Source organism: Lactuca saligna, chromosome 9 (assembly GCF_052625555.1).
Source record: "Lactuca saligna cultivar CGN05327 chromosome 9, ASM5262555v1, whole genome shotgun sequence".
Taxonomy (NCBI): Eukaryota; Viridiplantae; Streptophyta; class Magnoliopsida; order Asterales; family Asteraceae; genus Lactuca; species Lactuca saligna.
Genome location: NC_136425.1, coordinates 8,837,764 through 8,909,852, shown reverse-complemented (window position 1 = coordinate 8,909,852; position 72,089 = coordinate 8,837,764). Strand labels below are relative to the sequence as shown.

Here is a 72,089-nt window from a genome sequence, read left to right as displayed (position 1 = left end):
CATCTCTATGTTGTACCAATCCATTGGTACATCTTCATTCTCTACCGGAATCACCGGCGGCTCATCCTCCATATCCCTTTCCCTTCGCGATCGCACCCTCCTTCCCGGTGCTTCAGGACCTACAACCGGGTCATCATTTGGGATGGCATAATGGCCACCACCATAGTCTTCAATAATCCGGGCCCTGCGGAAAAGAATGGGATTAAATGGGGGTGTCGGGATCAACGTCATGAGGTTCCAGGCACCACGGTTCATCAACCCGACTGAATTAGCCAAACGGGTGACAAACATGCCTCCATTGATGCGCGATGTTTTGCGATCTTTGACCGCACCAGCTGAGAGGTATGAGGCAATGCACCACGGGATGTTGCAAAAGACGCCTGGTGTGATAATGCTCCAAAGGTAGAAAACATCAAGGTTGTAAACCTTGTCATCGTCCTTCCTCTGGTTGATGGTGGAGGAAATAAGGCGGTGAATGAGGCGGTAGGTCGGGGATCGGATGCTCCCTTCTTGCGCGGACTTCAGAATATACACTTTTAACACTTTTAAGTACCTTTTGTCCATAATATGCAACAATTTAGCTAATATATGAATAATAAACTACACTTAATACACACTAAATATGCACATATCATTGATGTTTTAAGAATCAAAGAAAATGTGAAGAAACTTAAAGGAAGTATATGTTGATTTTGATCGCGAAGATGGATTTCGATCGCATGGTTCGGTGATCAGAATTTTGAGTTGTTACTTAAAAGTTATGTGTAACATCCCCCTCTGGCACGTGAAGTATATGTTGATTTTGATCGCGAAGATGGATTTCGATCGCATGGTTCGGTGATCAGAATTTTGAGTTGTTACTTAAAAGTTATGTGTAACATCCCCCTCTGGCACGTAAGGGAAGGTATCCACACCCCTTATAAGGAATGCTTAGTTCTCCTTCCCAGCCGATGTGGGATCAGATCTAACCCACTTTCACCCCCCATTATAGGGTTCGACATCCCTGTCGAACACATCGACCCGTGCCCTGGCTCTGATACCATTTGTAACATCCCCCTCTGGCACGTATCACAATATTGTTCGCTTTGGGCCACTCGGCACGAGGACTTCCCAGGGGGTCACCCATCCCGGTACTACTCCCGCCCGAGCACACTTAACTGCAGAGTTCTTATGGGATGTGCTGCCCTCACGGCTTTAAAACGTGTTGTGATAGGGAAGGTATCCACACCCCTTATAAGGAATGCTTAGTTCTCCTTCCCAGCCGATGTGGGATCAGATCTAACCCACTTTCAATTGTAACGCCCGGGTTTCAGGGCTAAGCATTTTTGTCAATGTAATAGTCTAGGTCAACTATTGTAACTCTTTTTGAAGTAATAAATATGAAATATTTGAGTATTATGTGAATTATGTGTGTTTATATGTTTATTATTTAATTATAAATGTATAATTAATAAAGAATAAAAATGAGCGTCAAAATTAAAGTGTGAGATAATCCCGATATCTCTACACAAAGTTGTAGAATATGTCTCAGGGTTTCCGTAGATATAAAGAATGCCGAAATCCGAGCTATAACGAAGAAGTTATGACCCGCCGAAGTTTTACGGCAAAACCAGCACGGCACCGGGAGACGTAAATAGTGAATTTACGATAGAAGACTTTTTAGCCTTAGCAATCTAAACAAAAGTCGTATAATATGTTAAACTAAGAACATCGATAAAAAGAACGCCCAAATCTGACTTCGTATGAAGAAGTTATGATTTTTCTAAGATTCGGCTTAGCAGTGCACGGCCCGAAACTCGAATTTTAGTTCGAGCGGTTTTTGGCTTATGCGACCTAAATGAGAGTTGAAGATCTCATTCATAGGAACTCAACGGTAAAAAGACAGACAAAAACGGAGTCCGTATGAAGGAGTTATGAACTCTTCGCGGTCATTTAACAGTCTAAACGCGTCCTACTGTTAAATTTGAGATCGGTCGAGAATTAGCCGACGGAGTCTAAACGAAAGTTGTAGATCTTGATTTTACCTACGTGTGGATATAAAGAATGTCGAAAACGGAGCTCGTATGCGAAAGTTATGATTTTTCTAAGTTTGAGGGCTGATACGCGATAGGGGGTGACGTGGCACCACCAGAATTGGACACGTGGCACCACCAGAAGGCCACCACATGGACCAACTCGGCGAGTAGGTCCCCCCTACTCGGGGAGTACATCAGAATCCTCCCCTATAAATAGAGGTGTCGGGTTCCCTCATTTCCTCACCCCTCACCCCTCTTCTTTCTCTCTCTAAACTCCCTCTCTAAGCTCCCTAACCCCCCTAAAATCCTAGGTAAACCCCCTAGCACCCGAAGGAAGCCCCAAGGCTCCCGGAGTCCCGAGAAAAGAGCCTTTCGGCTCGGGAACGCTGCTCTAGCGAAGCCCGGTTTTCGAGAAAACCCGCTGTAAGTGAGCTACGCCTAACCTATCTTTAGTTTAGCTTATGTTTTAATATAGGAATGTTATTAGGTCCTTAAAATAATTATTTGGGCTATTATTATGAGTTATATAGAGTGTTATCAACGCTTATATAATAATAATAATAATAGTCAGATAATTAATTTGTCGCGGTTATCATTAGACTAAACCCTAGTGGTATCGATACTAGGTTTTATCGAAGGAATATCATTTTGAGAGTATCGAAGCGTTGTCCGAGTGCTGAGTCACCACCTAATCAAGTGAGTGCATAGTTACTTTCAACTTACACATAGATATGAAGTATTTTATATAAATTACGTGCTATGTGTGCATATTATCTGAATACTTGCTATCTATGCTAGATGAACGTTGTTATACATGTTTTCAATGATTTAAACTGTATATGTATTTTATATCTATGAAAATGTTGGGGTAAAACATGGGTAGATGTAATAGGTGATGTGTGATAAAATGATGAGAGGCCTCGATGTTGTTGTTGTTGATCCAGTCATCTAGCGGAGTATAGATGACGACCACGGACTCTTCTAGACAGTCCAGTGGAACACTAGCAGGCTCGCAACCTGTAGGTGTTGTGAACGATGTGTTCACCGGTGTACTCCATCCCCCACATGGTTGCCTATTAGGATATTTATTGCTGAGGAATCCCCTTAGCAGTAGTGTCTGTCCCGATGATGATCCTTAGGCTAGGTCCCTTATGATAGGTGTTTAGGGACGTAAAGTGAGGATAACGGGAACGGGTAATTGGGTTATTGTTGATTGATGAAATTAATAAACTTATTTATTGTGGGTTGAAAACCCTATGTGCTCACCAAGCTCCCAAGCCTGACCCACTCAGTTTTATGTATTACAGGTAGTGGCGCATGAGCATAGGTGTGATGTTTGGACGAGGGATTACGGATATAGGCCTATAGATATGAAATAATGTAGTAAGGCTTATATTGTACTGTTTATACTTTTGATCTGTACGAACATGACATCCCGAGTCTTTTAATGAAATACATTTCTATGGAAGTGCTTTTGATAAATCTTTATCATATTATTGTTTTGGGACAAATTCCGCAACCCTTTTATTAAAAGATAACTCTGATTTTGAAATAAAGTATAAACAAAACCGGTCTTTTATGGCCGTGATTTTGGGGATGTCACATTATGATATATTGCTTAGGAATAGATAACAACAAGTTTTCCATATGGATTCTAAGGATAAAATTTTCCGCAAAGTTTTAAAATAAAAGAAAAATGGTTTTGATTTTATTTATTTTAAGTATCCTTACAATGGCATTTGTGAAAAAATTGTTGATTAGATGTTTCCATTGATAAGCAATATGGGTAAATGGATTTGATTTTTTCATTAGTGGAAGTGTCATAATTTACCAAATAAGAAAAGATTCTCATCGCCCAAGTTTTAAATGGATAAAAACTTGGAATCCTGCAACTTGTATTGTATGATCATGAGAATTTTTATATATTTGGGGAAATTAAGTCTAATTCCTTGTTCACATGTATATGTGAATCAAGTGAAGGACAAAGGGATCGGATACACTTGGGTGTGCGCTGATCAGGTCCACCACAAAGTTGATAAGATTATTCATTATGATTTACTAAAGTTTAGTAAATGTGGTTATACTTACAAGTTTAAGTATAGTTCTGGATCATTGGAGAAGTTTCAATGATAGACATAATGAGTAAGAAGAATCAAATAAGGCAGAAAGATAAAAGTTTCTCTAATCCGAAGAGATGGGAGAGTACTTGAGTATCTTGTTTTATGATTATCTTAGTGATTATGAAACCATGTCACAATTGATCCTCTGAGGACACCTTAGTTCATTTTGTTTGACTAAGGAGAGGAATCGTGAATTGTTGAAATGGTTAGATCAAAAGATAAATTATACTTCGTTCCAAAATTAAATCTTAGAGTCATACTCCAAGATTAAGCCTTGAGTGACATAATCTTAAGAAAGGTTTAAAACACTTGTTAAATGTAGAGTAAAATGTGTTCTTACTCTTGTACATTTGAAATTGGTAATTTGTGATGTTTTGGATAAAACAAATACCAACTAAGACCAGTTGTGAGAAGTGTTTAACGTGATAAGAATCTGCACTAATTCTTGAATATTCGTTTTTATCAAGGAATAGTTCTTGACAAAGAGAATCTTATATGTCAAGAGGTCAGTGGGAGTCTTAAAAGGATCTTAAGATAGATTCAAGAACTAATCAAGGGTTTTGTTAATCACTAGACCACGACTTGAGGTTTGTAACCTATCGTGTTGACATATTCTGTGCCCATTCCAGTTAAAGTTGGTTTTGCATTGGAGTTCTGAGAGTTCTCAACTGGTTGCATAACAACTTGGAAGCAATGGCAGGCCCTTGTGTTACCAGGTGGCAAGAAATTAAGACTGCACAAGTTCAGTCCATATGAATTTGGATTTGTCATTAACCTTGTCGTGTGATTATGGTTATGTCAAATTTACATGGATAGGAACACATACACCATCAAAATCTAAGTGTCATAAGGTTTCTCTCCGATTCATGAAAATGATAGTGAGGAAACTCTTTCACTAAGTAGATTTAAGTGGATAGCAAGTGTGAAGTTTGCATTCTCATGTCGTTAGTGGAACGTGTGTGGTTAACCGACACACTAACTAATGAGAATGGCAAAGGTTTTGACTCACATGTGAGTTATCTAAGGAAAGGGTTAGACTCCAGGTGTATGATTTGATAAAGTCTTATCAAGGAAATCTAGTATCTGAAATCTGATTGATTTCTAGGTATATGTCAAAGCTAGTGGGAGCATAAAGTGTTATGCTAGTTAGATAATAATCATTATGCTAGTGGGAGCATGATGATTATGTTGCAAGTTAGCAATGTTAATTATAGAAAACAAAAGTTTCAACTCGCTTTGAAAAGTTGTTTTACTATAATAAAGGGAGAGAAATTTATACTTCAATCTAATTCTACAAGCTTAGATTGAGATTTTAATCAACTTTAGTCAAGAATATATATGAATGTTATGTTGGAATGGTTCAACATAAGGAATTTCTATATATGTTGCTTTCTCAAAATTCGATTATGATTACGGCATCCCTCTTCATAGTTCGAATTATGAGAACATGGCAAATAAAAATTTTATAGCATGAATCGTATCCCATATGCTTCGGATATAGGATCGATTGCATGTGTTATAATATTCATCCATTCTAAATTTTCCTAATGCTTAGGGCGTTAAAAAGGGAAAAGGGATTAGAACTGGATATGACTAAGATGATTAAGCAATTGTCGAGAACAATTTGGGGTTTTCCAAAGTTTGGTTAATCATGGACAATTGGAAGTATAAAGTAAGGATCGTATTGACATATTTTGGAAAGAGGCAACTCTTGTTCAAAAGTGATGGTCAAGATGGGAATATGGAATTGTTTCTATAGGTGGAGGTTATTCTTTGAATCTGTGTAAGATTAAAGAACTTAATGCAAAGAAGGATGTTCAAAGGAATGTACTTTGAATTTGAGACTTCATATCCATGGAATTGTTTTCCATTGGAATACTTTGTAATGTTTGTTGCCAAGTCTTTGTGACTTGTTTGAATATCATTACAAGAGGATCATTGCATAGATTACGGTAAATGACAAGAACTTGGTATTCTTACATTTACAATAAGGATTGGGACTGTGAAATGAGAATCATTGAAGTCATGTTCAGTTGATATACATTTCACAAAGAGATGACCATATGTAAAGAGTATTGCATAACTATTGTTTAGAGAAACATAGTATGCATGCTTGGAGCATGGAATCACTACTGTTTAAATTCAAGTATTAAGTTGATTAATCGAAACATGAATAATGAGTGATCAATATGGTGCTTAGATAAAAGGTGTTTTATTTACGCTCAAAGTGTTGAGGCCATATAGGACTAGTATTATTTTGTGTTTCACTTTGCATGTTTTGACTTCCAGAATAACTAGGTCATTCTCCCAAATGACCAGGTTATTCTGATGGGTTTTGGTCATAAGACATCCTATGTGCTTATACAAACCCTAATGCTTGGATCTAGGTTTCTCTATTGTACATGCTTTGAATCCAAGACTATAAACCCTAATACTAGCATACAAGTAATCATATTATCATGAGAATAAGTTTATAGTGTTACCTTGATTGTTATGTAGCAATAACAATCCCAATTCCTCCTTGAATTGACTTTGGAAGGCTTAGAGTCACAAGTGTCACTCCTCTAATGGCTCACAAACACCATAAGCAAGAGGATGAAGAGGAGAAAGGATGGAGGCTGCCAAAAACGTGTAGAAACCCTTACAAGAAGCTTAGCCACGTTTTTTGAGCCTTAAGGGGTCTTTATATAGTTGGGCTATTAGGGTTATCTAACAAGGAAACCCTAATTTGGATACTTAAGCCCTAAGCAACCCATAGACTCCTTTAATTAAGCCCATGGACGATTTCCTTATGGGTTTCCCATTAGAATTCGTCCATCCCTTAATACAAGGCAATCCATGGCCCAAATTGCAATTATCTTATAATTACAATTCCAGTCTCTTAAGTTTAATTAATCTCTTTTAGTCACAAAACTAATTACCAATTAATTATTGACTAATATTAATTAAACAATATGATTTCTCCTTTAATATATTATTCCCATAATATATTAATAAATCATATTTAATCCTTACTCTCCATAATTCATCCTATCAAGTTGCTTTGGTGAAGGCAACCCAAAAGGACCATGCACCATCGGGTCAAGTACATACCAAAATAGTTATGGACTTAGACACTAATCCAACAGTCTCCCACTTGGATAAGTCTAACAACTATTCTGTGTATGACTTCAGATCCTGATCTGCAATCGTAGCTTTCCAAAGCCGGTGTCAACTCTGATCATATCAGATACGCGTGTCCTTAGATAAGGGATCATATATTCCTCCATTCTAGATATCGTATGAGATATGATTTCTAATCATTCTCTTTGTACTACTTCTTGATTTCTGATTTATGACGACAGACTAATTGAACAAATCAAATTAGCCCTAGCCCGGTCGAGCATTTATGTATGTCATCACTAAACCATCGAGGGGCCCAAAGATATCGCTTTTATCCTACTTTGGATAAAAGGAACGGATAAACTTTGATACAATGCTCGCTTGCACTCACTCACCGAATTACACACAACAATATGTTTTATAACACCAAGTTACTGGTGCGTTTACATATTATCAATGTGCAACCGATTCGCAAGATACAACTCACACATCTTGGTTTCAAGAATATAAGATGTTATCGTCTCACTAATCACTCGTAATACAATTCATGGAGTGATCCAAGTGAGCGTGGGTTTAATCCAATGCTCAAATCATATTCATAAGCACTCATGAACGTTGCAACAAACATTTGCTTATGTCTAATACTCTTCTAGACAATCCACACACCAATTCACGACAGTCTTCATTCATATCTACTTCCAACATATGAACGACTGTGGCCTGTTTGAATAATTCGATTATTCTTAATAAACTCAATTATTCTGGAAGTCAAAACATGCAAGGTGAAACACAAGAATAATACTAATCCCATATGGCCTCAATCCTTTGAGTATAAACAAAACACGTTTTATTTATCACCATATCGATTACTCATTATTTGTCGTTTCGAGTAATCAACTTTTTACTTGAATTATTACACTTGTCCCATGCTCCTAGCATGCACACAATGTTTACCTATGGTTCTTACTTTTGTGAAATAGACAAATTGAACACATTTCCAATCATTCTCATTTTACAACTCCAAATCCATTTTCCTAAGTGTAAGAATATCAAATTCTCGCTACTTATAGAATATGCTAGATTCTAACACTTTATGCAACGATCCTTTCGTAATGTCACTGCACCAAGGTCACAAAGACTATTGCCAATGATATTTCAAAGTCCTCTATCGGAGATTGTTACAAGACAATTCCTTAGATACGATGTCTCTTACTCAAAGTACATTCCTTTGAACATCCTTTTGCATAAAGGTTTCTAATCTAGACATAGATTTTCAATATTTACTTCCCAATATGGACACGCTTCCATATTTTCCATATGACAACTAATTTCTTAATAGAATCTTATCTATTCGTAATGATGTCGATATTGTCCATCCAATATGGAAACATTTCCATAATTTCCAATACTATACTTCCAACTACTCACAAGTGACCAATCCTCGTCGAACTTTGGATTGTCCTTTGATAGTTGTTTAATTATTTTAGTCAAAACCGATTCTAGTCCCTTTTCCCTCTAAATGCACTAGACATTTGGAAAATTTTAGAATGGTAAAACATTAAATCATTTGCAATCGATCCTATACTCGAAGCGTATGGGACATGATGCATAATGTTTTATTTGCTATGTTCTCAAAATTCGAATTGTGAAGAGGAATGCCGTAATCATAATCGAAATTTTAAGAACACACTATGTACCCTTGACTAAATCTATTAACATTCCACAACCTAATCCTTTAGATTTGAAATGAAGCATAATATTCTCTCCCTTAATTATAGCAAAACAACTTTTCAACTCTTATAACTTTGCAAAGTATGACTCTTGTTTTCTATAATTAATATTGCCAACTATGCAATACGTGCCTTAATAATCATACAATCATAACATTTATGCTCCCACTATCAAGATGATTATTATAAAACATAACACTTATGCTCCCACTAGCTTCGACATGTATTCATAAACATCTTAACTTTCAGAAAAACAATACTTATTGAATTTCTTAAGTTCATGTTTCTAATACTTAGTGCTTTGATAATCTTTTATCAAGGCTTCTTGAACTTGTACACCTTTGCCTTTGATAGTTGATATGTGTGTCTAAACAATTAAGACTAATTGCCAAACTTCACAATTCAAATTATGGAAAGGGATACCGTAACCATGATTGAATTCGAGAATGCAATTTTACAATCACTATCTTTTAAAATCTTTCTTAGTGAAAGCATTTCCTCACAGTCATTTTCATGAAGGAGGAAATCTTATGACACTTAGATTTAAACGGTGTATGTGTTCCTATCCATGTGAATTTGTTAAAACTAAAGTTTACGACAAATTCAAACTCGTATGGATCGAACTTCCTTAATCTTGATTTCTTGCCTTATGGTAGCACAGCTGCCCACCACGTCTTCCAAGTAGTTAAGCAGCTCACCTTTTCCTATCAATGTACTTTCCATTGATTAAGGTCCTTGCCTTTTATGCATTCAAATGAGAGCTCATAGGACTCACATGCATAATTAACTCGATTGGATTGGCACAGAAACAAAATAATGTCTTCACGATAGGTTGTAAACCTCAACTCGTGTGCTAGTGATGATCAATAAGGTTGATTTGATTTGTTCTTGAAACCTTTTCAAGACCATTAAGACTCCCACTGACTCCTTGACATATAAGATTCTCTTGTCAATAAACATTTGTTGACAACCAAATATTCAAGAGTTAGTGTAGCTTTTATCAAAACATTTCATAAATTGGTCTTAGTTGGTCTCTGTCTTATCCACGACATCACAACTTTCCACAATTGATGAATGTTATAAACCTTCTTAATACTATTCACCCAATGTCACAATCTTGACTTTAAGACTTGTTTTGGAACGAAGTATGATTGACTTCTTGATTTGACCATTTCTTCAATCTTTGATTCCTCTTCTTGGACATACAATTGTACCAAGACTCACTTAGAGGATCAATTGAGATATGGTTCTTAATCATAAAGACCTATCATAAAGCATAAAAGGTACTCTCCCTTCTTCTTAGAATGGATAAACTTTTATCTTTTTGCCTACTTGATTCTTCTTATTCGTTCTACTATTGATCTAAACCCTTTAATCAATTCAGAATTACACTTAATCTTGTAAGTGTAATCATATTTACTAAGCCTTTAGTAAATCATGACGAATATCTTTGTTACTCTTATGGTGAACTTGATCAACACACAACTTTGTGTACTTGATCTCCTAGTCCTTCACTTGACACTTTGTCAATGAGTTAGTCTAATTTCCAAATACGTAATTTCTCATTCATTGTGCAACCAAGTTGCATGATTCCAAGTTTCGGTCCAATTGAAACTTGGGCGATGAGAAACTCTCCCTATTTGGTAAATTCTTGACACTTCCATAAATAACATAACTAAGAATCATATCCATTCGTTGTAGAAATATGCAAACATCAATTTTCATAACAATTTCATTGCAAGGAAGTAAACAAATAAATAAGTCAAACAAAATTTATTTTATTTATAAAAGCAGCGGAAAAACATTTGTCCTTACAATGCAAAATCTATTGAAAACTATGTAAAAGAAAATTTCTAACAACTCCATCATAACTATCTAAGCTCAAAATCCAATCTTCAAGTCCATGAGATCGAGATCCATCTCTTGTGATTAGATTCATCTTGCTCTCTTATCAAGCTTCCTTTCTTTTCACCGATCCTTCAAAACATTTAAATGCAATCTTATCACATCATGTATTAAGAATCAATGAATAGGAACTTAATGGAGTTAGATAGTGGATTCTTACCTAAAGCATAGTCATACTTTTGACTCTCCCATCTCTTAGATCTCTTAGGTAAATAGGGCAACTTCATCTCCAATGCCCCTTCTCTTGGCAATAAAAGCAAATTGACTCTTTTGGAACAACACATGGAACTACTTCAGACATCGCCTTTCTCTTATGATCAAACTTTTCGATTAATGCATGTCTTTCATTGCCATTGTCTATATCCATAAAGGTCTTGAAGGCAGATTCACCAATCAACTTTGCTTTTCTATTGCGCCAAACCATTGTTGGTTCAGCAGCAATAAGCATGTAGGTGAGATCTATAAGGGTCACGTCGTGGTCTATCATATAGTACTCTCTTGCAAACTCACTACATGAGTTAGGAAGTGACTGAAGAACCCAATCAACAGCCATTTCCTCACAGACAACGGATCCCAACAGTGTGACTTCATCCCTAGGACGTGTGCACACACCGACTTTCCTTCTTTATGTTCACTTGCCAAAAGGGCTTGAGTGATCTTGAACTTTTCAAGCCTTTGAACTTGTGGGTTAGGGAGAATAATTGGAGGAGGAGGAGGAAGTGAAGCATGATTTCTTGTTCCTCGATCGAATCGTGGAATATCATCTTCATGTGGAATGCTTGTTCCACGGGATTTGAGAAGACCATAGTTGTCGAACTTTGACATCGGGAGAAAAACGAATTCAAGTTAGTTGATTGATTGAGTCCTTGGTAAATCACCCAAATGAAATTCCAAGGCTAGGACCCAACACAATATCCTGCAACTCGGGAGAGGGATGCCGTAACCCAAATTGCAGAACATTTTAAGGTAAGTGAATGACGATTCACTAGTTTCCACCATGAAAAAACGAAAAAGAAACTTAAGTTTTAAATCTATGAAAACTCCTAGATCCTTTGAGATTCATTGAACATTTCAATGGCATGTTTAAATCTCGATATGCCCCTCTTGTTTGTGACTGGGATGCCGAGGATCACAAAGCGGGTGTGAATAACCATGCAAACTACATGGTGCCCTCACATGTTACAATCACCTATTCGATGTGCCGGTAAACCACACACGCTCCACCGAACTATGACAAACATTGAGTCACCCTTTGCTACCTTTGCTTAGAACCATTTAGTGTGCCGGTAAACCACACACGCTCCACTAACGTCTTCGCAAGGGCACAAAGTGTAATTTCATGGAATTGCATCAATTCACTTTGCCTAAGTAACTAAGATTGGGAATTTAAAAAACAATTAGTTACTTGGTATTTCATTATACTTATAATGGAAGGTTTCGTCCTATCCTACCCGTTCGGCTAACGACCCTCCACTAGTCAAGAGTGCGGTGGATAAGAGTGGATACCCATTCAATCGCCATTTTATAGGCAATTTCCTTAAACACCCCTTATAGACCAGCTTCGTGAATGAGGCCTACTAACGGTAAGACTGACTTTTACTCATACACATATATATATATATATATATATATATATATATATATATATATATATATATATATATATAATGTTAGACTTTTAATCTTATATATAGTATAGGGTGTATTTTATACTTTTAAAATACTATGTGGTTAACTTTAATAATTACACTTTTAATTCAATTAAATTGTTAACCTAAACTTTTATGGATTTATTAAACCTCTTTTAATTATACTCCTTAATTAATTAATAAAACCATAAAGGGGTGATTTGAACTTTTCAAAACATTACTAGAGTTTTAGAATTTAACATTTCTAATTAACCTTTTAATCAACCTTTAAATTCCAAAACTTGAGGGCAAGTTTTGAAACCTTTCAAACCATAAGGGTTTAGAATTTAAATATGCATCAAAATTAAACTATTCAATCAAAATTTAAATTCCAAAACTTGAGGGCAAGTTTTAAAACCTTTTTCAAAACATTAGGGTTTTAACTATTTAAATTTCAAAACAACAAAACTTTTGGGGTTCAAATTTAAACTATAAAACCTAAAGGGATAAATTGAAACTATTTCACAAGATAATTCAAATCTAAATTACAAATAATCAAACTTTATCTAATAAAACAAGTGATTATCTAAATTTTGACAATTATCTTCTATTTAGGTAAGGATAATCACATAATAATGAAAAAATTCGGATTTTATCACAAAAACGAGTTTATGGTAATTATCCAAAACCAAAACAGGAAAAAAATCGCGAAAACGAGCTGTCAGACACTTTGACTCGTCGAGTCGGGCTTGGACTCGTCGAGATCAGCTGACTCGGCGAGTTCACCAAGTGACTCGGCGAGTCAAACCTTCAAAACTCAAAAAAAAAATCGATTTTCAGTGCTTATTACGATCAAATATGCATCAATACAATAGAAACCAATCAAGGCTCTGATACCACTGATGGGTTTTGGTCATAAGACATCCTATGTGCTTATACAAACCCTAATGCTTGGATCTAGGTTTCTCTATTGTACATGCTTTGAATCCAAGACTATAAACCCTAATACTAGCATACAAGTAATCATATTATCATGAGAATAAGTTTATAGTGTTACCTTGATTGTTATGTAGCAATAACAATCCCAATTCCTCCTTGAATTGACTTTGGAAGGCTTAGAGTCACAAGTGTCACTCCTCTAATGGCTCAGAAACACCATAAGCAAGAGGATGAAGAGGAGAAAGGACGGAGGCTGCCAAAAACGTGTAGAAACCCTTACAAGAAGCTTAGCCATGTTTTTTGAGCCTTAAGGGGTCTTTATATAGTTGGGCTATTAGGGTTATCTAACAAGGAAACCCTAATTTGGATACTTAAGCCCTAAGCAACCCATAGACTCCTTTAATTAAGCCCATGGACGATTTCCTTATGGGTTTCCCATTAGAATTCGTCCCTCCCTTAATACAAGGCAATCCATGGCCCAAATTGCAATTATCTTATAATTACAATTCCAGTCCCTTAAGTTTAATTAATCTCTTTTAGTCACAAAACTAATTACCAATTAATTATTGACTAATATTAATTAAACAATATGATTTCTCCTTTAATATATTATTCCCATAATATATTAATAAATCATATTTAATCCTTACTCTCCATAATTCATCCTATCAAGTTGCTTTGGTGAAGGCAACCCAAAAGGACCATGCACCATCGGGTCAAGTACATACCAAAATAGTTATGGACTTAGACACTAATCCAACAATTCAAACCATCCACAGTCAGTCATATGTTGGAAGTAGATATGAATCAAGACTATCGTGAATTTGGCTTGTATGATTTGTCTAAAGTGCTTTAGATAATGCAATAGTTGCTACAACATTCATGAGTACTCATAAGGGCTGAGTATTGGATTCAACCCACGCTCATTTGGATTCACTTCATGGATTTTATCACGAGTGAATCATGAGACGATAATATCTTATATTCTTCAAACCTAGAGATATGAGTTGTTGACTATGAGTTGATTATACATTGATTGCACGTAAACGCATTGGTAACTCGATGTTATAAAACGTGCCTTTGTGTATGATTCAACAAATAGTTGGTACAAGCATATGAGTCGAAGTTTATCCATTTCTTTTACCTTCGGGATAAAAGCGATATCTGTGGGCCCCTCGATGATTTAGTGATGACAAAAGTAAGTGCTAGGTCGGGCCTGGACTGATTTGATTTGTTCAATTAGTCAGTCGTCATAAATCAGAAATCGGGAAACAACAAATGGACAGAGAGAATGATTATAATCCATGTCTCAGTCCATATGATATCTAGAATGGAGGAATATATGATCACTTATCTAATAGGCAAGTCATTGACAGAGGTCAGAGTTCATCGACAAGGTCAGAGATCGACAGAAGCTTTTGAGAGCTACGATTGCTAGTCGGGTTCTGAAGTCATACTTGAAATAATAGTTTTAGACTTATCCAAGTGGGAGGCTGTTGGACTAATATCTAAGTCCATAACTATAATTGGTAAGACTTGACCCGACCCGACATGGTCCATTTGGGTTGCATGGCATCATGCACTTGGATAGAATAAAATGAGAGAAATAACACTTAAGGTTTATTAATATATTATAAGTTCTAATATATTAATAAGATTATTTAATTAGTATTGATCAATAATTGATTTAGAATCAATTAAGTGATCAAAAGAAGACTAATTAAATATATGGGTTGATTGTGTAAATCATCCATACTTATATAGTGGGCGGATGCTCCATGTTGTATTTGAACCCATGGATCCAAGGAAATGGAAAGCCATGACAATTAGGGTTTACCCTAATTGTAACAACTATATAAGCATCTTATTGATGTGAGAATTCGGCCACTAGATATGCATGGAGGGCAAGCCGATTCTTAAAGTGTTCTAATTTCTCTCTAAGTTATTCCAAGTGCTTATGGTGTTGTTTGAACCATTTGAGGTGTCACACTTGGGGTACTAGGTACTCAAGCTTCATGAAGACAAGCACCAACAAAAGGTATGTTATTCTAACTTGTGTTATTCAAAGTTTTGTATGCTAGAATAGAATAATACCTTGGAAAGTTGATATTTGCATGTATAATAGAGAAAACATAGATCCAAGGTATGTAGAGTTGCATGTACACTTAGGAGTGTTAGATTGCTCAAAACCCAACAAATGTTAGTATCTCGGTTAAGCCAGAACTGTTCTTAGTCGTATCAAGGAGTGGATGTAGCCTGATCAACTACATTTCCTCCATGGTATAACTATCACATGTCCTGAGGAAATCGTGATAGCTAGGGAACCTAAAAACATAGCCCTTTATCACCAAGAAGAGAACATCCGTTTAGTCTATACAATAGTTGTAGCGTCTTAGGAATAATGTTAGCACATTTACACCCTCTCGCAGACAGCATGGCTGGTTTCCATCACCCCGGAGATCCTTACTTCCCTAACCACGGAATAACAGATGGTTGGACGAAGAGCCTGAAGAAGATCCTGAGGAAGACCCCGAGGAGGAATCTGACGGGGAACCGAAGGCAGAAGTCAAGGGCGAACCTGCTGAACCAAAAGAAGAACAAGATGAGGAAGAAGATGAAGGAAGCTTTGAGGAGGAACCCAGCGATAACGAAGGGGGTGATTCGGATGCGGAGTCCGAAGTCATTAACCCCCCTTACCCGATTAGGGTGTCCGCTTACCGAGTGGGCCCCACTGGTCCTACACCCCCCTGAGGTATTGATCTTTGGAGGTGGAGCAGACAGCAGCGATAGCGACCCCCGTTCGGCATGTCACGCGAGTTCTTTGACCTAAGGGACGGAGGACCGGCCGATCGAGCCCTTCCGGTCATGGTGAAACGGTTATGGAACACCGGCGACCTAGCTCAGAGCACCGCCGACCAGGTACACCAGATGTGGGCTAGGGTTGAGTGTGCAGATCAGGAGAGACGAGACGTTCTTCGAGAGTTCCACATGAGGCAGGTGAGGTGGGAGTCTCGACTCTAGGATGCAGAACGATAGGTGGCTCGTCTTCAGGGAGCATCCACTTCCTCTGCACCACCCACGGACACATCTCACCATGACTAGGGATAACAATATCAGTTTTTAGTACTATGTTATTAGGATCTATGCTATGTACCCTGACTCTATGTTTAAGTGACTACACTACTCATAGAGTCGTTATGTTGTCAAACTAGTACTGCTTATGTATGCTCTTTCGAGCAAAATTTTCATGTATCAAAGTGCGGGTAATAGTAATGAAAGATTTTACATGTTTTATTATGACATTATAATATACTATGTGTTACGTATCCATGATTGTATGCTAAATTGTAGAAGTACTTAAGTTTGTGCCACGCACCTAGTCTATAGGATCACAAACTCACAAAAACCACATACACTCAACATCTTTCCGATCTATGACAGAAATATGCCTCCACGACCCGCTCGTGGAAACCCTGGACCAACCCCACCCGAAGTCGACTCAGCTGCATTCCAGGCAGCTGTATCTGCTGCAGTCACCGCAGAAATGGCACAAATTCACCAAGGGAACAATGGAGGATTCAACGGACAAGGGGCCGGAAGTTCGAACAACGGGATGAATCAAGGACCCACCAAAACATGTTCCTACAAAGACTTTACAAACGCCAAACCACGAACCTTTAACAACACCGGAGGGATGATCACCCTGAAACGATGGATCGAGAAGGTGGAATCGGTATTCGAGATATGCGACTGTCCTGAGGAGATGAAGGTGAAGTTTGCCGCATGCACTCTCGTTGACCAAGCGCTCACTTGGTGGAACGGACACGTGGAAGCCATGACACTCCCCGTAGCCAATTCCATGCCATGGGCAGAAATGAAAGAAATGTTGATGGCCGAATACTGCCCTTGTGGTGAAATTCAGAAAATGGAACAAGAGCTGTGGAATCTCACTGTCCAGAATGTTGATATAGATGCCTACATATCAAGGTTTAGCGAACTGTCTCTGTTATGCCCTGGTATGATTACCTCAGAGGGTAAGAAGATCGAGCGATTCATCTGGGGACTAACCTCCCCGATCCAAGGAAACGTGATAGCTGCAAATCCCGAAACTTTCGACAGTGCCAAGAGATTGGACAAGAAGTTGTATGACCACAACAACAAGAAGGGTGAGAAGGCAGTAGAGACTGAAGTTAAGAAGGAAAATGATAGCAAGAAGGGGAAGAACAACAAGAGGAAGGGACGTCAAGGCTCCGAATCGTACAAGAAGCATCAAACAGTGGCAGTTAATGCTGCAACCACTCAAGTTCCGTCCACACCACATGCTCCAACCTCAGCTGCTCCAAGTGCTCCTAGACCTTATTTCGGTAATCTTCCCAAGTGCAACAAGTGCGGTCTCCATCACAATGGAGAATGCAGAGAGATGCAGTGCACCAGTTGCAATCGGAAGGGGCACACGACAAGGTACTGCAGGACTTACCTGTTGGAAATGGTGTCTAAGGTTGCAACTATATTAGGCAAGTATTTGACCCGATTGTGCATGGTCCTTTTGGGTTGCCTTCACCATAGCAACTTGATAGGATGACTTATTATGAGAGAATAGATATTATTAATATATTATGAGAATAATATAAGGAATAATAATATTGTTATTTGATTAATTTAAGTCACAGATTAATTAGTATTAATTTGGTGACTTAAAGAGATTAATTAAATAAAAGGGTATAAATTGTCAATTGTTTGATAGTTACACTTTGGGATATGAATCCTTAAGAGATAGGGTTTGGACGATTTATAGGGCTAGGATAAGCCTCAAATCGTCCAAAGGGCTATCTAAGGAAAGGATTAGGATTGCTTAGAGTCTAAGTTATCCAATTAGGGTTTAAGGGTAAAACCCTAGGAGCCTTACAAGTATAAATAGACCCCTTGGGATAGGGAAATCGACAACTCTTCTACAGCAAGAAAACCCTGGCCGATTTCCTCCTCTCTCCTCTCTCTCAAATCATTCTCTTTGCTAGTTGGTGTTTGTAAGCCATTAGAGGAGTGATAATTGTGACTCTAAAGCTCTAAGAACAAGAAGATCAAACAAGTGTTTCAAGGTAAGCTTCTAACTCTGGTTTTGTATTGTTCTTATACCTAATTAACCATTATAAGTCTTGGATTCAATGCATGTTTAATTAGAGAAACCTAGATCCAAGCATTAGGGTTTGTATGTGCACATAGGAATGTTCATATGACCAAAACCCATCATTACCCTCCTCAGAATCAACAACAGGGAAGCAACAACAATAATAACCGCAACAACAACATCACCAACACTGGCGAAAACAATGCAAGACCTAGCCACACCTGCTATGGATGTGGAAGGACTAGGCATTTCCGTCGAAATTGCCCCAACAACAACAATCCCGGAAATGGAGGAACAGGAAGGGTACTAACCATCGGTCAGGGAGAAGCGATTCAAGATCCCATTGTTGTTACCGGTACATTTCCCCTAAACCACACTTATGCATGCATCCTATTTGACACCGGAGTGGAGCGAAGTTTTGTGAGCAATAAGTTTAAACATTTGTTAAAACAACAACCCCAGAAGCTCAATGAAACCTTTACGGTGGAAATGGCCAATGGGAAAACTGAATCCATTCGGGAAGTCTACATCGGATGTACCCTAACTCTAAATCAACACGTCTTCCGAATAGACTTAATGCTTGTTTCCATTAGGAGTTTCGATGTGATTATTGGCATTAAGCCCCCACCATGCTGAAATTATGTGTCACGAGAAGGTCGTTCGCCTTCACCTTCCCGATCACGAAACCCTAGTTATTTATGGAGACAAACCTAGCACGAACCTTCGCCTCATCTCCTACGTCTAGGCACAGAAGCATCTGCGAAAGAACAATTTGACGTTCCTGGCGCATATAGTGGATAAAACCACGGAAGAAGTTAACGTTCGAGACATTCCCGTAGCACATGAATTCCCAGATGTATTTGCTGAAGATCTTCTTGGGGTACCCCCAGAGAGACAGGTTGAATTCCGAATTGATCTTGTTCCAAGAGCAACTCCTCTCGCTAAATCGCCTTACCGACTAGCTCCTACTGAGATGCAGGAATTGTCCAGCCAACTCAGCAAACTCCTGGGCAAAGGATTCATCCGACCCAGCTACTCGCCGTGGGGAGCTCCGGTCCTCTTTGTCAAAAAGAAGGATGGATCTTATAGGATATGCATCGATTACAGGGAGCTACACAAGCTCACTGTCAAAAATTGCTACCCACTCCCACAAATCGACGATCTATTTGATTAGCTCCAAGGAGCTAGTTACTTCTCTAAGATAGATCTACGATCTGGGTACCATCAACTCAAGGTCTAGGAACAGGATATTCCTAAAACCGCTTTCCGAACTCGTTACGGACATTATGAATTTTTCGTAATGCCCTTCGGTCTAATGAATGCCCCTGCCGCATTCATGGACCTAATGAACCGAATCTGTCGGCCATTCCTCGACAAATTTGTTATCGTTTTCATTGACGACATTCTAGTCTATTCCCGAAGCGAAAAAGAGCATGGCCAACATCTCCGACAAATCCTGGAAACCCTGCGAATGGAGAAGCTATACGCAAAACTCTCCAAGTGTGAGTTCTGGCTCCGTAGCGTGAACTTTTTGGGTCATGTTGTTAGTCAGGAAGGAATACATGTAGATCCTTCTAAGGTCAAAGTCATCGAAGGATGGGCAGTTCCAACAACACCCACAGAAATCCGCCAATTCTTAGTCCTAGCAGGTTACTACAGGAGATTCATTCAGAACTTCTATAAGATCGCCAAGCCACTTACCTCGCTTACACAAAAGGGCGTACCATTCAAATGGACGGACAAACAAGAAGTTGCATTCCGAACTCTGAAGCAAGCACTCTGCAGTGCCCCGGTACTATCTCTACCAGAGGGAACGGAAGATTTCGTGGTCTACTGCGACGCGTCAAATCAGGGTTTAGCTTGCGTTCTCATGCAGCGCGGAAAGGTGATAGCTTACGCATCCCGCCAACTAAAGACACACGAAATGAATTATACAACCCACGATCTGGAATTGGGAGCAGTGGTCTTCGCTTTGAAGATTTGGAGGCATTACCTCTATGGTACGAAGTGCACCATCTTTACGAACCACAAGAGTCTCCAACACATCCTGAATCAAAAAGAGTTGAATATGAGGCAAAGAAGATGGGTTGAACTATTAAACGATTATGAGTGTGAAATCAAGTACCACCCAGGCAAGGCTAATGTGGTAGCTAATGCCTTGAGCCGGAAAGAGTACTCAAATCGTCGTGTGAAAACTCTCTCTATAACCATCCAATCTCACCTAACTACTCAGATCAGTGCAGCCCAGTTGGATGCCATAAAGGTGGAAAACAGAGCAAGTGAAGCATTACGCGGAATGGAAAAGAATCTAGAGGTAAAAGAAGACGGAGTATACTATTTCATGAATGAAGCTCATAGGACGCGATACTCCATCCATCCAGGTTCGGACAAAATGTACTTGGATATTAAACAACATTATTGGTGGCATAACATGCAGGCAGAAATTGCCACATATGTCAGCAAGTGCCTTACTTGCGTCAAAGTAAAGGTGGAATACCAGAAGCCCACAGGGTTATTACAGCAACCAGTAATCCCCACGTGGAAATGGGAAGGGATTTCTATGGACTTTGTGACCAAGCTACCCAAGACGTCAAATGGATTAGACACTATATGGGTAATAGTTGACCGACTGACGAAATCCGCCCATTTCCTGCCAATAAAAGAATCCTACAAGATGGAGAGACTGACAAGAATATACATTCGAGAAATCGTGAGGCTTCACGGAGTGCCAGTGTCTATCATCTCAGATAGATATAGTAGGTTCACTTCACGCTTTTGGCAATCACTACAAAAAACACTTGGAACCCATCTCAACATGAGCACCGCTTATCACCCACAAACAGATGGTCAAAGCGAACGAACCATCCAGACGCTCGAAGACATGCTTCGTGCATGTGTGATAGACTTTGGGAGGTCCTGGGATACCCACATACCCTTAGTTGAGTTCTCATATAACAACAGTTACCATTCGAGCATCAAGGTCGCTCCTATCGAAGTGCTATATGGACGTAAGTGTAGATCACTGTTGTGTTGGGCTGAGGTGGGCGACACCCAGATAGCAAAGGAACTAGCATCGGACAAGACGTTAACGGGACCGGAGATCATACGTGAAACCACGGAAAAGATAGTTCAAATCAGAGCTTGACTACAAGCCTCGCGCGACCGACAAAAGAGCTACGTTGATAGACGGCGAAAGCCCTTAGAGTTTTAGGTCGGGGATCGAGTGCTGTTAAAAGTTTCTCCCTGGAAAAGAGTCATTTGCTTTGGAAAATGGGGAAAACTGAACCCACGATACATTGGACCTTTCGAGATCCTTGCCCGAATAGGTCCAGTGGCGTACAGACTGCAGCTACCCGCTGAGCTCAGCAGTGTACACCCCGTGTTCCATGTTTCTAATCTAAAGAAGTGCCTATTCGATGAAACTCTCGTCATTCCCTTTGACGAAATTAAAATCAATGAGAATCTCTTGTTCGTTGAAGAACCAGTCGAAATCATGGATAGGGAGGTGAAGCGTACTAAGCAAATTCGCATCCCGATCGTGAAAGTACGGTGGAACGCGAAGCGTGGGCCAGAATTCTGTGGGAATGCGAAGACCAAATGAAGCAAAAGTACCCTCATCTATTCTAGCATTCTCAGATCTAGCTTTCAAAAGAATTTCGGGATGAAATTCCCTCTAACGGGGGGATGATGTCACAACTAGAAATTTTTGGTGCCTTGTAACTACAACACTTATGTCAATTATGAATCAAAAACATGAAAGCATGCATGATGCTTACTCTATGACAACAAAATTTCAATCAAACACTTCATACAAGCACTACAAATAGTCAACAAGTAATCGGAAACCCTAGAAGTCCTTTTTTAAGTCCATTTTGGACTAGGACTTCCTTATTGGGCCCAATGGACCAATAAGCTTCCAATTGGAATATCTTGGGCTTAGAACTCTTAAATGGGCTCTAATTGGACCCACTATTATTTATTTTAATATTTTGGGCCATATTGGGTCTAGAATGAAATAAGATATTTAAATGGACCATATTGGGCCATAATTAACCAAAGCTAGCCCTCATAAGTCATAAAAAGATCATATTTATAATTATTTGGGACAAACATCACTTAACGTATTTGAAGTAACATTGTGATTTTAAAATATTTTAAAATAAATAACTAAGTTTTACACTAACGTATATTGTTAAAACTTGTTTTAATAAAAGAAAAAATTTATGTTAAAATCCCAACGTTACATTTATCCGGTATCTCATCTTATTCAAAACTGGAGTTTATCCAATATTAGTGGTGGCAATTCAAATTCAAATCCGATGTCGTTTATCCAGTATCACTTTCGATTCAAACCAAGAGGTTATCAAATCTTTTGGGAGGCTTCAATAATATTTTGTCTTCTTATCCATAGAGTCAACTCTAGTCAACATGTTGATTGGGTTGATCCAACTAATCTGACCCGAACTTTCGCAAAATAAAACCTCATCAACTCTCGGAGACCGATAAGGTGAATTCACACCATTTTGCGGACTCGTATTTGCGACATGGCTAAGCACACCTATGGGTTTGGCACAACCCTTCACCTCAACTAAAGTCTTTGAAGGTTTAAGGAAAATGAAACCATTATAAACCCACTTAGATTTCTTTCCTTACCAACATAATATTAAGAAAAAGGGAAATTGAGTAATCTAACCCTTATAAATGACCATTTAAACGACAATAACCAACATTTGTTTTGGTAAAAGGACTGCGTGCTCTGGAACATAGCATTCCGGAGTTGTGGTCTCCGTTCCGAAGTTTCTTTCCGGAGTTCCTATTCAAGATTATAACCTTAGTTTTTTTCGTCTCCTATATATATATATATATATATATATATATATATATATATATATATACACACACACACACACATATATATATATATATGTGTGTGTGTGTGTATGTGTGTATGTGTGTGTGTCTACATCTGCTTAGAACCTTACTTTCAACCAAGTAATTCGTAATTTTCTCTTATAATTGCTTCAAAATGAGTTTCTCTGGGAGTCGGCACGAAGAAAGCTTCAACAACCTGCCTGTTTACCTTCAAAGCGTTAGACGAACTAAACCGTATAGTTACACTCACATCAAATTTGATTTGATGGATCGTTTCAAAGATTGTTTTGTAGCTATTGGATGGGTGGTATATATGTTTTTTTCACTTTTCTACTGTTTCTTTAAAATTGATAATGTTTCTACATCTAAATTAATTCGTTTTTGTTCCAAAAAAATATATAGGTCCATGCATTCAAAGGTTGCTTCTTGTCTGCCATTTTCATAGGTAGTGTCCTTCTTAGAGGGGACTACCTAAAAACAATATTTGTAGCGATTGCTATCGATGGGAACAACCATACCCTCCCTATAGCATTTTATGGCCGTGGAAAATAATCTCTACTCTTCTACCTGGTTCCTTATGAGGTTAAAAGAAGCTCTGAGACAGGGTAAGGAAGTATTGTTCATAATAAATATGGACGGTGTCGTTAGTTCTTGTATAGAACATGTATTTACTGATTCTTATCATGGGTATACTTCTAAAAGTGTGTTCAAGTATATGCGCATAAGAGACGTATCCGGTAGAACATTACAACCTTTGTTATGGATGACATCCAACTCACATGTTATGTATAATTTTGAAGAAAACTTTCATCGGCTGACCCTTGATGCTTATGAAGTGCTTGCCAACATCGTTCATGTGAAATGGGAAAGAGCATATTTCCCTAACATCCGTTGGATAATAGTCAAAATTGATGTTCCCCAATTTTTTTCGGTGTTTTTGGTAAATCAACGCAATGTACCGATAATAATGCTTACCGAGGAAATTCCAGACTACATTCAACGGACTTTCGTTGAACGCAGTTTAATGGCAGGTAAAATACCAGGTGAAATATTAAATATATATAATTACTTGTACAAGAACCATATTTTATCATATTTACTTTTTAGGGGGTTTGACTACCTGACTCACCCTATATGCTGAAATGTTGCTTCATAAAATGATGAAAAAGTCTGTTAGGTGGCAAGTAATAAAGATCCCGCCAGAGATCCCATCTCCGCTCCCATTTGACATTTATCGAGTTTTTGATTTAAAAAAAACTTGTGTTGTTGATCTGAACCGTCATACATGTTCATGTGGGAAATGGCGCAGTTTGGGTATAGTGTGCGATCATGCTATTGCGGCGTCACATCATTCAAACATCCATGAATTACATGAAATGGTTCAAATATATTATCGGGCTGATGCGTTTCAGACTGCTTACCAGATACAAATTGTGCACCGTCTTTCCCATCCATCAGAATGGGAAATACCAGACCCTTTTATGCCAGTTTTATTACCAATGTAATTGCAATTGATTATGTTTGTAATTGATTTGCAATGTGTCATGAAAAATATTCTTATTGCCCTAATATTTGTTACATATTACATAGATAGAAAAAACATAATTTACAAGTACCATAGTCATACTAACAAACAAGTTGTAACATCTCAAAAATCACAAACAATTTAAACTTTTCAAAACAACCCATTTAATTATAAAGGTGTTTACAAAACCATTGTTTCCAAAACATTATTTATAATCGGAGTCTCCCAAGACCAACAACATAAAATCCAAGGTTGTGTACGGTCACATCTTCGCCTTGCCACGGTCCTCAGAAGTACCTGAAACAAAACTAAAATTGTAAGCCAACGCTTAGTGAGTTCCGCCAAGGTACCAACACACAGTACACATATCGTATACAAACAAGCATGTTGGGTCCAATCAGTCATTGGACTGGAATACTCACGGGTCCACAACCATCAGGCTGGATTACCCGTTGCCCAATCAATCATCAAACTGGAATGCCAACACACATGTCCACTCAGTCATCGGACTGGAATACTAATGTACAACGGGCCCACTCAGTCATCAGACTGGAATACCCTCGGTTCCGCTCAGTCATCGGACTGAAATACCCTCGGTCTGTTGACTCATGCAAATAGCAGTAAAGTCTCAATCCAACACAATATGTCGACATATAATATATAACAAATATATTCAAAAGATAGATAATCGTATAGACAGAAATCACAGGTAGTCATGCAGATCTACCGGTCTACGCATATCAGCAGTTATCATATAATTATATAGATCTACCCCATACTCAGCATATCATCAATCAAGGTATATCATGATAACATTACAATTGGGCCAATCTTGGTGCCTTTGACCCACGAGTACAGTGAGGAAAACTCACCTCATAATCTAACGAATAGCTGATCAGTACTCTACTCCTAAATACCGGCTTAACCCAAATCCTAAATGTCAAAGCATCATCCATTAACAATATTTTCCCCAAAATACTCTTGGTCAAATCAGGTCAACGGTCAAAAGTCAAGTCAACACCTAGTTGAGTCAACCAAACAGAGCCAAGCCGACCGAGTCGACCCAGCTGAGTACGTTGGGCGTGCTCGGTTTTTGACCAGATTACGATATGCTGACCGCGTACGCACAATGAACCACTTGGTACGCCCAACGTACGCGTCAATTCAGACATTTCCCTATTATGAGCTTAATACTCCAAATATCCATGTCCAAAGTAAGATCCAAAGCCAAAATACACTCAAGAGTCATAAAGTTTCCAACTTTATGACTTTGCATTCCCATGAAGTGCTTAATACACAAAATCTCAACATCTTAATGCATTAAGACCTTCTATAGCATGCATGGAGCAAAACTAACCATAAAGACCACATTTTTGTGACTTAAGACCCCCTCATAAGGTCTGAAAGGACGACTTATTAAGTCAAGAGCATGACATGCTCAAGAATCACACTATTTGGGACCAAAAGTGCCATAAATGAAGAAATGTCTAGATCTATAAGATGGAGTGATCAAGTTGTGAATATTATACTACCTAGAGGTTGCTAACAAGAAGATAATTTCAGATCCAAGATACTTCAAAGCTCCAAGCTCTTCTCACCATCTTCTTCTTCTTCAAGAACACCACCAAAACACTCTAATAAGCTCAAAATGTACTCTTCTCACTTAGGGTTTGCTTGGGGTCGTTTTTCACAGAGGGAGGCTAATGAAGAAATGAGAAATAAGGCTATAATGGTGTTTTAGTATGGACCAAACCCTAAAAGTAAGGGTTTGTACATTCTTCACGTATGCCCAGCGTACGAGGTGTATGCCCAACGTACTCGGGCGAGCATACGCCTAGTGTACACAATGTACACTCAGCGTACTACTCCTGGACAAAATTACCATATTGCAACTATGGTCTATTTTGCAATCCATTCAAACCCAAGGGCTAAAATACAATATTACTCAAACATATGGTTGAAATTGAAATTACCTCGACATCGGGACGTTACACAAGCAAACATTACATATTAAAAATATTAATAAGCGTTACAGAAACTTAGCTGGTGAACATAAAGCTTACAACTTGTACACAACAATTCCAAAAAAGTAAATCTAACTACAAATTAACGTTATCTTCAAGTGCATATTTTTGGTTTTAATTTTCTTCTACGATCGAAATAAGCTACTGATTATCAATGAATTATTGTATTTTGCTTTGTCAACCCAACAGATAAACCCACACCGTGGTCCCTGAAAATTTAAGATCAAACACATGACATATATTGTGTAAACTAATAATAATTCAAAGAAAAATAATAAAAGGATAACCCACATACCTATTTGGGACAAGCATAAAAAAGTCGTTCATGGTTATTTCTAGTCGTTGATGTCATTATAATACCTTGAGAGCCACAATCGTAGTATGTCATTTCTTTGGATTATGAGAAATTAATTTTGGTAGTAATTAACATGGTAAAGAGTTTGGATGCTTGAATTCCTTTATATAATGACATTTACTATGGTTATGATTCATGACACTATTCGAGAAACACATTTTGGAGCCACATTCCGAAATTGCTATTTCGGACCCCAAATTCGGAACAATAATTGTCATTGATTCCTAACATATGTGTAGTCATTCTGAATAGTAAAAGTTATAGATTCGTGACATATGTGTAATCATTCCGAACGTTAAATGTCATAGATTCCTGACAATATTTCGAACACTCATTCTGGAGCCACGTTCCGGACCGACTATTTCGAACCCTTGTTCCGGACATTGCTTTTGTATGTAACCGTCATAGATTCCTGACATATGTGTTGTCATTTCCCACCAGTAAAAGTCATAGATTCTTGACAGTATGTGTAGTCATTCCGAACAGTAAATGTCATATTCCATACAGTATTTCAGACCCTCATTTCAGAGCCACTTTCCGGAATGGTTGTTTAAGACACTTGTTTCGGACATTGCTTTTGGACGTTAAAATGCACGTAGCATGCATCCTCAATGTTGAAAAAAATTTGGAATGAGTTCATGTCACGATGGCCTTTGGCATTGTGAAAAAGAAGATCGTTATGTTTGTTCATATAATAACCTGTTTTCAGAAGGCCCAAGATTTCACACTCCCCGATAAAATGCCTGATGATGTTTTTGAAGCTATGAAGGCTGCTTAAGAACCAAACAAAAGGGACTCTGAAAGAAGTCGCACGCTAAATCAACGTGCAGACGATCTAGTGGAACAAGTAAATGAAAAAGAAAAATGGGTTGTTGATGTTATAAAAGAAGTGTAACAAGTTAAGAAGTGGATTGAAAATGCAAATGTAGAGATCAATAACCTTCATGCAGAACAAGACCATCTAACAGATGTTAGAATGAGGGGATATTTTATTGATCGGGAACAAAATGTGCATCCCTTACAATTTCCTAATTTGTGAAAACTAATCTAAGTATGTATTAGGATTTTTAACGCTCTTTGCAATAATGTTAATTAAAAAAAGGATAATAGTCATTTTAGATAATCATACCGTTCATTTTACATAATTCAGTTTGAAAAAAAAAATTACAATATCCATATTTAAAATTAGATTATATTTATGGCCGATAACCAGAAACTTGCATCCGATGCAAACTTGTAGTGTCTACATGATTTTCAAACAATTCCATGTAGGTCCCGATTAGTTTGAAACCATTATCAGTCAATTCGACTCGATCTTCTGTTATTAGAGTTATCCTACGTGTTTCTTCAATAATGTCCATTGTGTTCACAATTGTCGTATATCTTTAGACATGGTAATGGGGAGCATTTGCATGTTATACGATGCAACTTCTCTCCGTTCCTCAGCCGGTGAAGGCGGTAATGGGATTTCCAATATTATCATTCGTCGTTTAGCATTTTGATAATTACAAATCATTTCTAATTCATTCATATCAACAAGTCGTTGTTGCTTGTCTTTAAGACGTGGTATAACATACTCTATATGCAACTCATCATTGTCATTCGAGCCACTAGATGTTGGAGACTGAAAATAGAATATACCTAAATTATATTAATATGTTGTTTAAAAACCAATGTACATAAAAGTATTTAATAATAATAATAAATACTTGGTGAAACATGTCCATAACCAAAAAAAAAACACACACACACACATAATTGCAACTAGTCTATCATAACAATTTTTTCTGTATTTGCTATGGTGTTATCTTACGGAGTCCTATCTGCTTTCAATTTAAGTTTTAACATCGCTTATGATATATTTCTTAATTTTAAGAGTGCCTTTGTTGGTTTATTTTTTATCTTATTTTGAAACTCAACATCTTCGTATTTTATTTGCAAAAACACAATTCCAAGAACATTTTAATACATTACCGTAAAAATAAACTAAAATTATAAAGTTATTGTTTTTCGATTTTACCTTTACCAGCCGCAATTCCAAAAGCTTGGGGTGAGCATGGTGCGGTTCGGTGCGGTTATTGGTCAAAACCTCACCACTGACCGCAAATGCGGTTAATCCATTTTCAAAACCGCTTGGTACAATTATTTTTACGGTGCGATTAAGCGGTTACTTTTGCGGTGTTGTTTTGTTTTTGTGGTTTCGATTATTAACCGCATGGATTTTGTGTGGTTTTTAACCACACTTTAGAGTTCAAACAATTTTAATAGTTTAAACATATTACTTGTAATAATAAAAAGCCATAAGGTATAAAACAATTAACTTAAATTACAAACAATTAATATCTTAAAAACTTTAAATCACTAGTAATTAACAATAAATATCTTTAAATTGTCAAATTTCACAATTTTCCAAAGTTAAACATATGAAAAAAAAATTAACACTTTTGTCTTCTAGAATTTTATCATTCTTTAATTTAATTCATAAAACTTATCTTATTTTTAATATTTAATATATTAATAAATAACATATATATATATATATATATATATATATATATATATATATATATATATATATATATATATATATATATAAATATACAGTGCGGTGCTTTTTTTTTTTTTTTTTTTTTTTTTTGCGGTTTTGAAAACTAATAATCGCACCGCATCGCAAATTTGCTGTTTTTGAAAAACAGAGAACCTCATCATCGGTTTTTATTACGGTTGCGGTTAATCGGTATGCGGTTTTCACGGTTAATTTTAGTTGTGGTGCGGTTTTTGCTCACCCTTACCGAAATCTCATATAAATGGAATACACCTTTGTCGTTTGTAAAACCCATTTTTTTAACATCCACGCAAACTCGTCTTTGGACTGACATGAGTTATTAAACAATACTTAGAAAAAAAAATTATAAGTATAGTTATTTCGGGATAGTTCATCAGGTTCCGAACCTACATTACCATTCTGGAACCCTTACAATACTTAATTCTGGACTAAAACAACCGATCTGAAATACATTACAAGGTACTTACATGATATTCATACACGTATAATGGTAAAAAGACTACAAATAAATAATTCGGATATTTCAGAGTTGTTCCTCATATTCCGGATCATTCTCGACAATTCTAGAATAGGTAAATCGTTTTAGAAAATCAAATGCAAAGTAACTTAGAGTGTGAAACTTACTTGGTTTGACGAAACTATGCTGAAATTTTGATCCGAAATACGGGTAGATCGTGTTTTGGGTCTGCAAATTCCGGAACGCAAATTCCAGATTTTTTATGTGTGAGACCCATATATATATACATTTGGGCTACGATATTGGGTTTGGACCGGTTTTCGAGTCTGAAATGACCCATTCCGAACCAAATAGTTAGTTTTCATATATATATATATATATATATATATATATATATATATATCTAATATATATATATATATATATATATATATATATATATATATATATATATATATATATATATATATATATATATATTAGTTAGTTCTTTAAAAAAAACCCAAAAAAATTATTAGATTACTTAATTTTCCCTCGTTTCCTTGAGAAAAATAGACAACCTTGCTATTCCTTAATTATTTCCAACATAAACTATATTGGTAAAATTTAGAAACCATATAGACCAAAGCATAACTATTTTAATAGTTATTTTCAGTATACCATTTTTTGCTTACCACGTATACCGAATCTGGTTGTAATAGGGTCTATATTAGACCATCCGCTATGGTCTTCACGACCACCACCGTCTTCAACCTCCACGTCACCACCACAACTATTCCTCAACCTAATGGGATGGTCACTCCCTCATGGTCTGCAAGAAAGAAGAATTCAAGAAGATAGGAAGAGAAAAGAAGTAGAGAGGAGAAGAGACCTGATTGGTCGTCCGCCTTCGTCGTCCCCAACATGAACCGCCACGACCACAAGCCACCACGAGGCAGTGGTACGGTGTGCACGAATGTGGTTCGTGGCCAGTTAGACCACGGAAGCTTTTGTTCCGGATGTACCAGACGGCCTACGTAGAGGTCATACGACTGGATTGATCCTTTTTTTTTCGAATACCAAACATAAAACAAAGATAGTCGAATCCTTTATATATATATATATATATATATATATATATATATATATATATATATATATATATATATATATATATATATATATATATAGGTCTGTTGGGTGCATGGATGCGTGAAATACGCGCCTCGGGGTTCGAATATCCAACATTCCCAAAATAGGTTAATGTTAACGAAGCAGCTCCCTTACAAACCTCGGACTTGGAGATGTTTTCTCTTAAAAATCATTTTTCTTACTTTCTTTCTCTTTTATGTCTCTTGGGTTTTGTTTTGTCACGCACCACCCTCTAATCCAAATTTATCCTCCCACTCAGATCACCCAAGCGTGTACCTCAAACAAGATTTTAAAAATAGTCAAAAGGAAAAGGCTCCAACTATCATTTAGGTGCTGTTTGATTTTCTGAAGCAAAAATTCATGAAGTCTGCGGACCACTTCTGCAACCCTCTGCAGTAGAAGAGGTGGACCAAACGGCTGCAGACTATAATAAGAAGCGTGTTTGTATTTTTAACATCTGCAGATATTAAAAAAATAAAATAAACTAATTTTATAAACCGAAAATAGCTTTTTAATACGTAAAATTTAATAATGTATAACATTTCGGTAAAAATGAATAATATTTCAGTAAAAAAGAATGATATTTCAACAAAAAATAAAGATATTTTCAGTAAAAAATAATGATATTTCATCAAGAAATTATCATTATTGAATATAAAAAAAAATAAAAAATAAATTCAATAAGAATAAACGAAAAAAAAAGGGAAAAAAATGTGAAACAAAATTTTAATAACATATAATCAAAATTTTAACAATAAAAAAAGAAGAAGAAGAGGTTGGAAGAGGTTGGAAGAGGCAGTACAAGTGTTGCGCCAAACAGAGCACGCGCAGAGGTTTTTGACTCAGAAGACTTCTAAAAAACAAACAGCTGCGAGATGAAAAGTGCTGCGCGTGTGCTGCGTCGCGTAGCAGTAAGAGGTTTGAAGAGGTTTTTTCCGAAAAACAAACAGTACCTTAGAATTGACGTGCGATGTGTTGTTAAGTGTTAAATTTAATATAGTAAATTAGATCGCACAAAATAACCAAATTGAACTGTCATAGTGGTATTATTGGCTCGGCGCAAAAAATGAAAGATACACTCATCATTTTGAACCCATATATAGTAATTTTAAAATGGTTTTTCTTAAAAACAAATCAGTTAACACCTATATTTTAGTCATCCAAAGGGGATATTCATATACACTACTATTCTAGTATCTCTTTGTGTCATTTAGAAATCATTACATGTAATATACAAAATGGGTCGGTTAAAAAGATACCATATTTTTCCATTTAGACATCCTATTTGATTTTGCATTGTTTTCGGAAAATTAAATTATAAATAATTTATTATAGGTTGACTTTTAATAAAAATGTTGATAAGGTGTCTAAGACTTGTCTTAATAACAACACCCTATATAAAAATGATAATCCTACAAGTGCTAAAGTTAAAGTAATCAATTGAGTAAATAGGTTCTCTCCGGCCACTAACAGAACCAAATTAGTTTCGTTTTTCAATATTTGAATAATACTAATTAAATTGATATATATATATATATATATATATATATATATATATATATATATATATATATATATGGTTTTGACTTCCCGAATAATAAGATTATTCAAACCCTCCACAGTCGCTCATACTTTGGAAGTAGGTATGAATGAAGACTGTCATGTTTCGTCTGTAGATTGTCTAAAGCCTTTAGACATAGCACAAGTTTGTTACAGAGTTCATGAGTGCTGCTATAAGATTAGAGTGTTGGATTAAACCCACGCTCACTTGGATCGCTTCATGGATTTTATCTCGAGTGATTGGTGAGACGATAATATCTTATATTCTTAAAACCGAGATGTGTAAGTTGTATTCTGCAAGTCGGTTGCGCATTGATAATATGTAAACGCACCAGTACTTGTTGTTATAAAACATATTATTGTGTGTGATTTGATGAGTAGGTACAAGGACTCAAAATGCATAAAATAGCAACATAACTAAATCTAGCATCATGGATCATCAAGATGTGAGATTTTTACCTCAAAAAGCTTGCAAATGATGAGCTAACTGCGGATCTTCAAGCTCAAGACACTTCTCCAAATGGTATTCTTCTTCTTTTTCTTATCCTCCAGAAATCATCAACAAATACTCTTTAAGACTCAAAACTCACAAACACACACTAGGGCTTCGATTTCTAAACAAAGGAAGGTGGAGGCTGGCTAAACATGACCAAATGGGGCTATCATAGGTTTAAATAGGGTGCGAACCCTAAAAATTAGGGTTTCACTCAAGTTATCATACGTCGTGCGTACTCCACGTACTCTCTGCGTATGGGATCAAGGTCCGCAATCACAAAGAGAGTCAGTACGCCCAACGTACAAGGAGTACGCCCAACGTACTCCAACTTTTTTGAAGTTGGCAATTTTGTCCCCTAGGAACCAATTCTGCAAAAGATTAACACACCAAGGGTCCAAACTGGAAAATACTTTGAATCGGGTGTTACGCATTTTAATGAACATGATTCTTTAAATGAACATGATTCAAAATGTGATATATACTTGCACCATATTCATTTGAAACCCCCACAACATCTTACCTTTTAACCAACTAATAATAAACACTCAAAAGTCTTTAACTTATATCTAATAATTACTTACCCAAATGAATTTCATGTTCGTAAAATTAATGTTATTTACTAATGACATTTTATTTTCCCTTTATTTATACATTTCTAGCCATATTAGTATTATATAAGTAAGATTGTCTGTAAAAACATTCATATGTTTGAATTGGTTATGATCAAATATGAAAAGTTGAAGAGATACGAAGATTTGAAGAAATATGTTTTGTTGCATAAAAAAGTGAGAATTTTATTATATTTTTAATGTATCAAATATATTAAGCGTATTTTAAGTTCTATGTATTATTTTGTATGGTTTTATGAGTGTTTAATATTCTTATTGAATACAAATTTTAAAATATAATAGGTTTTAGTGTTTTTATGTTTATAAAACTTATAGTATTTTCATATTATTTGTTATTTGTCATATATAAAAATCAATATATATATATATATATATATATATATATATATATATATAGAGAGAGAGAGAGAGAGAGAGAGAGAAAGAGAGAGATATCCATATGTTCTAGCTATCTATTGTTTGGATGTAAGGATTAAGGTGCGTCAATCATTTCACAAAGCTAAATAAGGTTAAAATTGTAATCTTACCTATTAATTAATTTTGGTAGTTAAATATACATTTAATTAATCCTTTTAATTAAGGCACGATGGTTTAATGATTTAAAACCCTAAGCCAACACATAAAACACGTATCTCATTCTTTTTCCTGCACCTCACCTCCCTTACATAATCTCGACATTGTTGTTTCGTCCTTCTCCCTTTCCACCATCGACAACCGTAATTCATCATCGGAATATGTGTGTAGATGTTGCCATACGCCAACAACACAAGCATCGGGACAAAAGCCTAACCTAGGTATGCTCTTCAACCGTAATATATAATTTGATGATTACCATGGAATAAACAATAAAACTAATTGAATGGTACTTCAAAACGCAAGAACAAAGTTTTGGAAACAAAATTGAGTTCTTAGAACAGAGAATACATATCATAATTTGTATTTAAATGTTTCTTTTTGGAATAATAGTGCATACTTTATTTTACAACCTTCGCTTTTCTAAAAATTTACAATTCTAAATATATTTTGTATATGAGTATTTGTCTTTGGCTCAATTTTCTGTTTCCATAAGTGTCTATTTTTTGTTTGATTGGGAAAATGTAGAAACCGGTGAAGTGTCCTCCTCTATTACTCCTCTATTATGAATGTGCTTGCAAATATTATACTCAATTTCGTGGTTTTTTTAATCATACAATCCATATTCATAATCAGTACATCTGCGTTTGATTTTTGATGATAACCTAATTATTTTTTCTCAATGTTTATCACTAACAATCCAACTTTTATGGAATTTGTAACCCAAGTAACTTATCTTCTTGTTGAGTTGTTCTTAGTCTTGAAGGATACCCACCAACAACTCGTATGTTTATTTTTTAATGTTACTTCTCATAATTTTGCCATTATTTAACAATATATATATATATATATATATATATATATATATATATATATATATATATATATATATATATATATATATATATTGCAGAGACAGGTGTATTTGCAAATGTTACATAATAGAGATAAATATATTTTCACATAATGGTATTTATACAAAAAAAATCATTCTTACCAATGTTATTCTCATAGAATGTCATTTTCGTAAGAATTGACCATTGAAGATGATCAAATGTGTTCAAAAATTATATATTTCAGAATGCTATTTTTTATGAAATTCTGTTGGAATATGTGTAATTGTATTAAAATATATACGATTACTATTCTGTAAGAATATGTATAAATTCATATATATATTCAAATTCTATGAATATATAAATATATTATTATTCTTCAACTAATGGTTCAAGTATATTGTTATTTTTTCCGAAGAAATTCATTTAAGCAAAATATGTATTCCGTCATAAATATGCATCCTAGCATTTTTGTAGAATATCATTTTAAAACAATATTATTTTGACAGAATAAAATCAGGTAAAAGTAAAAATTACATTACAATTAAATTTTAATTAATAAAAAAATCATAATTTTAAATCATGAAAATTAATTATCCCCAAAATATGGAATTTCCTTTTTTTTTAAATTTATATTAATTGACTAAAATACCCTTATAATGAAATTAGATGATATTTTTCAATTATGTTTAATCCAATAATATATATATATATATATATATATATATATATATATATATATATATATATATATATATATATATATATATATTAATCACGTTCTTAAAATAACTAAAATGATTAGCTCACAATAATTTCTACATCCACACAATAATTAGTTAAAACACAATAATATATATATATATATATATATATATATATATATATATATATATATATAACAATAATAGTTAAAATGTAATAAAAAAAATAATTTAAATCTACATCTATCACCATAACTAAAAGATGGTTACATAAGTAATTTTAAATTAATCAATCATAATAATTATTAAAAAATAACACTTAATTGAGAATAATATTCAATTTTATTTTAACGCAAACAACGGTTAGAGATCATTGAGTGAGTTCAAAATAAATGATCATATATATATATATATATATATATATATATATATATATATATATATATATATATATATATATATATGTATGTATATACTAGCCGTTACCGCACCAAGCGACGGGTGTGACAATGGTAGTTAAATGCTGAAAGATAAATTAAACCCTAGAAATGAAAACGTTAGCGATATATATCTAAGATTTGTGAACAGAAATTGCGAGATTTGGGGAAACATGGAGATAAGGAATGAAACGGGTCAAAATAACCTAAGAATAGGGGATAAGAGATTTGACCTTTTCAACTGTTGACCATATGTACTCTACTCTTTTTGTAATGCATAAATTGATTGTACAAATGCATTGTATGTTTGTACGACTTAAAATTCAGCATTTGACCAAAAATGTTTTATAAGGTAATTAAGATATCTAAGATTTGTGAACAGAAATTGCGAGATTTGGGAAAATACGGAGATAAGGAATGAACCGGGTCAAAATAGCCTAAGAATAGGGGATAAGAGATTTGACATTTTCAACTGTTGACCATATGTACTCTACTCTTTTTGTAATGCATAAATTGATTGTACAAATGCATTGTATGTTTGTACGACATAAAATTCAGCATTTGACCAAAATTGTTTTATAAGGTAATTAAGATATATATATATATATATATATATATATATATATATATATATATATATATATATATATATATATATATATATATATATATAAACTTAATATAAAAATTATTACGTCAATGTTAATGTCAATAACATAACAATTTTAAACAACATATATTTTTTAATATTTACTTGTACCATATTGCTTTGAAACTTTAATATCTTTTCAAATTCTTTTTAATGAAGATTTTTAATTTAATTAATTATCTCCTAATTTAATATTATAACTCTTCAAATTTTAATTAATTACTCACTACCATTCAAAATAAAAATTCCACTTATGATCATTAATTATTTGATCTAGAGTTATATATAAATAAGTTGCTAGGGTTACTAGAATAAGATGATGGAAAGAAGATTAGGGAACATATAAAGATCGACATTGAAGATGAACACTTTCTATCGAACAAGGAAACGAGAAAGTTATATATGTCATTTTGAAAGATGTAAATTTATACAAATCAATTCATTTGTTAATAATATTTGTAATGATCTTATTCACTTTATTAAAACTTCTACTTAGTTGTATATTGATTATATATAGTTTTTTATTTATTTATTTATTCGAATATAGTTTATATGTTTAAAATGTTTTATGTAATCTATGAAGTTTTTCAAAGATAAAAAAGTTAATGAGTATCTAAGGTTTAATTTTTGACAGTTTTTATTTCATTTTAATATTTTATTTTTTTTTAAGGTTCTAACATTCTCATTATCGTTTAAAGAGTAAATAATTGGCATTAGATCTTATCGTATTAACCCTTTAGATGTCTAAAAGTAATTATTTAGTCCTAAAATGTCAATATTTGACATTATATATAATTTTATTTTTATTTTGTTTATGTTTCTACTTTTAGGTTATATCTTTGTAGTTTTTCTTTGTTTTTGTTATTCAATTTGATATTAATTAAAATATTATTTAAATTGAATTAAACGCTAAACCTTATGAATAATAATTTGGATACATAATGAAATTCTTTTGTTCTTTTTAATATGTTTTACATAACTAAAATTAGTACTATGTTTATTTTCTCTTGCATTTTAGATTTTGAGCTTATTAATGTAAATGAGTTTCCTTATGTTTTAATGTTAGCTTAATAAGTTAATTTTTTTTATCAACTAACCATAAAATAGTTTATATATATATATATATATATATATATATATATATATATATATATATATAATTTAAGAATAGAAGCCTTCAATTTAATAATCAATTAATTTTTTTTGTATTTAAATTCTTATTGAAATATTAATTATATAGGATATGTTTTATCCCTATTAAAATAATTTATGAGTTCGTCTCTACTTACAATTTAAAACATCATATGAACCAAACACTCTATAATTATTTTGTATAATATATACATTTAACATTTTAACCATACACTCTAATTTAACTATGTAATTAATTTACTAGGAATGCACGAAGATTCCTCTAGTTGATTTATATAAGAAAAAATTCTATGTCAAACATGCTATTAATTGTTTGTAATTGTTATGGTCATTTTATTGAGTTTTAGATTATTTTTTTTCTAAAGTGTAAACAACCTTTCAGTCATTTGTGTGAATAAATGAGTGAACTATTAAGTTTTAGAGAACTTATACATATAATCGAAATATATTTAGAACTAATTTTGTAATTATATTTCACATCAACAAAAAGAAGTTGAAATATCTTAGGGCATGTGCCTAACGATATCAAGGTATTTGGAAATGTGTTCATTTCCTAATAGGTTTATGGTTTGTGTGTACATTGAAATAGTTTGAAATAGAGAAAATTACAATATAACATAATCTCTTAATTACTTTGTGGAAAATAACAAAAAAAAAATCAAATTACAAAAACAACCACCAAAATCACAGATGGATTCAGTCCATCTGCGATTTTACTTGTCCATCTGTGATTTTACGTCCGTATGTGATTTCCTTTTTTTCAGAGGTATAGTACTTTAACGACTTGTACGTTTGCAGATGGACTCAGGTACCGTTTGATAGTTTTTGTCTGGAAGCAGTCTGGTAAAATGCTATCTGGGAAAGTTTTCTGACTGGGAAAGAAACCATGTTGTTTGATTGTACATCTGATTGACTATGCTGAATGATGAAAAAAAGTAATATTTCAATAAAAAAATAAATTTAAAAAAAGTTATTTAAAAAATTAATAATCCAATAAAGAAAGAAAGAGGCAGGGTTTGATGTATAATTGTCTTTCCAGCCCATTCAGGCAGAAAGATATGATTTTGGGGCTTTCTGGGAAAGACATATCTTACCGGGAAAGACCCCTTCTTTTGTGCAAATCAAACAGTCTTTCCGGTCCATTCAACCAGAAAGATCTGTTTGAACCTGAAAAGATGCATATCAAACGGGGCCAATCCATCTGTGATTTTCCCTTTTTCATGGATATAAAAACATATTTTTTTTCTTTCATATTTCAAACTTTTTGTTGCAGAACTCTGTGGAGACAATATAGACGATTTTATTTTTCAAATTTTTTGTTGGATAATTCATTTTATTAGAGAGATTTTAAACAAAATTTTCAAAATAATAACAACTAAAGTAATATTTTTTCGCAAAACTTTATATATAATAAAGTTGTTTCGTAGTCAAATTTTATCGATTTCGTAATTAAAAAAAAATGCAAAATTACAGGTTAGATAAGAGGAAATCACAGATGAAATTAGTAAGTTCATCTGCGATTTTAGTTAGAGTTGAGGATATTTATACGAAAAAAATAAAAAACACTAAAAAACCACTAGCGAACATACAAATCGCTAAAGTACGACTGTGCTTTAGCGACTTGTACGTTCGTAAATTGAATGCTAAAATCGTATATGAGCTTAATTCATCTACGATTTTCATAGTTATATTTGTAATTTTGGTTTTTCTTGGCTATTTTTCCACAAAATAATTAAGAGATTAGACTATATTTATAATTTAGAAAAATATATCTTAGCGGTTAAAAAAAATAATCAAAATACTTGAAGGCAAATGATGATCCTATATATACCTAACACCTCTTATGTTTTACAGCAAGTGTGATAACCAAATAAATAAATTTCCAAAACTACTTGCAATAACCACAAAATCTAATACTTATTGAATGTGGTCAACGATAATTTTAATGTTTTCCTCATTCATTTGATAGTTAAAGATTCTTATTATATTATTATATATTAGGTGTAAGACTCATATGTTATACGGGTTTGATAAAATAAAAATTAAATATAAAAATTTAAACAAAAATTTATTTAAATTTAAAATTTTAGATTTGAAATTTAAAATTTATAATTTTAATTTAAAAGGAAATATATTAAATACTATATGAGTACTAATATTGTAATTTATTGATTATTTTAAATTAAAACAATTATTGATTGAGGTGTAAATATGATGTGTTAATTAAAAAAATATAAAAAATATAGAATAAGAAAATGATAAATGAACAAAACAATTAATCAAAAATACCAAAAAAATAACATATTTCCAAATTAATGAGAGAGTAACATTTGATAAAATTATTTTCATTTGTTGGAGAGGATAAATTGAATAACGCTTTTGAATAATATATTTATTCATTAGTCAAACTGAATTATGGTTTTTCCTTAACAAATTAAGAATAAACAAAACTAACTAAAAATGTAACATATTAAATAGGTCAAATATACTGTCTTACATAATTAAAAGTTTCCTTAAAAAGGATTATCGCTAATATAATAAAATTGAATGGATCTATTTACTAAAATGACCAGGCTTTTTTTTTAACGTAATCACAAAATAACCATTGATAAGGAATAAATTAAATGGACCTATTTATTGCTTATTGCTAATTGCAAAATTAAAATTTCAATTGTATTAACACAAAATATATTTATAAATTAAAAAAAAAAAAATTGTGAAAGAGTTAGATGTTACAAATACAACGATATATTGCAAATAAACTATTAATATACTGTGAAATGTGTCCATAGATTGCAAAATACGATCATATATTAAGAAGCATGTGATTTTCGTTAATTTTTTAGTCAAAGTACAGTTGGTAATTTGCAATGGGATCCTTTAATTCATGTTAATTTTGTGAAAAATAAAATAAAATATTTTGTTAAATGACTCCATTAATTATATATAGTCCCGTGATTATATCTACTTCAAATGCAAACAATTACAAATATCTTTATTTACATATTTATAATTATATTTACATATTAATTATTTATTAAACATCTAAAGTTTTAGATAACGGTGTTTGGATATTGGAATCATCCCAAGTTCCCAACTTGGCACTACATGGACAAAATTTTGTAGTTTTTGACCCGTTATTCCCTTTGATCGGTCTATTTGGAACTTTTTATATAATGTCTTTTTGATAAATAAATCATTTTAATTTAAACTTAATACAAAAAATAAACAATACTATGTATTATATATACACACGCATTAAATTATTGTACCATATTGCATTAAAAGGATTGTACTTTAAGGTGGGAAAAGCTGCAAAAACGCGCGTGTTGTACACACACAAATGGAAGAGGGAGTAGAAGATTATTATAATATTATGAGTAAACCAGTCCATTCCCCAAAATCCATTTCACTTTCTCTTTCCCTTGTCTTGTCTAGTTTCCATACATCACCATCTCCCTATATCTCTCTCTCTCTCTCTGGGCACCCAACCAACCTGTTGTTATTTTTCATCAGTCATCTTTCTTCTTGAGCCACTCCATTGTCGTTTTGGGTTCTCTGTAAAAAAAAAAAAAAACATTCTTTTCCACCATTTTCTCTATCTATCTATCTAAAATAAAAAGTAGAAGAACAAGTTTGAATCGAAGAGAAGAATGAGTAAAGAGAAGCTTGTAGTGGAAATGCTGGGGGCCCACAACTTGATGCCTAAAGATGGAGAGGGTTCTTCTTCTGCCTTTGTTGAAGTTGAGTTTGAAGGTCAAAGGCAAAGGACTCAAGTCAAATACAAAGACCTTAACCCTGTTTGGAATGAGAAGCTTGTGTTTCATGTAAACGACGTCGCTGACCTCCCTTACAGAACCATTGAAGTCAACGTCTTTAACGAGAAACGGTCAAACAACAGCCGAAATTTCTTGGGTAAGGTTAGGGTCTCCGGCACCAGCATTGCCAGGGAGGGCCAAGAGGACCTCATTCCACAGCTTCACACGCTTGATAAAAGGAGCCTTTTTTCTCACGTGCGCGGGGAGATCACATTCAAACTCTATCTGTCTGTAAAAGAGCATGTCAAAGGTGGTGGTGGTGGGGTGGTGGTTTCTGGTGGGGTTTCCAAGAAAAGCAACAAGTTTCAGCAGCAAAATGCCAACACGGTGGTTCAGAACCACCAGCAAATGGGTGGGGCTGGCGGTGGGGGTCAGGAAAACAAGAAAATGACACATCCAAACCAGATGACCAACAAACCCGACCCGAACCAGGGTGACCTCAAGCCAGTTGTCATCACTACCATCCCGGGTCCACCCATCCCCGCCATGAACGTGGCTGTACCAGGTGGCGGTGTTGGTGGTGGGGGCGGCGGTCGTGTAGGGTTGTTTTCCGGTGGGTCAAACGAGTACTCCTTGAAAGAAACAAATCCGCATCTTGGTGGTGGTTTGTTGAACAGGGACAAGACAAGCTCAACCTATGACCTGGTGGAGCAAATGCAGTATCTTTACATAAGGGTGGTGAAAGGCCGTGAAATCCCGGTGGTCGGCGGTGGAGAGCTGGTGGCGGAGGTGAAACTTGGAAACTACAGAGGAATCACAAAGAGGGCTGCTTTGAACGACGCAGAATGGGACCAAGTATTTGCATTTTGCAAAGACACGATACAATCATCCATGGTGGAGATATTTGTGAAGGAGAGAGACAAAGATGATTTCTTGGGTCGTGTTTGGTTTGACCTGAATGAAGTACCTAAAAGGGTCCCACCAGACAGTCAACTAGCACCACAATGGTACAGAATGGATGATAAGAGAGGGGAGAGAGGGAAAGGTGGTGAAGTTATGGTAGCAATTTGGTTTGGGACCCAAGCGGATGAAGCTTTCTCAGAGGCATGGCATTCAAAGGCTGCGAATGTGCATTTAGATGGGCTTTGTTCAATTCAATCCAAGGTATATCTCTCGCCTAAACTATGGTACTTACGGGTTTCCGTGATTGAAGCACAAGATGTTGTTTTGGGTGAAAAAGGGACATCTTTAATGAGGTACCCTGAGCTTAATGTCAAAGTACAAGTCGGAAACCAGGTTTTGAAAACCCGGGTCGCCCCGGCCATGGCCAATCGCAGCCTCTCAAACCCGTTTTGGAATGAGGACTTAATGTTTGTGGTGGCTGAGCCGTTTGAGGATTATGTGATGTTTTCTGTGGAGGACCGGGTGGCTCCCAACCGTGAGGAGGTTGTGGGTTGGGTCATGCTTCCAGTTTCTGTTATTAACAGGAGGTTGGATTCAAAGGAAGTGGCTTCAAGGTGGTATAATCTAGACGGGCATTCGAGTAACCCAAATGAGTCAAAGTCGGTTGTTCGGTTTGCTTCTCGGATCCATATTCGGGCCTCGCTCGATGGCGGGTATCATGTGCTTGATGAAGCTACAATGTATAGTAGTGACGTTAGGCCTACAGCTAAGCAGCTATGGAAGCCTCATATTGGTGTTCTTGAGATGGGTATTCTTGGGGCTTCTAATCTTATGCCAATGAAGATGAAAGAAGGTAAAGGTGGGTCCACGGATGCTTACTGTGTGGCGAAATACGGGCAGAAATGGGTCAGGACCCGAACCGTTGTGGATAGTTTGGCTCCGAAATGGAACGAGCAGTACACCTGGGAAGTTTTCGATCCGTGCACGGTTATCACAATTGGGGTTTTCGACAATTCGCGGGTTGATAAGAACCCGACTGGTAACGGGGCGGGCACCCGTGATTCACGGATCGGAAAAGTACGGATCCGGTTGTCTACACTTGAGTCGGACCGGGTGTACACCCATGCATACCCGCTATTGATGCTGCATCCTTCTGGTGTTAAGAAAATGGGTGAGCTTCATCTGGCTGTTAGATTCTCTTGTGCTAACATGCTGAATATGCTTCACATGTACACAATGCCTTTGCTGCCTAAGATGCACTACGTACAACCTCTGTCTGTGAGCCAGTTAGATAGCTTGAGGTACCAAGCCATGAATGTGGTGGCTTCGCGGCTGAGCCGAGCCGAGCCGAGTCTAGGTCGGGAAGTGGTGGAGTACATGCTGGATCATGATTCTCATATGTGGAGCATGAGGAAGAGCAAAGCTAATTTCTTCCGGCTCCAGAGAGTGTTGGCTTGGCTTGTGTTTGTGAACCGGGTGATTGATGCGATGAGGAACTGGAACATGCCGGTTTACTCGAGCATGTTTGTGGTTACTTTTATGATTCTGGTACTGATGCCGGAGCTTATTGTGCCATCGATTCTGTTGGGGTTTGCGGTTATTGGACTATGGAAATACCGATTACGCCCCCGGTACCCGCCTCACATGGACACACGACTGTCATATGCGGAAAGCGTTCACCCGGATGAATTAGATGAGGAGTTTGACTCTTTTCCAACGAGCAGAAGCGCGGAGGTTGTGAGGATTAGGTATGACAGGCTGAGGAGTGTGGCGGGGAGGATCCAGACGGTGGTTGGTGACATGGCGACTCAAGGGGAGAGGTTCCAGGCGTTGCTGAGCTGGCGAGACCCGAGGGCATCCTTCTTGTTTGTGGTGGTTTGTTTCTTTGCTGCTTTTGGGTTCTACTTGGTGCCCATCAGGTGGGTGGTGGCGATTTGGGGATTGTACTTTCTGAGGCCACCCAGGTTCAGGAACAAGTTGCCATCCGGTGGTGTATGTTTTTTCAAGAGGCTGCCTACAATGGCTGATAGCATGTTGTAGATGTTTTAACTCTTAACTTTTAATTAAGTGGTGTAATTCTGGGTAATCTATATTTTGGATCATGTTTTGTGTCGTTAGTTAGTTAGATGTTAGCAAGACTAGAAGGTGGTGGTATTGTAATGATTAGCAGCCTCAGTTGTTGGTTAAGAACAAGACAATTTCCTATCTGGGAAACATCAGACCAATCATGTTTTTTAATGTACAACTCTGAATGCATTAGATACAAGTCAAACTAACAATGAATTGTATTGTATATGTATACATACATGCATGAAACTTAGTTTACCTGTAACAGCAGTAGTTAATGTAAAAAAGGTGCTAAACGAGAATCTGTGAGATGTGGACCCCCACGAGCTCCTAAAGCTCGACAAGTGATGGCTGCCTGTGATTGTTTATGCAGGAAAATAAGGACACGGTTTTCTGTGAGTTTGGGCTTGGTTAACATCAATATTATCATCAAACGTATCATATTTTATTAGCTGAGAGTCACTATGACTGAATTAATTTACAGTTTTATTTACAAAATCGGGATAATGCATACAAAGTTAATCCAAGTATTGGCAATTTTCATCTACAACTTTTGCATAAAAGGATAAGCTAACAATATAGCTAAAATACATTTGAATATGTTGGTGTTATCAAAATAGGATTTTCTGAAATAAAAGTTGGTAGACTTGTAAATCCAAAAAGGTTGATTTTTTTTTTTTTTTTTTTGTTGTCCCAGAAGAATCTAAGATATGTTTGATGATACTTTGAGTGGTTACATGTAAATTAGTTGAATGTAGTTGGTTTGTGAATTGTGAATATACTAACCACTTGAGCTGCAAAAGGTAACATTTGTTCTGGTGGCTTGTTGGTGCAAATGCCTACAAACAAATATACGTACAACAGGAGTTGTCAATTTGGTGAGTTGCTTTGGACACTTATAGGCTGGCTATGTGTCCCATCTTTTAGCTCCTTCATTCCATTATTCAATTCCTACTTTATCAAGTCAAGTCAACACAAATATTCTTAACTTTTCAGTTTTCACCTCTATAAATATTCATTTATTTATCTACCTTGTTGTCTAGATAAGAACATTAAAAAGCAAGATAAATAATAAAGCAAAATAATGGAGTGACTTCAGTGGTCATATAATTATAATTTATAATTTATAATTTATAAATACGTACTACTTACCATACAGGACTGCTCCTATGAATGCGTCTCCAGCACCTGTTGTATCCACCAGCTCCGACTGTGGTATCTTCTCAGCGGTGCCAATGAACAGCTTTCCACACACATTACCGATTCCCTTTGCCTGTAATCTTGTAATCTCCTGAAACATAAAGTTATAAACTAAAATATATATATGAAGCACCCACCATCATGATCATCGACATCCTTACAATTTCATTTTTGAATTCAGGAAAATGCATGTTAACTACCGATGAAATGCATGATGGGGCAGGTGAAAAAAGAGTGCTGGATTTGCGTTTCAATATCTCTAATAAATCATCTACATCCATTTCTTCAGCTTCGACATTTTCTGGTGGAAGTGAAGTTGATGATAACAGAGGTTGTGTTAGCAATAAATGGCATATTGCAGAGTTTTTTTTTTTTTTTTTTTTTTTTTTTTTTTATATATATATAGAAATTAATTAAGGGTAGGTAAAAAGAAAAGGACCAGATATGTTTCTTCTGTCGAGCATTATGCAACCATCTGGACCTAAAGTTACGATAACAAACTTGAGTTTTGGCAACCTTAACAGCATAGAAACAAGTGCGCTTGCAACAGATGGGGCTCCAGTCCATGTCTGTACAGTACGTCAGACTCGGTTATATATACAAAATAAATTAATTTCAGACGGTTAGTAATTAAACTTTCGATTCAACAGTTATGATATATGATATATATCATTAATAAGAGGTATACCACATTTTCTACTGCTAACTTAATTAGTAGCTATTGCACTTTTTGATGAGATGTACAACTAGATGACAAGCCACGTGGTTTGGCTAACACTCAACACCACATCAGCGACCTAAATTAACCGGTCAATTTTTGACTGAGTGGCATGGGACAAAATTAGAAAGTGGAGGAAAAAAAGTTAAGTGTACATCATATAATTCTAGTTTTTAACATATTTTAATCAATTTAAAGTTATATATAAAATAAAACGAAACGATACCATTTTTGTTTTTCGTTGGTTTTTAAATAAAAGATAACCAAATGAAACCTAAAAAATCATTTTGTCTAAAAACCAAACCTAAAATTTGGTTTATATAAAAACCAGAAAATTGGTTTTCAAGATAGGTTGGGTTTTCTTTCTACAAGCGTAACGGGGAATGGGTAATAGAAAGATAGGTATAATTAAGATGTAATTAAAAAGAATGACAAGCAACAGCAACAGCAATAGCAATAGCATGCCTGTGGAAGTTTAGCCGAGCACACAACATAGTCTGATAAATTTAGAAGATCATCGAGGCCTTCCCTTGGCCTTTCAGCATCAATTAGAATAGGTATTTTCCTGCGATTTGCCTGCACTGGTGAAAGTAGAAACAAATTTTTTATTAATTTGTATACAGAGAAGTGGAGTGAGGCTAAACAAGAAGGGAAGGATTAAGAAGATCGAAAATCATATCGCCTAATTAATGGTTACCTCATGTGCTACAACTAGAGCCGTTTCAGGCAACCGTACATCAAAATAAACAAGCCTCACTCCAGCCAATGCACTTAGTAAACATGAACTGGAAAGCTCATCTGGAATCATTGGAGGCCACCCTGGTGTATGAATACAAGTTCGAGTCTTCCTGGACACAATTCACACATGTATTTCCTCATTTTCATGCTGCTTGTATATAAAAGGTGCTGTTGAGGACCGGACCTTTGCAAAGTTGATAGGTGTTCTAGTCTTCTATGTACGTAGGTTACTACCATTTATTTCTTACAAGTTACAGTTTGCCAGAAATATTTTACACCATCTCAAATTCAAGAATCAAGACCTGGGTACTTTAGTATTTTGTCTGACTTGCCAATTGAACAAGTTCAAATTCACTTGAGAAAATAAGAAATGCTTTTCCAATAGCCGAAAATAGTTGATCATAGAGTCAAACATAGCCATCTTCGACATACGTAAAAAAAAATACGAGAAGAAAGGAACTGGAGTGAAGAGAATAGAGATGCTTACGTTTGATCGTCTACAATGACATATGTAAATGGTGAATTACCCTCTTCAGAAACCTGCAACCAAGAAATGCGAGCTTATATGTATGTGTAAAAAGAAAATTACCCAAAGACAGATATGCTACCTACAAAATTCTATAAAAGAATTTGCATAATCTGAATTTTGTCAAAGAGAAGAGATTTCCTGGATAGAACACAGAGGACAAAATTCTCTTCAATACTGTTGAAAGATTCTACTTTTCTACATGTTCATTACCGCAAAAAAAGATACATCTACACCATCAGCTTCTAGTTCCTCCAGTATTCCTCTCCCTTGAGCATCATTGGCAACCTGTTAATAAGGTAATACATGACAACATCTGAAACACTTCAGAATAGCTCAGTGAAGAAATTTAAAAATCTACAAGCTCATACAATAGACCAACATCTATAAGAGGACAGATATAAAAAGACATGAACATTTATACACACCAATAGAGAAATATATTCTGACTTGTACATTTAGATCTTATAATATAAGTAAGGTGTTTTGTTCTCTTCAAGATCACCCTTTTCTCTGTATGTTGTCAGCAGTAGCTTAAAAATTGCTACTCACTATGTGATAGAACGATAATAATAACAACTGATGTCAAGTATTAGCATACTGCATGCATACCTTGGATATTAACCTTGCATTCAATCCTAAACGAGCTGCACAAGTTAGAGCATTTCCTGCATTACCACCTCCTTGTACCTATCAGGAAAGAAAAAAAAAAAGTGTGATTTAGGATTATGATTGTCACAGTGTTACTGAGATTCAACTAATTTTTACAGCAACGATAGTAACAGAATGTACAAAAAGAGAAGATTGGATTTTCAAAACATACTTGACATCCAAAAAAAGCAACCCGTTCATTAAGTAAGGGAAACAAAACAACTAGTTTGACAATTCAACATTATCAGCAATCCCATACTAAAGAAGATGATGAATCTACATTTAAACCTAGATTGGAAGTAATGATAACACAACCATATAAAAAAACAGAGTACCCTTGGCCAAAATAAAAAGAAGAATGATAAAGTGTTGAGACCACCATTAGAGGAACTAATCAGTTTCTCTATAAAACTGTTAACCAGGACCACAGAAGATTGTAAAATCTCAATCATATAGGAAAGGGGGAATAAATGAACAATATAATCAACAAGGCAATTCTTCAATCATAGTGATTACAGATAACTTTGAGGTCTTGATATATTCTACACCACAGATCTGGATACTGTGAAACTTCTATTAGGAATCATAGAGGAAGAGTTCATTAAAACAACAGCCATTCATTCTGCAGTAATTACAGGTAAAATATTCACAAAATTTTGAATTCTTTCTTAAAACTCATGCTATACAATCAGTCACAAAACTCGAAATCATAAGATTGATAATCCAACTATAGGATAAAGCGAAGCTGTAATACCAATACTAACCTAGGAAAAATAATAAAATCGTCAAGACCGAGTACCTTTAAGCTGGTGCTTCGAATCTTGTCATCCGGGTTAGGGAACGTAGCCACAGTAGCCAAGAGATCCACCCCCACACCACCAAATCCAAGCTGTATTGTTAACAGTTAACACCATAACATTCCACTTCCAGTCATATATATCAACTGTATCACATAATTATGTGCGGGAGTTCTCTCCGCCACAATGAGGTTATTTTGACATAGTTCTACAATCTCAATTCAAATTTGAAAAAACGCAGAGAATTACATACCACAATTGGACTTTCAGTCTGAGTCACCGACGACAACATTTTTGTCCTGAATCTTTGCACGCTAAGTGTAAACAAACAAAGGCATATTAAACGTTTCGGTAAGAGAAACAAATGAATTTGAATAACGTAATGTGAACATCGAAGAAAATCACCTGGCTGTAGTGGTCACGGGAGTGATGGAGATACGCGATGAGGAGGAGATAAAGCTCGGGAGCATGGCACTGGTAGAGAGAATGGCTGCCATCGGTGCACCGTGCGTAGTTGGCGCGTGTCAAACACTGCGATTGTCTCCGGCGGCCGGAACCGATTTTTTCTGCGATGGATCTGGATAGGGAAGCGGATTGCATGCCATAGTTTAACCGTTTATTCTGTTCCAGAGCTTGGTGGGATCCACCAATCCACGATGTGAATTGTATATTTGCTACCACTTGTTTCAAAATTTTACATTCTAACCACCAAATATATTTTTTAAAGTGTAAATTACACGAATAGTCCTTTTGATTTGGTATAATTTGTATGGTTTTTATTTATTTTATTAACTTCGACAGTTCCTAATCTAATCTTTTATTGAGTTTTTTGTCCTTATCAGATGTAAAAATAAGTATACTGACATTATGTATTTACTTCTGATATTTTAATATTTTTATTTATTTTTAAACTTTTATTAGTCACAATTACAAAAAAAAAAGGTATCTTTTATAAGATACGTCATTAATATGTGGCTCTCTCGTCGTTCTTCACACCCTCACCGAAGGTTACTACACCATAACCTCCCACAACCTCTTGTTGCTCTCTTTTTTGTTGGTGACACTTATGTTTTCCTGATCGAGCATGATTTCAAGTTCATCTTTTGGATTGACTATATTTGGATTTTTAGTTTTGTTAAATTGAAAATTTTGGATTAAATGTATTTGGGTTGATTGTATTTTACAACGAAAGAAAGAAGAGGGTGAGTGTAACGCCCTAATTCTGGTATGTTATTTAATATTATTATTTATTCAAGTTTCAAGAGAGACTTGACGAGTCAGTAGCCCGACTCGTCGAGTAGAGACGGGATTTCGAGCACGTTTGAGTTGGCGACTCGGCGAGTCCATCAGTCTGAATGAAACCCTAAATCCTCGGGTTTTGCACCCTATTTAAGCCATGTTATGAGCCCCAACCTCGTCCCCTTCACCCTCGGAGCATCATTTAGCAAATCCTAACCTTTCCTTGAGCATTTTGAGCATTTACTGTGTGAATCTTGAAGTTTTGGAAGAGAAGAAGTAGCTAGATCCAAGGGAGTAGAAGAAGGTGCAAGATCTTGCATCTATTGCAAAGTTATTGAGGTATAAACCAGATTCCCTCTGTTGCTATGATTGATTCTCCTTCGTTGAATCACATTTAGACCATTTTATCCATTCTCTCCTTAGCTTATTTATGGTAGAGAAATCACATTGGGATGATTGGACTCCGCGTCTAACCATGTTTCAGTCCCAAAGTTGTGGATCTAACACCTTTATGGAGTCTTTTTGCTTGAAAGCCCTAGATCTATTTCTTTAAGTTTCTTTTTAGCCTTTAAGTCCATTTTCATGCATTTGTACACGTAAAGTTGGAAACTTTACGTGGTAGCTAAGCTTTATGAACCCAGATCTATAAGTTGTATGCATTAGATTTGAGCAGAATCATCAGAGTAGTGTTGCATGCAACCGACTCGGCGAGTTGTTCTTCAGACTCGGCGAGTCGGGTCGCGAGTCCCCGAGTTCTTCCCCTTTTATGTGTTATGTCGAGTGGAATCAGTGAGTTATGGGAGGACTCAGTGAGTCGGAGATCGGACTCATTCATGAAGGGACTCGACGAGTCAATGCCCTGACTCGGCGAGTCCAAGGCAATCTTCATACCTTAAGAATAGACTCGACGAGTTGTTCATACAACTCGGCGAGTCACAGCCAGAGTGTTCATGTGTTGAAGGAGGAGTCGACGAGTTGTTCATACAACTCGACGAGTCGGATGCAGATTGACTGAGTGTTAGTATTGAAGAGGAACTCGTCGAGTCTATGCCAAACTCGACGAGTAGTAGCGAGCAGAAGCAAGAAAGTGAGAGTAAGGACTCGACAAGTTGGTGACCCAACTCGACGAGTCAGGTCAACTGAATGTTGACTTTGACCAATAGGTTGACTTTGACCAGGGGTAAAATAGTCATTTTACCCTCCATATAGTTATCAGTGATTGATTGAGTGTACTTATGGAAATTGTAGCTAAGGAGATACCGGAGCAGCAGCTAGGGATGAGCATGAGTCAGTTTGGGTCGGTTTTTGGCTAAAACCAATCCAAACCGTAGAAAGTCGGTTTTTCGGTTTTTAAAACCATATAGGTTCGGTTTTTGCATGGGTCGGTTTTTCGGTTTTCCAGGTTGGGTTTATGGGTTTTCGGTTTTAAACCGTGGGTTTATGAGCTCCTTTTTTTTTCTAGTTTTTGAGTTCAAACCTAGTGAAAATACGTTGCGATAAATAATATTGTATCTACTTTAAATATACTAAAATAAAGAGTACGAATTCCAGTATTATAAAAGCATAAAAGTGTTCAAAATATCAAAGTTTAAGTGTTTAACACCATTAACAGTTTGTTGAAAATAAACATAAAGTATTAAAGAGATAAAGTCTAAAGTCTAAAACAAAAAATTTAAATAATAATATAAATAATGTATATGTGGTTCGGTTCGGTTTTTATGGACGGTTTTATACGTCAAAACCGAACCAAACCGTTATTTTTCGGTTTTTATAAAATTCAAACCTAAACCATCGGTTATTGCTTTGGTTTCGGTTTTTCGGTTTCGGTTATGTCGGTTTTTTTCGGTTTTTCGGTTTTCGGTTCGGTTTCTGCTCATCCCTAGCAGCAGCAGACAGTTTCCCGAGCAGTTCATTCAGTAGCCAGATTACAAGGTGAGTTTCCTTCCAGTAGAAACGGGTCTACAACCACAATGTCGGTCCGATTAGCTAGCAGTAGTTTCCGGACTTCGGTCTGATGCAGCAGATAGTGTGTTTGATGCCTTTGTGGCTCAAACAGGATTTATGTGTAATGTGTTTCGGGCTACGGCCTGATGCAGTATGCAATATATGTGTTTATGCTAGATGATATGTGTTATGCTAGTTGATATGTGTTTATGCTATGCTATGATCAGTTAGTTCCAGACTTCGATCCGATGCAGTCAGTTCTGGACTTCGGTCCGATGCAGCTAGTTCCTGACACCGATCCGATGCAGGGGACAAGGTCCCAGTCAGTTCCGGACTGCGGTCCGATGCAGTTTCCGGACTTCGGTCTGATGCAGTGGGCAAGGCCCAGTATGTGATTTATATGTATTGTATGGTATGTGGTAGTTTGGGGGAGCTCATTAAGCTTCGTGCTTACAGTTTTAGTTTTGGTTTCAGGTATTTCTGCAAGTAAAGTGAAGAGATCGGGATGATGGCATCGCACACACCACAACTTCAGTCTTTGTCATAAGAGGTTGTTTTGATTCATAATCTGATTTGATACAGTTGTTTCATGACACTTTATTATGATTTGAGATATTTTACGTATGGTTTTATGATATGACGTTCAGTATATGATTTTTATTATTATTAAAACAAAAAATTTTAGGTCGTATTTTTGGATGTTACAGTGAGAGGAAAGGAAGAAGATGGTGAGGGGTGGGTTGAGTGGAGTAGTAATGGGATGGTGGGGTATGTTAGATTTTGATAATTATATTAGATATAAAGAAATAGCAAAGGTCAAAATGGTTCTTTTATGGGAAAATGACTCTTAAGGGTAGCTAACTGTTGCGTTTGCTTTCATTTGTTTTTTTTTTTTTTTTTTGCACTCAATATACCATCGAACTTGTTGTTTGTGTTCATAGTAACCCTTTTAACCGACTTTTGACATGTGATAGCCGGTCAAAGGGTTATGGTGAACACAAAAAATAAGTTTGATGGTATATTGAATACAACAAAAAAATAATAATAATAATAAAGGGACCAAATGAGATCAAATGCAACAGTTGGTTACCCTCCTGATTTATTTTCCCTTTACTCATTTACATCAAATCTCACGTTATCTCATGTTGATATTAATCATGACTTTATGAGATTCATTCTTACTTTTCTTTAAAACATAACCCACGAAAGAACATTATTCATATATCTACAACTTTGTAATGCACTTGAATATTTATTAGGGGAATCTTGATGAAGCATATGCATTTCATGACTACATTTACATTTTCAATCAAATGATTTATCGTGTCGTGGATTTTAGACAAGTTTACAAACGAATGGAATCACAAGTGTTGTGATTTTTAAGTCTACTTAGCTTTAAGATCGAATTCATGGGATAAGATACAACATCAATATGTACAATATCATGCAGCTTTTCCTAACACACCACAATAATATACCTTGAGGTAAATATTTATGTTGATAAATATACCTCTCATACACAGTCATATCCTTTTGTAGAAAGGTGTTAAAAGCTAACCACAGTAAGCATAACATAGACCATATTTTAACGAAGTTACCCCTCCAAAACGCTCTTAATATATGTTATGGCCAAAGAAGGTTGCAGTCCTTGATAATTTTGCAACTTTAATTTCATTTAACTTTTCAGAGAAAATAACTCAGAAGGGTAACCAACTATTGAGTTTGTTCTCATTTGGTCCGTTTTCTTTAATATACCATCGAACTTGTTTTTTGTGTTCACCATAACCCTTTGACCGGCTATCACATGTCAAAAAGCCGGTCAAAAGGGTTATGGTGAACACAAACAACAAGTTCGATGGTATATTGAGTACAAAAAATGAAAGGAACCAAATGAAAATAAACGCAACAGTTAGTTACACTTAAGAGTCATTTTGCCTTCTTTTATTTCTGAAACCAAAGTCTCAACAAAAAAAATACTATAGGACATGTTCAAGTTAAAGAAAGATATATGGACCAAATGTACATAATACCCAAATCACAAGGACCATTAGTGTAATTTACTCTTCTCTATTTTAAACCCAATGCTGAAAAACTATTTTTCTCATCTCTTCTTTCATCGGCGCAGGTAGAGGCCAAGAGTCGTGCTCAATTTGAAGCCATTTATTAAGAAATAGGTGTGAGACCCATGTATTACATGGGTTTATTTAAAAGAAAAACTAAATACAAATTTCTAAACATTTGAGAAGTATGAATTTATAAGAAAATGAGAAAATATTGAATTATAAAAATTAAAATGTTTCTTTTTTTCTCTTGTAAATTTAAACAAATAATTTAGATAAATAAATAAAGAAAATTAGAGAATCTTTAATTTATTAATTTTGAAATTAGAAGAAAAGTTAATTAATGAAATTGATATGTATTTATTATTGCATTTAAATATTCTTTACAATTTAATAAAATGAAAAACATATAAAATGACATGTGGAATAAAAATTAATTTAAAATAACCACAAAATTACATGTGGCAAAATAAATAAGAATATGATGTGGCAAAAACATCTTTATTTATTTATTTATTAGGGAGGGTTATAGGCTTATAATATGTTTTAAACTAAAAGGGTCACATTAAAACAAAATATTAAAGAAATTTAAAAAGAAAACAAGTCAAACGAGTATGAGAATCAATCAAAATGTATTTTAAATGTGTATAACCTTTTAGGTTGTTAAATTTATTATGAAAATGATATTAATATTGCAATCAGAGTTAAAATACTAATTGTCTGTAAAAGATACTAAAAAAAGTACATTAGTTAACAACAAACTGAAGGACGAGTAAAACGGATAGGTTGTAGATAGTAGATGTTTATTGCTGAGTAAACTAGAAATCAAAGTACATTAATTAACAATACAAGAAAGAAAATGGGCGAAAAACCCATTAGGCCATTACATAAATAAATATTTATAAAAATATGAAATTCGTAATCAGGAACATTGAAGATGTCGAAGAGAAGCAGCAAAATGATTGTAGACAGGATCAACAAAAAATATAAATCATCTTGAAACTTGATTTCTTGTTAATGATTGTTTGAAAGAAGAGAGAAATGGTTGTGTGATGAAAATAAACATAATAAGAATGCCTATTTATAATCAAATTATTGGATTAACGAAATTGAAAATATCACTTATTGAGTTATAGTCGACAGACTGGCAAGCTGTCAATAAAAACCTAAAATAACAAGTTTAGTAAAGATAAAAAACTCGTTAAAATTTTGAATCAACGGAATTGAAATTGAGTTATAGTCGATAGACTAACAGACTGACAAACTAAGAAATTGTTAGAAAAAGACCTAAAATAATAAATTTAGTATAAGATAAAAGTGTTGTTACAAAAAATCTCTAAATTAATTTTGGTAGCATTGTAGATAGTCAATTTGGGGAGGCTAAAAATGAGTGGTGGAGACTAGAGACCGCATATTTTAACAACCCAAAAATATAGTCCAAAATTTGCGTTTTTAAAAATCATTTAAGAAAACCATAATCCATCAAACATCACAATAAAATCGTAAGTTATGTATCTCAAATCATCATACAAAATGTTATCACAAAATATCAGAGTCTAAACATCCCAGTCTGCAAGAATGGTGTGTGCACTGCAATCATCCAAAGCTCTTCCATTTGCTATCGGAAGTACCTGAAACCAAAACTGAAAACTATAATCATGAAGCTTAGTGAGTCTCCCCAAACTACCACATATCATACACATAATAACATACATTGGGCCTTACCCACTACTTCGAGCCCCGCCCGGCATCGAACGAATCTGGCATCGGGCCCCGCCCGACGTCGGAGCGAGTCAGGCATCGGACCCCGCATGACATCGGACCGAAGTTTGGTATACATATAACATATCAACAAGCATAAACACATAACATAAACATATAAGTTAAACCTTCATCATGCTTGCCTGACATCGAACCGAAATCTGGAACATATAACACATAGCATATAAACTAAACATTTCTTGGGCTTGCCCCGACATCAGACTGAGTCCAGAACACATAAATAAACACATGCAAGAATCACAAAGACATCAAGCATAGAAACATTCCTTGGGTTTGCCCCGACATCGGACCGCGAGTCTGGAACATATAATCTACGTCGAGCTAACCCCGACATCGGACTTAGTCCAACATACGCTAACATACATAAACAGGCCGACATTGGTGCCTTCGACTTGTTCCTACTGGAGAGAAACTCACCTCTTAAGCTGGTTGCTGAAATCTCGAGTGAGGAATCTCTGATGGCTGCTCCAACGACTCCCCGGCTATAAGTTTTCACAATAAACACTTAGTCAAAAAACTGAGAATCCTTCTAAGGGTAAAATGACCATTTTACCCTTGGTCAAAGTCAACATTCTAGGTTGACCCAACTCGCTGAGTTGCTCCATCAACTCGCCAAGTCCTAGAACCCTGAAATCGCGATCTAACTCGTCGAGTCACTTCCATGACTCGCCTTGTCCCCTGTCTACTCATAGTCGTGATTTGGCGAGTCAACTTGTCGAGTCCCTTCATAGACTTATCGAGTTCTACCTTAAGCTGAAACAGGACAATACGACTCAACTCATTGAGTTCCTCTATGGAATCGACGAGTTCCCCTGTCTGTTTGGGCCACCTTAATAGGTTACACCCCTACTCTTCAGATCTAAGCTTCTTACTACATTTACACACTGGAAATGCCCTTTTAATGGTAAAGTTTGAAACTTTGCCCGCTAATAATCCTTCTTAGTGGGTTTAGCCAAAACCCTAGTTCCTTAGGAGATAAATCTTTGTCCAAAAGCCTTAGTGGTTTTAGCTAAAACCCTAGTTCCTTAGGACATATATCTAGGTCCTAAATACCCAATGAACACGTAAAGTCTCAGACTTTACTTCCATGCATGGCCTTTTAGGGCTTAAAAGGCCATAATAACATCTTTAAGCTTGCATGGGGCTTCCATGGTCATAAAGTTTGCACTTTTATGTCATGAAACCCCTTCTAGATCCCAGATCTGAAAGGTAATCCAGTTGGGACATCCATGTCCTAAAAATCAAGATTCTTGAACCAAAACCCTCATAAAATGGAACTAAGGAAATCTAATGAACTAATAGCCAAGTTAGAGACTTGATTACTAGAAAATGATGAGGGTGGAAGGAAGTCTTTGGATCTACGATCTTCTCCTTGAACCTTCTAGCTCCTTCTTCTTCTTCAAGCTTCAAGAACACACAAAGATTACTTAAGAATGGCTTACACACTCACAAAATGCTCTAGGGTTTCGTGGATTAGGGTTTGGGACTTAAAGGCTGGAAATGAGCCCATAAAGTGGGGATTAAGATGCTTAAATAGGGTGCAAAACCCTGAAATTAGGGTTTCACTCTAGCAGACCTACTCGTCGAGTTAAGGGCACTCAACTCGTCGAGTAGATTGCTTAAAACCCCGTGTCCAATCTCGTTTCTACTCGACGATTCTGGGGCACCCAACTCGTCGAGTAGCTCTACAAAAATAAATAAATTATAATTAAATGCGTACCAGGAATCAGACGTTACACATATATTCGTTAAACCAATGATTTCGAAAACAAAATCATTTTAAAGGGTAAGTATTTGTAACATCCTAAAATTTATAACTAGTTTAGATAGATAACGTAAGATATTTTAATAAGTTTCTAAGTGTATGTTTAATACATTTAAAATAAATATTATTAAAAACGCATACAAAACAAGTTTTACAGCAAATCCAAGAGAGTAAAAATAGATAGTAAACCATGAAAATAGTTTTTATTACAAGTTTAAGTAATCTTAGGAAAAATTATCAGACTATGAAAATGTCATTATTATGATTTTAAATGCTTGGGTTAATACAATGGTATTAGGATATAATGGATCATTAATTTTTGTTGTGATACTAATTGATATAGTTATAAGGACAATATCTAGAGAAACTTTTATATTTAGTTGATAGTCAAGTAGTATTACATTGGAATTAATGAAGAATTTAGAGAAACTTTTATATTTAGTTCTTAAGCAAGGACAATTATGATAAGAATAGAGTATCAATATTGTGTAATTACTACTTTAGGTTGAAAGGAATTAAGCAATCAATGTGAAAAATCATAAATAAGTTCGGGTGAGTGGTGATTTTTTCCATTTTAGGAGACATGGTAAATAAGAATGTTTTATGCATATGTATATAAATGTTTTGAAGCATATTGTATAATATGATTATGAAAATGTTTCTACTCTAATATGCGTATATCATAGCACTTGTGCGTGATTGAAACGTCAAAAGACAAGTGGTGATCATTTATACATTGAATGTGACTGCTAAATATCAAGTAAGGTCCGAACAGTTATAGAAATTAGATCAAAGATTCTACTGGGAATTGTATCTCCTTCACGAAACAGTTGTCTATATATAAATCAGAGAGCCATTATAGATTGATCCATTCTTTCTATTTTGGTAAGACGTTACACAGAATAACATTGTCTTTTATAGACCAAGGCAAACTAAGTTAAATTAGTCGGATTTTATTTTCATATATGATTATAAATGAATTATTTTCAATAAAAGATTAATGTTGAAATAAAAAGCAATGATTTTGATGTGTCTAAACCTTAAGTAGCTTACAAGACGTTTTCGTCCTCCATACTATATTTTATACCATATATTTAGGAATCAGGTTTGAAGATATAGAAGGTCTTTTACGGATATTAGAATACTGGACTTTTAAAATGAGTATGCTTAACATGGTTATGTTTAATATGAAGTTGTGACACCCACACCACGTTATGACTTTGAAACAAAAAGTTTTTATAAAATCATATTTTTGTAAAAAGACTTAAAGTTGTAGAAATGTTTTGAAAACCATAGTAAATAACTAAATATCGATAAATAAGCCATTAAGACTCAATTCCTTAGTTCAAAGGTTGCACACACATTTGTTATTTGGTTTATATTACGAATGGATCAAAATTCGGACACACTTCTCGATGAATCAAAGGCATGGCCCACGGCATGATGAAAATTTATTGATATTTCCAGATAAACCAAAAACCATAATCTAACCCTAAAAGGCTAAAACAGACGAAGAGAAACCATATCACACAACACAAATTGTACAAAGATGAATAAAATTGATCAGAAATCAACATATACACCAATCACCACACCTACTATACTATCCAGCTTCGAATTGTATTATAATGAAATCAAGATTGTCAAAAACTACAATCCCCATTTTGTCCCTCCCCCTTTTCCTCATATATAAATAAATATAAGCCATCAAACCTGACTTCATTTCATTTCTCATACAACAAACCCCTACCTACACTTCTTACTTGTTACTCAACTTCATCATCAAGGCCCTTGGCTTTTGGTTCTGTACACTTGAAAATCAAACAACACAACAGTCTTTCTTTCCCTTTGGTTAAAAGGAAGCTTCACTCCAAAAAGGCTTTGAGAGTAGTCCACCATGTTCACTCATACTTCCCTTGGATCTATAAAACAAGGGTTTGCTCCTAACCGTCCTAAGCGGGCCCGACCTGTTCCCGTGACTAATGGAGGACCCCAAACCGACCCCACCATCAAAACTCGAAGCTGAAAACGCTCTGTTATCCATCTCTTCAAGTGGGCCCGAGCTATAATCCATTGTCATGAACGAAGAAGTTTGACCGTAAGTCAAGCGCGGGGTGGCACCACCGCCGGCGTTCCACCAACTGCTGTCGGAAGGGACTTGATCGCCGCCGCCCTTGAAGTCCGACTCCACCACTGAAGAATCCCTTTGCGTGGTACTGTCCCCACACACTTCATCTTTGTCGTTGTATATGAGCTTCAAGGCTTGGACCACTTCACCCATGAAAGGCCTTTGAGTTACCTCTGGGTGCACACACATGGAAGCGATTGCTGCCACTTTTGCCATGTCATCGAAGTCATAGGTCCCGGATAAACTCGGGTCCACTAACTGCTGTAGTCCTTCTCGGGTTGTGAGAAGCGGGCGGGCCCACGTCACGAGGTTTTCTTCGCCTGGTGGTTGCGACATGTCCACGGGTTTTCTTCCGGAAAGAAGCTCCAGAAGCACAACACCGTAGCTGTACACGTCACTTTTCACTAGCAGATGCCCCGTCATCGCATATTCAGGCGCAACATAACTGCAGTGCAGATTAAAACAAAAATGATTAAATAACAGAGAAGTAAATCCAACTGCATATTTGAAATTTGAATAATATGGTACCCGAAAGTTCCCATGACACGGGTAGAAATATGACTACTCCCTTCTGTGGCTTCTCTTGCCAACCCAAAATCTGATACCTTGGGAGTAAAGTCATCTTCTAGAAGAACATTGCTGGCCTTAAAGTCACGATGAATTACACGCGGATTTGAATCTTCATGAAGATAAGCCAAACCTCTCGCTGCACCAAGAGCAATCTTCAACCTACCATCCCAATCAAGAGGCCCTCTCTCCTTATCCACACCTGAAGCATATCCACATCACATATTACCAAATTTCATATAATATTACAATAATAATAATATCATTATGGACATACCATGCAAATGAGACTCAACGCTGCCATTAGGAACGAGTTCGTAAACCAAGCAGCGTGTGCGGCCTTCGATGCATATACCGATGAGTTTTACGAGGTTACGGTGATGTAAGCGGCTTAGCATCTCCACTTCTGCAATGAATTCACGATCACCGTTTTGGTTGTTATCTCTATTCAGTAATTTTACAGCAACTTCGGATCCATCTTCTATGATTCCATGATAAACACATCCAAATCCTCCTTCACCCAAGATCTTCTTGGAACTGAACTTTTCAGTGGCCTTGTCAAGTTCGGCTAGTGTGAAGGTTTTCACAGAGAGGAGGGAGGTAGGCATGGCAGAGACAATGGATAACGTGGAGTTTGAGTATGGATCACCTGATAACATTGCTCCAAGTCCTACTTCACCAAAAAAATTATCATGCTATCGCTAACTAACTGTAATCATCAAATCAAACTCAAACTAACAAAGTGAAATGTATTAGATATAGACTTACCACGTCTTTTGCTAGATGGGGTTGCGAAAACAGGACCCACAGCATTTGATGATCTGCCAACCCTTCTGTACTTTAAGAAGACAGAAATCGCAGCAAGGCAAACAACCAAGAGTACCACTGCAGATAAAGTAATAACAAAAATGGTTTTAGGGTTCATGTTCTGAGTTTTTCCTACAAAAGTTGCAGTGAGAGGGATCTGTCCGTTTCCAGGACTTCCATTTGGTCCACTCCCGGGGTGATCTCCATCTCCATATGGCGGTGAAGAAGGAAGCCCTGATATAGTAGTAACTTTATATAATTAGAAACCAAGTGGTAAAAAAACAACAAGAGAAATAGTAAAAAAGGAATCTTTACCTGGATAAGTGATATACACGACCTCATAATCTCCAAAAAGGGTTCTATTTAAAGAAAGTTTCTTGCGCCAAATCTTATCGTATGTGAGTAAAGCAGTGGTGTTATCGAATTTTTCTCCTAATGGAACTAAGTTTATATCGACTGCTGTTTTTTCTTGATTTTGACTATCGGCACTGGCACCTGTTATGACGACTTGGCTTTGTGTTAAGTAAGTGCCTGTTGCAATCTCGATTTCAAGCTCATTCACAACGGGAAAGACCGCGTACACAGAAACTTGTAAAAGCAGCCTGACTTTCATTGGAAAAACACAACCACATGGCGATCCAATGGGAGTTGAAGTCAGTGGCTCAGAACAGGTTTGATCGCAACCTGTCAGGTATCATATTACAAATTATTATAGAAATTATGAAAACTTAAATTATAGATAACGTATGATGATTCATGCCTGGTACAGGGGATGGAGATGGAGAGACTGCATGGGTGATCCTCCCATTACGAAAACGATGGTGATGTCGCCTTCTTGAGCTGCCAACAGGAGGGCTAGCAACAGGGCCTACATATGTTATTTTATACAAAAAATTAAACTTTATACAATATTCAGTTGAAATAACTAGCACTACACATGAATGATGATGAAACCTGGCTACAAGTACCTTGAATTGTTGGAGAAGGAGAAGGAGCAGCAGGTACATTTGAAGGTTTTGTAAAGGCCACAGGTGGATCATGTATATGTGATGCTATAGATGGAATTGTTGCACTCATTGACATGAACCTCACTGAAAACAAAAAAGTTAAAAGATCATTAACTTAATGCGGTTGTTCTACTAATGTAATAACAGTTTTGCAATTCATATGCCTTGGTTAACACTGTAGCCAACATGTATACAATTAAAATTTGATTTTACATTAGCATGTTTCCAAATTAGAAAACTATATCTCTGTGCTATTAGAGAAACAAAATAAGTACCCGAAAACTTATCATATGAACATCACCATTTCAGTAATATTGACATATAGTATCTAATGTAATCTTTGCATGATATTATTCATTTTGCAATAAGAGGTGGTTAAGCATAAAACAGTTCGTTCATTAAGGCTTAATTAAACAAGATGGAAAAAGGTATGGTATGGAAAGAGCAAAGATGATTACAAATTGTAATTTTCTAATCATAATATTTCCATCTTTGAAGAAGGAATGAAACTGATACCTTTGAGATGTTCAAAATCATGTTTCCTCACAAACAGAGGCTGGCTTGGCAGTAGAGAAGGAGATAAATTGATGTTCAGGAAAGGAATGCCTGGAAAGGAAGTAAACAAACTTTCCTGATTAGAGGACATAACATTCTCATCAATCATTAACACAGGTAGATGATGATACTTCACTCTTTTCCATCGAGTTATCAAACTAGTCGTGTGGAATCTATAATAGACAACTATTACATTCTTCATCAAAAAGGAAATCATTAATTTACAGGAACTTCAATTTTCAAATAATACTTTCTCTTGCTTATACCGTATTTACTAATAGATAGGGTAAGAATATGAGAAATGCAGCAACTAAACAAGGCTGGCTGGAGGTGAATCTAGCTTTATGAAGATATTTTTATATAACAAAACAAGAAAGGTTAGAGCTTTGAAATGCATTCAGTAGGCTAGTTTTTTCAAAAGATCCCATTTTCCTGGATTACGACACACATATGTTAGTTATTTATATCACTACGTGTTTGACAAATGCATGGTGCACTTCTTTCATCAGTTAAATACATGCAAACTTTTATGCGTGTTAAAATACATGGAATTTCAAAGGCAACTAAATTTCATCAGCCTACCAAATTAACATACTCATTGGGTTGTGGATATTGCAATGTAGAAAGGAAGGTGTTCGCAAACAAGCACACTTATAGAAAGTGCAATCTAAATAACCTGCAAACGTCTTTGTAGTAATCCAACTTTTCAACCAAAAAAATAAAAACTTCCATGGAAAAATAGCAAATGATAATAGTCAGGTTAATATACAATCAGTACTGCCAATTGGATATAAAGCATTGTCTTAACCCACAACCACCCTACAGGGATATTTAACCATGAAAACAATTATGTATTCATATTGAAAAGAGGTGCATTTTGACTTTAAAAGTCAATTGGATTACTGTAGCAATCAAAAGTGATACTGAATTTCAAACCACCGGAATAATGTTGATAGCCACATAAATTCTTATAACAAGTCAGGCACACCACATAGTACAATAATGATTTTTGTAAATTATTGATACAATCAACAACAATTGTGCAATTTATGCATTAGGTTGACAGCAAATCGTAACCTACTCTTGTTCAAGGAAGTGAGGGTTCGAAGAGAATACTATTCCCAAATTAAGCAGGTTCCCACGAAACATACAATAAGAACATATGATTATGTCTAAACAGATAAGCCGCGATTTTCACTGAGAGATAAGCAATCAACTGTCGGCAGAGCCAAAGTGCAGTCAATTCGCGATTTCTATACACAGCTCTAGAATTCATTTGGCAATTTTTTCTTCGGCGTAACTCTGCTAAGGACTAAATAAAAGTATGGAACCCTAAATAATTAAAAAGGACAAAAAGAAAAGAAGCCAATTCTAGCTTTATTACCGTAACAAACTGTAGGAGAACCGAGAGTGAGAAGAGGAAAAATAAACAACAGCATCACAGTAGTAGACATTTTGTAATCGAACACATAAACACCATTGTCAAAACGCTAAAGCTTGATTTAACAATGCAACACTGAACTCCAGGCTAGGGTTTTGCTCTTGTAGTGAATTCCACCGACAAAGACCTCCAGCAAGTCCTTCAACAAAACGTAAATACACCATTATTCACTTCACTTCCAGAGTAATATCAAGTGAAAACTAAGCTCAAATACCGCAATGTAGATCCATAAAATGCGGCCAAAATCAGAAGCAAATGAGTTGTAGATACAGAAACCGAGTGAACTAGAGAAAGATACGGAGATCTAATGAAAAAAACAGTTGTTAGATCTTGAAGAAGATTGAAGAAAAAGGGTTTTTAGAATGTGTTTTGCGTGTGTGTGAGAGAGAGATGACGAACAATGACAGCATTCGGCTGGAGGAAGAGGGATAGAAGAAGCAGGGAGATGAAAAGAGGGAGGGGTCTGCGAGTGATGTGGGGTCGATTTATTATTGCACGCTCCAGCTCTAGCAGGCTACATAATGAGTGTCTGGCCGACGCGCTGTATTTAAGCGCGTGTATAAACTACTGAAAAGGAAAAGACTGAACGCGGATTAAAATAAAAGAATAGAAACCTCTTTTTTGTTTTTTGGGATAAATGGTTAATACACCTTTAAGACACTTTTGTTGACTTTAGTCTTCTATCGTGTAAGACTGTAAGTAAGATACACTAATCGGTTGGATGTATTTTTATGTATTGAATTATTTTATGACAAAAACCGTTTAGTTAGATAGATATTATTATTTTTTTTATTGTAAAGAAAGACATTGATTAAAGTAACCTAACGAGGCAGTTAACAAAAATATCGATCATTTGAATTATTTTTTATAAGACAACCCCATATTTTGGAACCAGTCATTCAAGAGTATCATTTTGCATTTCAGATTTGGAGATTGTCTGAGATTTTATTTTGATTCTATGATAAAATAATTTATTGACTTGTGAGGATAGAAAATTGAGTTTTTAAAAAAATATTTGAATTAATTTTTATGGTGAGGAAAAAACAATAAGTTAGTTTTTTTAATGTTTGCCTTAGCTTAAGGGTATTTTAAGGTAATATTAATTTTTATAACTCAAAAGTCATAATGAGTTTATAAAAATTACAAATTCTAACTATTTAAAAAAATTTTAAGGGTTAAAAGAGAAATTGTTTTAAAAGTTCTTTTCTTTTTTCCAAACAGTTTTTTTTTACTTGTTGACTTTTTAAAATGTTAATAAATCAATAAGTTATTTTGAGATGAAATATCAAACACCCTCTTGATCATTCCACAAATAACTACATTTTTAATGAAGTCTAAACATACACTCAAGTCATCATCATCTATGTTACACATCATATATACTATCCCTTATAGTGGAAATTAGCAATGTCCTTTGTTGCATTAAATTGTTTCCCAAATGAACGTGTTTCGAAGAGATGGATTGAGAGCACAACACATTTCAGATGCTTTATGTTGAGAAGGGTCGTTTGTAGCCATATATCTCTTATACGCAATCACTACAATGGTTAATTTGTGGTTAGGGGAAGATATCCATTGAGTTTAGCAAAAATGTGTTCCTCTTACGACGTTTCTAAAACCTGACAATGGAATATGACATATTACATTGGGCACTATATTGAGGTATTAGTTTCTAGTGTTGGTAAAGAAATGACAAAAATACATTTATGATTTCCACTTTCAAGTGATGCCGAGGTCGTGTTAATTAGTATTGATAGGGTGTTGAATGAAAGTCATGCTAATGAGTGTCTTGCAATGCTTACAGTAATGCATTTAATCTGGTGGACATATCAATATTACTTCATAAGGTCAAATTGAGGTGTCATTATATCTCTTTATCGGTAGAATTCTCATATAAACATGCATCGAGGTAGTTTTTTTTTTTTCGGGGGGGGGGGGGGGGGGGCAAATACAAGCTTTTATGCATGGTATCTTGATGATTTAACAGTCATTAGGGATCCAAAAAAGAGTGAAAAATGTTAGACATTATTAAAGAGACCGGTCCATAGTTGGATCTTGAACAGAATATCAAGAAAATAATTTTATTTTAGCCTTTATATGATGATAGAAAACTTTGCAAGGGTTTATTCTATATAAACATTAAGAGATGGTTATTAGGGTTGGAGCTTCGTTGGGGGGTGTTACCAATGTCGGTCTAACCATACTTAGGGCACAGGCCAAAATCAAAATTGAGGCCCCTCATATTACAAAAATTATGAGACAATTAGAACTTACCGCAGACATGACATTAGATATGAGAATGTCGAGGCTTAGAATTAGGGTAATGGAGTAACTTTGGTGAATTATAGGGTCTAAATCCCTCACTTGTATGTGTTTGTACGGACTATGTTTTATTTCTTTCTATTGCTTCCTTATTCTCTTTCAGCATGCATGATATATATATATATATATATATATATATATATATATATATATATATATATATATATATATATATATATGCTAAAGATTTATGGTGTTTTTGTACATTGTCTTCGACCTACCACTTGTTTGTCTCTTTTATCTCGGGATGACGTCTTTTATGTAGGGGTATTTATGCAGAAACATTCAGAATGGACATGATCACTACTTTCATTATTATTTTATATAGTGATTTGTATTCGTTTTATTTTGTTTTTACGAAAAGTCTTCTACATAAACAGTTTTCTCAACCTTACGGTTGGGTCGTCGACCATCCAACCTCTCCCTAACCCATTTGTATGGGAATGGGGTAATATTATTGTTGTTAAAAAACATTAATGGCACGGTCTTAATGATGTAGGAAATTTAAGCTTAGTTAGGTGAGATGGTTACTACATGCAAGCCTTACAATTTCTACTATGTAATAATTTTATTTATCTAGATTCTTGTTGGTGTTTATAAATTGTTGTTATAAAAAAGAAAGCTTTAAAGACATTAATGACATGAACAACGTCTAGTAAAGCACTTCAATGTATGCTAATCGATACTTATATACGTAATCGGGTATGTATATTTCCAAAACAATTGTGACTTTTTTTTTGGTTCACATAGAATTGAAGGAATTCAAACCTATTACACATTTAGATAATAAAAATGAAATAGAATTGGAATGTCACCGATGACAATTAACACAGTTACCATTTAAAGATTTTAAAATTTATATATATTATGAATTGTGGTCGGTCAAAAATCACTCCCACAACCATAACCTTTTGATATTCCTCTTTTTTTCGATATTAGTCACTCTAATTACCTATTTATAGTTACCTCTTCCCAAAACCTCTCTCGCATCATCTTCTTCTTCCCTAAGTGGTTGTTTGGATCGAGGAGGAGGAGGGCCCAAGTGGCTGTTTGGATCGAGGAATTGCGTGAGTTGGGCGTTAGGGAAAATTCCCAACTTTGTGTTCGTGTCTTCTTGGTGTCAGCTAGCTGGCTTCGAGAGGGGGACCCAAGGCGAGGTTCCAGTCATGATTCGAGTTCAGATGAAGAGTTAGTTAGGTGTGTGTTTGAATATGGACGAAGTTTGGATTAATAGATTAGCGGTAAGGCATTGGACGGTGGTAGTCGCAACGTGGAAGTGTTATAAGATTGCGGGGTAGCCGCAACATTCACTAGTGTCCAATTAGGGTGGGAGTGTTGTAAGACTGTGGGGTAGCCGTAACATTCACTAGTGGTCAATTAGTGTAAGAGTTTTATAAGACTGTGGGGTGGCCGTAGCATTCACCGATCTCGGTTCAACGGTGGGATTTCAGCAAATCTGTGACTCGCTCACGAATTCCTTCAAATGGTTTAGGCCAAGACGGGTCTGTTTGCAAGGTTGTGGAAGGGAAACAACACATTTGAAATCAAGGATTGGTAGGTCGTGGGAGACAAGGTATGAAGTAAGACCACATGTAACATCCTGTTTCGAATCATCTGTGATTTAGGGTTCGTGGGATGCAACTCGGGCATGAGGAAGCCTTAATGTAACATCCCAATTTTTAAGGCCAAAAAATTTGTTTTTAATTAAGTCTCTTATAAAATAGTTTACTGAAAAACATCATCGATATCATATTATTCCATAAAACCATAATCACATGTAACGCCCCGTTCTTAAAGTACTTAATTATGGGCTCCCGAGATCAAGAGTAAGGGCGTTTCGGTCTTTTATGGGCAATGGGTTTTATTCGAGAAGGTTTCTGACTGGTGTATGTTGATAGAAGCATAGGGCTTCTCACCACCCTCGTGTGAATGTAAAGTTTATCGGGAGCGGGTTTAGAGTAGAGGAGTTACGGCATTTCGAAGATAATATCGATTATAGCTCTTAATGGGAAAAGTGGAAAAGAGAAGACCAAGTATGAAGAAAGGGGACACGCTGGGTACGCCTAGCGTAAGCTGGGTTACGCCCAGCGTAATTGAGTAAATGAATGCGGGTTGTGGGGGGCGTACGCTATGTACGCCCAGCGTACGTCCAGAGCCTTTAAACCCTAATTTAAGGGTAAGCCACTATATAAGGAACATAAAGGTTTCCTCCTCAGCCTCCATAAACTCGCTCTTACCCTCAGAAACCCTATATATCCTTCTTACCTCCATTGTTGGGTGTGTTTGGCCTTGGGAAGCTTGGATTAGCAAAGGAAAACATAAAGGAAGAAAGGAGAAGTTGTCAAAGAAGGAGTTGAGTGGCTGGAGCTTGTAGATCTGGAAAGACATCACTTTTTGAGGCTCTTTTGAGGTAAAAAGTCTCTAGCTTGGCATTTATATTGAATAAATCTATGTGTTGTGAGGTTTTGACACCATTCTTGTCCCAAAAGTCCTCATTGTTGCATGTTTCGAGTTGGTTGAGATTATCTGTCCTTTCAGACCTTAGGAGAGGTCTTAAGTGAGAAAAATGAGGTCCCAAGGGTTGAGGTTGTTCCATGTGTGAGATAAGTAGGTCTTAATGGATTAAGACCTTGGATTAAGAGCTTTATGGACGTCCCAGGTGATAAAGTTTGAGACTTTATGAATCCTAAACATATTTGGCCTAAGGATCTGAAGTTTGGGCTTAAGAGCTTAAGCCATTAAGAAGTTACATGGATTTGTTGAGCAACGAAGTTACGCCCCGCGTAACATGGGTGTACACCCAGCGTAGCAGGCCACTGCCCTGATCCCAATTTGCGAAGCATCGTGTACGCCCAACGTACCAAGAAGGGTACGCCCAACGTACCCCCCTCTGTTGCAATTTAATTTTGGGCCTTACTTGTTAGGCTGTCATTGGGCTAACAAGTTTGGGCCTTGATTGAATAGTATGTATAGAGTATTTTGGGCCCAATTATTATCAATGACCTTGGATCTAGGCCCGGTTGTAAAGGTGGACCCAATTTAGTAAATTGGGACAATATTGGGCTTTGTAGGAGAATTGGACTTTGGCCTTGGCCCAATAAGTGGATATATGTTTGGCCTAATGATTATTTTGTTATGTTGGCTAGTTCGGGATTTTCGGTGAGTCGGTGATTCGGGAGTCTGCTTTTCAAGTTCAAAGTTTCGACAATTGCGAGGTGGGTTATCCTCACTATATCAACAGGGTCTAAGGCACCAAGGCCGACCCTTTATCAGATTGTAATCCGGGTATCGTTGTTATGTTGTTGCCTTAATATGTTTGCATCCGGGTATTAGGATGGTATATGCTAGTGACCTGTTAGGTCGGTATCCTATTTAGAGTATGTTATGATACTTGATATGCTAGATCGGTTTGATTGGATGTGAATTATTATATGATTGTATGTTTATGTGCACATGGTTGTTTGACTGGGGTTGGGTTGAGGCGGGTCCTGCTTTGTGCTGTAGGCCAACATACCAAGGGCGGACCGGTTATTCCGAAGGCCCAGCGAGCGGTTCGGATAGGCTGTAGGCCCCACGAGGGCGGGCCAAACGTGTCGAGGCTCGGAGAGTGGACCAGGCCGACTGAAGGCCCGATGCGGGCGGACCAGTCATACTGTAGACTCAGAGAGTGGACCAGGTGGGTTGAAGGCTAGGTGCGGGCGGACCAACTGTTGGATAAGGTGTCTAAGTCCATAACTTATTTGGTATATACATGACCCGACCGGCATGGTCCATTTGGGTTGCATCTCATCCAAACTATTATGGATAATTTTATGAGAGTTATACACATATGTTTATTAATATATTATGAGTTATAATATATTAATATGAAGTTACGTTATTTAATTAGTTTTAGTCTTAAATTAATTATGAATTAATTTAGAGATTAAAAGAAAGACTAATTAGATTATGGGCTATTTGTTTTATATAGTATGGGCTAATACTCATTTGTTAATGGGCTAGGCTTATGTGGAAGTCCATGGATGATCCATGGAGCTTTTAACCCATGGATCCTTGGAAAAGGAAAAGACATGGGTTATTAGGGTTTCACCCTAACCATGCATACTATATAAGCATGCTTATGGAGCATGAAATGGAGCCTAAGAGAAAACTAGTGAACTAGTGTGTGTGTGTGTGTGCATGTGTGTGGCCGATTTTATACAAGGGGGTGTACTCTCTCAAAGTTTTCCAAGAGTTTGTGGTGTTTGTGATTCCATTTGAGGCATTCACACTATTGGTGCTTGGCCCTCAAACTCCTAAGAACCAAACTCACCAAAAGGTATGTAATCTCTTCTAACTCTTTTATGTTGAAATGTTCCCCATGCCATGTTAGATAGGTTATAAACCTTGGAAAATTATTATTTTGCATGTATTTAGACAAACATAGATCCAAGGTTTATTAGGGTTGCATGCACACTTAGGAAGTGTTAGATTGCTCAAAACCCAACACCACCCACACTGCAGACTCAAGGGACATGACTAGACTCGGAGGGTGGACCAGGTTGACTAAAGGCCCGATACGGAGGACCAGTCACATAGTAGACC

The 72,089-nt window shown here is 35.8% G+C and overlaps 3 protein-coding genes across 10 annotated transcripts; 1 reads left to right on the top strand and 2 right to left on the bottom strand.

The window, feature by feature from the left end:
* Nucleotides 1-39,429: 39,429 nt before the first annotated feature.
* Nucleotides 39,430-50,490, bottom strand: LOC145015002 (uncharacterized). Of its 6 annotated transcripts, none has more exons than XM_078973452.1 (14): nucleotides 50,294-50,489; nucleotides 50,142-50,202; nucleotides 49,891-49,980; nucleotides 49,053-49,130; nucleotides 48,654-48,728; nucleotides 48,402-48,454; nucleotides 47,874-48,024; nucleotides 47,642-47,752; nucleotides 46,898-47,027; nucleotides 46,620-46,759; nucleotides 46,411-46,549; nucleotides 46,045-46,097; nucleotides 45,518-45,613; nucleotides 39,430-39,448 (listed from the first exon to the last, which is right to left on the bottom strand). In XM_078973452.1, exons 1-13 carry the CDS (start codon nucleotides 50,383-50,385, stop codon nucleotides 45,533-45,535), a joined length of 1,254 nt encoding a protein of 417 aa, XP_078829578.1. In that variant the 5' UTR covers nucleotides 50,386-50,489; the 3' UTR covers nucleotides 39,430-39,448; nucleotides 45,518-45,532. The 6 variants fall into 6 exon arrangements, with proteins under 6 accessions (XP_078829578.1, XP_078829577.1, XP_078829576.1 ...); XM_078973451.1 differs by lacking the exon at nucleotides 39,430-39,448 and adding an exon at nucleotides 41,877-42,088; XM_078973450.1 differs by lacking the exon at nucleotides 39,430-39,448 and having other exon boundaries at nucleotides 45,444-45,613.
* Nucleotides 42,088-45,416, top strand: LOC145015001 (C2 calcium/lipid-binding plant phosphoribosyltransferase family protein). The gene has a single exon (XM_078973449.1). The coding sequence runs from the start codon at nucleotides 42,184-42,186 to the stop codon at nucleotides 45,229-45,231; it is 3,048 nt and encodes a 1,015-aa protein (XP_078829575.1). The 5' UTR covers nucleotides 42,088-42,183; the 3' UTR covers nucleotides 45,232-45,416.
* Nucleotides 50,491-60,094: 9,604 nt separating the features above from the next.
* Nucleotides 60,095-65,658, bottom strand: LOC145014474 (receptor-like serine/threonine-protein kinase ALE2). 3 transcript variants are annotated; one of them, XM_078972846.1, is made up of 10 exons: nucleotides 65,398-65,658; nucleotides 65,127-65,322; nucleotides 63,704-63,793; nucleotides 63,149-63,271; nucleotides 62,941-63,048; nucleotides 62,496-62,864; nucleotides 62,142-62,414; nucleotides 61,651-62,046; nucleotides 61,335-61,575; nucleotides 60,095-61,251 (listed from the first exon to the last, which is right to left on the bottom strand). In XM_078972846.1, exons 2-10 carry the CDS (start codon nucleotides 65,194-65,196, stop codon nucleotides 60,531-60,533), a joined length of 2,391 nt encoding a protein of 796 aa, XP_078828972.1. In that variant the 5' UTR covers nucleotides 65,197-65,322; nucleotides 65,398-65,658; the 3' UTR covers nucleotides 60,095-60,530. The 3 variants fall into 3 exon arrangements, with proteins under 3 accessions (XP_078828972.1, XP_078828974.1, XP_078828973.1); XM_078972848.1 differs by having other exon boundaries at nucleotides 61,651-62,043; nucleotides 65,398-65,657; XM_078972847.1 differs by having other exon boundaries at nucleotides 65,127-65,658.
* Between the last annotated feature and the right edge of the window lie 6,431 nt (nucleotides 65,659-72,089).

What these genes read in the sequence shown, in the direction of transcription:
- LOC145015001 (XM_078973449.1), top strand. Translation starts at nt 42,184, where the DNA reads ATGAGTAAAGAGAAGCTTGTAGTGGAAATGCTGGGGGCCCACAACTTG.
- LOC145014474 (XM_078972847.1), bottom strand. Translation starts at nt 65,196, where the DNA reads ATGTCTACTACTGTGATGCTGTTGTTTATTTTTCCTCTTCTCACTCTC. An exon ending in CCCATCTAGCAAAAGACGTG is followed by an intron (nt 62,047 to 62,141) that starts GTAAGTCTATAT and finishes TTTTTGGTGAAG; the next exon opens with TAGGACTTGGAGCAATGTTA. An exon ending in CGTGTCATGGGAACTTTCGG is followed by an intron (nt 61,252 to 61,334) that starts GTACCATATTAT and finishes TCTGCACTGCAG; the next exon opens with TTATGTTGCGCCTGAATATG.
- LOC145015002 (XM_078973452.1), bottom strand. Translation starts at nt 50,385, where the DNA reads ATGGCAGCCATTCTCTCTACCAGTGCCATGCTCCCGAGCTTTATCTCC. An exon ending in CTCTAGTTGTAGCACATGAG is followed by an intron (nt 47,753 to 47,873) that starts GTAACCATTAAT and finishes TCACCAGTGCAG; the next exon opens with GCAAATCGCAGGAAAATACC. An exon ending in TACCTTTTGCAGCTCAAGTG is followed by an intron (nt 45,614 to 46,044) that starts GTTAGTATATTC and finishes AAACAATCACAG; the next exon opens with GCAGCCATCACTTGTCGAGC.